Source organism: Gopherus evgoodei, chromosome 11, assembly GCF_007399415.2.
Source record: "Gopherus evgoodei ecotype Sinaloan lineage chromosome 11, rGopEvg1_v1.p, whole genome shotgun sequence".
In the NCBI taxonomy this organism is placed as follows: domain Eukaryota; kingdom Metazoa; phylum Chordata; order Testudines; family Testudinidae; genus Gopherus; species Gopherus evgoodei.
The window spans coordinates 10,293,203-10,364,040 of record NC_044332.1 but is presented as its reverse complement, the minus strand read 5'-3'; the positions used below and the strand labels follow the sequence as shown (position 1 = coordinate 10,364,040).

At 50.4% G+C, this 70,838-nt stretch overlaps 1 protein-coding gene, 1 long non-coding RNA gene and 1 pseudogene across 8 annotated transcripts; 1 reads left to right on the top strand and 2 right to left on the bottom strand.

Moving 5' to 3' along the window:
• Positions 1–37,667: 37,667 nt before the first annotated feature.
• LOC115659468 lies at positions 37,668–44,222 on the bottom strand. The gene is made up of 3 exons (XR_004002556.1): positions 44,211–44,222; positions 38,741–38,745; positions 37,668–37,920 (listed from the first exon to the last, which is right to left on the bottom strand). It is a non-coding gene; the product is annotated as an uncharacterized LOC115659468 (long non-coding RNA).
• On the bottom strand, positions 37,668–53,071 carry LOC115659446. Of its 7 annotated transcripts, XM_030579585.1 has the most exons (6): positions 52,951–53,071; positions 49,020–49,125; positions 45,593–45,724; positions 40,538–42,503; positions 38,999–39,894; positions 37,668–37,898 (listed from the first exon to the last, which is right to left on the bottom strand). In XM_030579585.1, exons 4-5 carry the CDS (start codon positions 42,465–42,467, stop codon positions 39,023–39,025), a joined length of 2,802 nt encoding a protein of 933 aa, XP_030435445.1. In that variant the 5' UTR covers positions 42,468–42,503; positions 45,593–45,724; positions 49,020–49,125; positions 52,951–53,071; the 3' UTR covers positions 37,668–37,898; positions 38,999–39,022. The 7 variants fall into 7 exon arrangements, with proteins under 7 accessions (XP_030435445.1, XP_030435443.1, XP_030435440.1 ...); XM_030579583.1 differs by having other exon boundaries at positions 37,668–39,894; positions 49,020–49,128; XM_030579580.1 differs by having other exon boundaries at positions 37,668–39,894; positions 40,538–42,525.
• Positions 53,072–66,448: 13,377 nt separating this feature from the next.
• Positions 66,449–68,914, top strand: LOC115659448 (annotated as a pseudogene).
• Positions 68,915–70,838: the final 1,924 nt, after the last annotated feature.

Here is a 70,838-nt window from a genome sequence, read left to right as displayed (position 1 = left end):
AGCTGGCTGAGCTGAGTGGGGCTGAGTTAAGGGTAGCAGCAGCCAGAGCCAGCAAGCAGCACAAGGAGCTGTGCTGGAGGAAGGGTGGAGCTGAGGCTGGGCACCCTCTCAGGCACTGCAAGACCCATCAGGCCCCTTTGAAATCTCCATGTCGAGTTCATTTTTCGGAGTGCTCCCTTCCTGGCAGGTGCAGCATAACCTGGACACCATGGGCCAGGCTCACTTCTGAAAATACTCGATGAGTGGAATTACAGATTGTGCCTGTTCTCCTGAGCTTCAAGCAACATGGCTAGTCAGAGCTACAGCACTTTGGGGAAGCCGAGGTTCTAAGGGCAAAGTGCCCTGGTAAAACAAATACAGAAACTGAGCGGCACAGGAGACTGTGCAGGGCTGGTTTTTGGAAAGGCAGGGCGAGGGGGGGTTTCCAGCAGGGCCAGGCAGCTGAGGCAATCTCCCTGTGAGTCTGCTGCAGCCTTGCTGCTTTAGGAACTCAAAAGAGACCGAGAAGCTAGGGCAGGGATTGCGCTCCCTGCCCTGCTTTGTCTCTGCAGTACTTTCCGCTTCCCACCCTGCCCTGAGCCCCCAGCCAGCAGCCACCGCTCTCCAGCCACCCAGCTCTGAAGCCAGAGCGCAGTGCGGCAGCTGCTGGCTGAGCACCTAGCTCTGAAGGTAGCGCCGCAGACAGCGGCACTGCAGTAGTAAGGGTGACAATACCATACAATGCTGTGCTTACTTCTCCACTACCTTCAGAGCTGGGTGCCTGGCCAGCAGCTGCCGCTCTGAATGGGCACAGGAAAGTTTGTTTCCTAAAGTTTTGCTGCCACCCCCCAGAATATATTCCATGCCCCTGCAGGGGATCTCACCTCTCGGTTGGAGAACCTCTGCCACAGAGTTAAACCAGAACTCTCTCTAGTAGCTACGTAACTAGATGGCTCCAAAATGCTGAGCATGCACCTTGGAGTGTGTCTGGCTCCTGGGAGACAGCTCCGCGGGCACTATACATGGCTCATTTTAGACAGACAGGCCCACAGCACAGTACATCTCCCCTCCTGCAGTCTCTAATCCCCCCCTACGTTCCCAATCAACAACATCTCAAACACACTATGGCCTCCACACCAGGCCTGAGGCCTCAGTGGGCTATTACAGCCCTGCTGCTGCCATGGGTCACTCTTTTCCCCAGTGGATCTGGCCACGGGACTGGCCCAAATGTGAGCTCGGGGTGATGCAGGTGCCATGTCCAGCTGGGACAAGCCACTACCTATTGATGGCTGGTCTGCGCCAATCTACTGCTGGGCCAATGAGAGGCTGCAACGGCTGGTTTCACATCTGCCATTGGAGAGAGGCTGTGAAGGGTCCCTTGAAGAGAGGCTTTGCTGGGTCCCCTCAGAGGGAGGCTGTGGTCTCCTCAGGCACTGCAAGACTCAGCTGCGCTCCTTCGAAATCTCCATGTTGGGTTCATTTCTCTGGGCAATTGATTCATGGCAGATGCAGTGGGTCAGGTTTTCTTTGGGAAATACTCTGTACGTGCAACTCCAGCTTGTGCCAGTTCTCCTGGCTGTAAACCGCCTCACTTCGGGGAAGTCCGGCCCCTACAAAGCAAAGTGCACTGTGGATTGTTCAAATAAATACAAAAATCGAACCACACAAGGGCTGATTTTCTGGCCAGCAATGTCTGTGTTCTCTGGGGCAGTGGACTATTTCTGCAGCTGCAATAAAACCAGTTCTTCTTTTGGGTGGGCAGCTATTCTACCCCAGATCCCTGGCTGCCATAAATCAGCTTTGCTCCACTGAAGAAATGGAGCTAAAGCCAAGTTGCTCCACTGGTGGGTTTGGCCTCTGGGTGAAACTGACTAGTCGTTGCACAAGGGAATCCGTTTGCAGAGCTGCTCAGTGATCATACCAAGCCCTTGGGGAAGCTAAGCCAGTGGCACCATCTCTCCCTCACGGGTGTGTCTACACTTCATAGTAAGCCTGGGCTCTGGCTCCAGTTTGATCCCAAGCCCCTCTTCTATCCACACACAAATAGCTATGACTCAGGTCAGCAAACATTTGGGAATCTGGGTGCTAGGACTCTGTCGAGAGGTATGTCAGAGCCTGTGATCCGCTGTGACTTGGGTCCAAGCCCTGCCATTTTGCAGTATGGACATCACTCAAGACAGACCTGAGCTGGAAGCTCCAGCTGGTGTAGTTAGTATGGACGTGTTCGCATGGCTTTGACCTGGATCCAGCAATTCTAAAACCCAGGCTTGCAGTGTGGACACTGATGCAAAGGCTTGGAAAAACCAACTCCATAAGCCTGGGTCCCAGAAATCCAGCTTCATCATGCAATGCAAACATACCCAGAGGGGGCCCCTCTGCAGCTGTTCGCACTGGCTCTGCTGATCAGGCAGTGGCTGGAGGGCTGATGGCCCCACTGACACCAGTGGGTTTGTGAGTGCCTGGCCACCTGGGTGTCAGTGCAGCACTGAGCCTGCAGCCCCTGGATGACACGGGGGTGGTCTGCACCTTGGCTGGAGTGGGGGAGAGGGCAAAGGCAGCTCCCTGGGTAGAGAGAGGTGGGGGAGAGGGTTTCTACGAGAGAGCCCCACAGTTGTGAAAGCTGTCTAACCCCCCTTAATAAATTACAAGCTGCCAGTAGGTGGTGGGGGGAGTAAGTACTGCTCATGGACACAGTAGCTTGCATTTTTTCACTATCTCTTTTCCTCTGCCTCAAGGCAAGAAGATCCTGCTCCTAACCAGTTAGTTCTACTTAGATAAGGGGAACATGAGATTTTACACTTACCAATCAAATATTAACACGCAAAGATCTTTGTCTAAATGTGTATAAAAGGTTTGTGAAATGTGTGTGAGACAGAGTCTTTTGTACCAAGCCACAGGCTCTCCTTTTTTTGCAGAATAAAGCATTTTTCCTTATCCCTGTCAGGCTGTTAATTGGCTCTCAGCTAGGCAGACCCGATATTTCGGTAACAGTTTCTGGCGATTCCAGACGCGACTCTCCTAGCTCGGACATTGGACTCCAGACGGCTGCAGTGAACTAGGAGCGGCGCCACTGGGGTGCTTAACTCCTCTTCTTCACTTCTCCGCAGCCCCTGGGGTTCATGATCCTATAAGATGAGCCCTAATAGGATAAGGAAATACTATCTGGTTCTGGTTAGAGGCGGGCCTCTTATCTGGTTATCTGGTTCTGGTGCACTATCTGGTTCTGTTCTGTTTAACCGGTTACTGTTGTTTTTCTGCTCTGTATACATTTGGACGTTAGGAGTGTGGGCGGAACTGAACCTCTTGTTCGTAATTCCTCAGAGTGGAAGCCATGCATGCGAGGAAGCTCTGAGGTTGTATTGAGATCCTTCTGTCCTGTCTCCTGTAGCGGTCAGTGTAATAAAAGTAGAAAAACCTGAATTAGACTGTAATTCCCTCTGTTCTCTGTGTAATTCTCTTTTCTGTTTGAGTGTCAGCAGACAGATTGATGGGTCTCTGGGTAAACCCTCTAAAACGGTTTGGATTATATGTTAAGTAAATGGCCTTTACCTGGTGTTCAGAAAGGAATGTCAAGAGGAAATTAAATAGTTAAACGCCAATGAACTATGCGTTTTTGCCCAGGTGGCAAGCCTCACGAGTGAGGACTCGGGTAGTCTTGTGAGTAAGAATGTTTAAGGAAAGAGACCAGGAAGGTTGGGGGCTAGTTGAGAAGCCCACCCTCCTAGCTAAACTGGTAGTGGAACAAGTTGGTGCCCATGGAAGGGGCGGTTCAGCGAGAAAAGCAGGATCGGGCCCAGGCGGGCAGGCAACAGACAGAGAAATTGAAAAACAGGTTGGAAATTCTGAGGGCATAGTGAAAGGAAAAAGTAAGTAAGTGTAAGCATGAAGATTTTAAATACCCAGGACAATATCTTGAAATGGTGATTTGAGTTAATAAAAGTGGCTGTTGGAAGACAAGCAAGTGATTTAAGGAAAAGTAAAAAGTTAACTCTGTAGTTGCTGGAGGGAACAGCAGTTGAACTTAAAATGCTAAAGAGGAAAGTTCTTGGTGTCTTTAAAATGTTTGTAAATACATTCAGGTAAAGAAATTATTAAATTGCAATCATGAACAATTTAGCTAAATTAGCTAAAAAGATATATATACAGTGCTATGTAATTAAAATTGTATTAGGCTCTAAGGGGCACTATAAGTGGTGATGTTTTCTTTCAATGTTTAAAAGCAGGAGTTAAAAGTAAAAAGCAATCACAATTCTGGTAAAATTAATTATGTCCCTTTTAAGGTAAGAATCTTTAAGCTGTGGATAGCTTTGAATCCAAAAGCAAGCCAGAAAGCATCTGTATTAATGCGAATTATCTAACTGATAAGGTAGAAGCCATTAAAACCTGGGCTGCCTATAAAACTAATACAAGAAAATATGGGGTAATTCCTCTGTTTTGCCTGAAATCAACAAGAGTATTTGTATATTTAGCTAATGATTGACTGCCCAGAAGGGGCAGACCTCTGTTTTTTTGTCTTTCAGATAATCAGAGAAATTTCTATGATGCCAGCTAAACAGCATTCAACATATCATGCATTTACTGGCACAATAGAAATTATGTTTTGTGTTCTATGTTCTGTCTTGTGGTGTTTGTCTCCTGGCTGGAATTGTTGTGTTTAGTGTTTTCATGGGATGGTCTGGTTTGAAATCAGGCAGAGGGATTGGATTGGAATGCAGATACTTGTTTTATTCAACTTGAAATACAAAGTGTTTGAATAAATCAGGAAAATGTGATATACTAAAGTCTAACGCATTTGCTTAAGTAAAAATAAACAGAAACTTCATTGGCCAAATCTTTTAATTAAAAATTGTTATTAAAATTTGCATATCAACAGTCTTTGGAAGCAAGGACATGAAAGGTTAACCCACTCCCCATATTGTACATGGGATCCTTTTGGCTACCTCAGATTTCTAGCCAGAGGGCTGGGGATGGTGGGAAGCTATTGGACTAAAGGTTGTGCTGAATGAACTCCTAAAAGTGGGTGTGCTTGTCCTGGCTTGTTGCTCCAAAGCTCTGTAATAAAGTTATTTTAGTGGAAGGGTATGTGTGGCATACATTAAATAATAAGACTAATGTACTGTATAATGGCAATGTTTGTGTGTTCGTTGTTGGGAAAAGGTGTATGAGTGAAGAGTGAAAGTTTCCTTTGTAGGTTAAAAGAAGCCAAAAAGGGAGAAGAAAAAAGAACAAAATGAGTTAACTGGAAAAAAAAATAGCTAGCAGACTGTAGATAAGACACTGGCTCCATTCAAGGACACTGCTCACAGCTAAGACTTGGCTAATAACCAAGAAAAGGGCGGGGGGGCTTAAATGTGCCCAAGCAGTTATGAGATATGCAAAACACTGCCAGGCACTAATGAAATGTGTTAGGTTTCTTTTCTCACAGGTAAAGAAGCGTTACCCAAAGCCACTAGCAGCCCTGCCACTCCTTGGAATCAGGAGACTGGATCAATGTAAAGGTCCACCAACAAAAGACTGCTCTGGCTCCACGCTGGAAAGTCCTGTTAACTACCAACACCTGTGAAGTGCCAAAGACTGACTGCTTGGACCCATGATTATCACTGCAAACAGACCCCTCCACATCGGGAGAATTCTCCTGCTGATGATTAGCCTATTTCTCCTTCTAGCTCCACTGTGCCTTCTGGACAGCAGGGAAAAAGCACAAGGTAAAGTGCTTGTAACCTCTCCCTTGTCCATTGACAGATCTACTGTGCCTTTAAATTTTTCTAGAAAAATCAAAACCATTGCAGGGTGATGTGCTGGTGACCTCTTCCCTGTAGGACGCTGAACCACGACTGTTTCGGGGAACAAGAAGAAACACTCACTCCACTAAAATTGCCAAAGTCCAAAAATTCCTGACTAAAAAGGACATTAAAAACTAACCCTGGTGAAAAAACAAAGAATTATACCCTGGCAGGAAAAAATTTGTGGGACCCATGCTTGGGATTGTGATATTGATTGGATTTTGGGGTTTGTTCTACAGGCTGCGCCCTGTGTTCTGGATAAATCCTTCAGTATGTATTGCTCTCCCTAATTGGATTTAAAATGACAGGTACCACAGGCACCTTGTTGCCCCTGCCATCTCCCCTGTTACTCTGTAATACACCCCCTCCTAGGCTATTAATGTCAATGCCTCTTGAAAGTACCTGAGATTAGTTAAAGGTATACAACCGACAGATGTGATATAGTACTACACCAAAGAGATATGTATTAGGATATCAATGGACTGTGATTAATACAACACTAGGGGCTGCCATTAAATTAGCACAACAGAGGGCCTGGGTTATTTCCTCTGGAAGAAGAGGGACCTGACCGGATCCCTATGGAATGGGGCCAATAGCGCAGCAGCCATTTGAAATATTATTAAAAGCCAAGAACATAATAAGAAATTGGGCCAACTAGAAAAGGCCACTAGCCTTATTTCTGAAGCTCAGCTAACCCAAGTACAGGCTAGAGTTGGTGAGTTACATGTTATTTCCACCCTTAGCTCTATGACCCAGAAGATACTAACAGAGATGGTATTGAATATCACTGAAGCTGGGAAGGCATTGCAGTGGGATCTAGCATGTTTAAAATTCAGGATTTCCTAAATAACCAGCTGATGGCCATTCGGAGTGATCTTAAGTACCAGACTTGGCCCACTGCCCTTACAGACACATCAGGAGTACCATCTGATCTGTGGTCATGAACACATATTTAAACACTTTCTGAGTGGAAGTGTGAACATTCACAGTGCTCCTTCCAAGCATTTGGACCAGTTGCGGGGGGGGTGCGCTTCCACATACCGAATCCTGACGGGTCCATGGAAAGGATGCATGTGGGACTGAATTATTCACCAAAGCATCTGGGAAATTAAACCACCTGGTATAGCTAACTAATTTATAGTCAGTGCCCCAATCCCTTAGTTGTCAGACAAACAAAATTCCATTCTTTTGTCCATGCAATCATTCCTGAGTTGGAGGTAGCTGAACTAGAGAGAGCAGTTGTAAATAGTTCTGCAGGGCTTAAAAAAAGCAGCTAATGCATTAATAGACGCTTTCCAAAAGTTACAAAAAAAGATTAATAAAGTAGCAAAAATGGCTTTGCAAAGTAGACGTGTGCTAGATGCTATAAATGCTGAAATAGAGGGGGCTTGTGCTCACATTGGGAAAAAATGCTGCTTTTATGTTAATCACTCTGGCTTAATTGAACAGGATTTACAGGCTATTAAGAATGCGGCTGTTGTTTTTCATGCTGTATCTCTTCATCGTACCTTTAATTTTAATGACCTTCTCCCAGTCCCTGGGTCATGGTTTACTGGCCATTTCCTTACAATTGTTAAATGAATTATTTTCTGCCTGTTCTTCCCATGTATTGTTTAAATAGTAATACAATGTGCAAAATGTCTGTGTAATGCTGTAGCCAAAGGTTCTGCTGCCCGTAAAACAAATTAGTACCTGTCTCTTCAGCTTGATTGTAAATTATGTAACGGGCCTGGCAATCTGGGCTTGCCAGGCCCGAAGGGGGGATTGTGAAAGCTGGCTGACCCCCCTTAATAAATTACAAGCGGCCAGTGGGGGGGGGGGGGGAGGTAAGTACTGCTCATGGACACAGTAGCTTGCATTTTTTAACTATCTCTTTTCCTCTGCCTCAAGGCAAGAAGATCCTGCTCCTAACCAGTTAATTCTACTTAGATAAGGGGAACATGAGATTTTACACTTACCAATCAAGTATTAACACGCAAGGGTCTTTGTGTAAATGTGTATAAAAGGTTTGTGAAATGTGTGTAAGGGAGAGTCTTTTGTACCAAGGTACAGGCTCTCCTTTTTCTGCAGAATAAAGCATTTTTCCTTATCCCTGTCAGGCTGTTAATTGGCTCTCAGCTAGGCAGACCTGATATTTCGGTAACACAGTGACTACACACAACTCACATCAGACAATCAGTGACACCTGAAACACACAATGTCCTCCACACCAGGCCTGAGGAGACTATTACAGCCCTGCTCCTACTTGCTGTTAAACCTTCATCCGTGCAGGTCGGGGGTGTTCACAGTTCACCAGCTGGAGCTGATCTTTCCCACTAGCTCTCTGCCTGTAGTTCACGTAGACAGCTGCCATGATGGTCTCCTGCTGGCCTGTGCGCCTGACAGCTATGCCATGTGAATTTACCCTCGGATGGATCTGATGCCACCTGGGGGGCAGGGATATGGAGCAGGGCTGCACTCAGGCACCCTGGTCCCCACCCAGGGCAGGTGGAGGGCCATGGTCAGCCCGCAGCTGCCTGGGCTCCCTGGGTGGCTCTTACCATAGCCTAGGACAGTGGTCCCCAAACTGTGGGGCATGTTCCCCTAGCGGGACAGGGAGGAACATGGGGAGGATTGGTGCCCTGGGGGGGTTGGAGAGGGAGTGGCACCCAGTTCTGCTCTGAGTCCAAGCCTGCCTCCAGCCCTAGACATGGCTCTGTTCCTGCCCATGCCCCAGCTGCACCTCTGGCCCTTCTCCTGGCCATGGCCCCACTCCCGACTCCTGAGCACAGCCTCCGTCCCCACCATGAACCCCGGCTCCCACTCCTGGTTCCAGAGAGCAGCACAGAGCAGATATGGGAGGGCTGCAACCAAAAACGTTCAGGGGACCCTGGCCTAGGGTGACCATATCTCCTGTTTTGGCCCCAGACATCCCAATTTCTTTTGCAAAACTGGGCATTAGCCGCACTTGCTCTTGTCGACTGATCACCAGGAGAAGGGAGAGGGGCTCAGGCCAGGTTCCGCACCGGGGTGAGGGAGTAAGGAAGAGGGGGGTTGGGCCAGGCTCCACACAAGGGGTGAGGGGGGAAGGGAGAGAAGCTCAGGCCAGGTTCCGCACAGGGGGTGAGGGAGTAAGGAAGAGGGGGGTTGGGCCAGGCTCCGCACAGGGGGTGAGGGGGGAAGGGAGAGGGGCTCAGGCCAGGCTCCGCACCGGGGTGAGGGAGTAAGGAAGAGGGGGGTTGGGTCAGGCTCTGCACAGAGGGTGAGGGGGGAAGGGAGAGGGGCTCAGACCAGGCTCCGCACAGGGGGTGAGGGGGGAATGGAGAGGGGCTCAGGCCAGGCTCCGCACAGGGAGTGAGGGGGGAATGGAGAGGGGCTCAGGACAGGCTCCGCACAGGGGGTGAGGGGGGAAGGGAGAGGGGCTCAGACCAGGCTCCGTACAGGGGGTGAGGGGGAAAGGGAGAGAAGCTCAGACCAGGCTCCGCACAGGGGGTGAGGGGGGAAGGGAGAGGGGCTCAGACCAGGCTCCACACAGGGGGTGAGGGGGAAAGGGAGAGAAGCTCAGACCAGGCTCCGCACAGGGGGTGAGGGGGGAAGGGAGAGGGGCTCAGACCAGGCTCCACACAGGGGGTGAGGGGGGAAAGGAGAGGGGCTCAGGCCAGGCTCTGCACAGGGGATGAGGGGGGAAGGGAGAGGAGCTCAGGCCAGGCTCCGCACAGGGGGTGAGGGGGGAAGTGAGAGGGGCTCAGACCAGGCTCCACACAGGGGGTGAGGGGGGAAGGGAGAGGGGCTCAGGCCAGGCTCTGCACAGGGGATGAGAGGGGAAGGAAGAGGGGCTCAGGCCAGGCTCCACACAGCGGGTAAGGGGGGAAGGGAGAGGGGCTCAGGCCAGGCTCTGCACAGGGGGTGAGGGGGGAAGGAAGAGGGGCTCAGACCAGGCTCCGCACAGGGGGTGAGGGGGGAATGGAGAGGGGCTCAGGTCAGGCTCCGCACAGGGGGTGAGGGGGAAAGGGAGAGAAGCTCAGACCAGGCTCCGCACAGGGGGTGAGGGGGGAAGGGAGAGGGGCTCAGACCAGGCTCCACACAGGAGATGAGGGGGGAAGGGAGATGGGCTCAAGCCAGGCTCCGCACAGGGGGTGAGGGGGGGTAGGAAGAGGGGCTCAGGCCAGGCTCCGCACAGGGGTGAGGGGGGAAGGGAGTGGGGCTCAGGCCAGGCTCCGCACAGGGGGTGAGGGGGAAAGGGAGAGAAGCTCAGACCAGGCTCCGCACAGGGGGTGAGGGGGGAAGGAAGAGGGGCTCAGACCAGGCTCCACACAGGGGGTTAGGGGGAAAGGGAGAGAAGCTCAGGCCAGGCTCCACACAGCGGGTAAGGGGGGAAGGGAGAGGGGCTCAGACCAGGCTCCGCACAGGGAGTGAGGGGGGAATGGAGAGGGGCTCAGGCCAGGCTCCGCACAGGGGGTGAGGGGGAAAGGGAGAGAAGCTCAGACCAGGCTCCGCACAGGGGGTGAGGGGGGAAGGGAGAGGGGCTCAGACCAGGCTCCACACAGGGGGTGAGGGGGGAAAGGAGAGGGGCTCAGGCCAGGCTCTGCACAGGGGATAAGGGGGGAAGGGAGAGGAGCTCAGGCCAGGCTCCGCACAGGGGGTGAGGGGGGAAGTGAGAGGGGCTCAGACCAGGCTCCACACAGGGGGTGAGGGGGGAAGGGAGAGGTGCTCAGGCCAGGCTCTGCACAGGGGATGAGAGGGGAAGGAAGAGGGGCTCAGGCCAGGCTCCACACAGCGGGTAAGGGGGGAAGGGAGAGGGGCTCAGGCCAGGCTCCGCACAGGGGGTGACGGGGGAAGGAAGAGGGGCTCATGCCAGGCTCTGCACAGGGGGTGAGGGGGGAAGGAAGAGGGGCTCAGGCCAGGCTCTGCACAGGGGGTGAGGGGGGAAGGGAGGGGGCTCACCCCCAGGCTCTGCACAGGGGGTGAGGGGGGAAGGAAGAGGGCCTCAGGCCAGGTTCCACACAGGGGATGAGGGGGAAGGGAGTAGGGCTCAGGCCAGGCTCCGCACAGGGGGTGACGGGGTGAAGGAAGAGGGGTTCAGGCCAGGCTCTGCACAGAGGCTGAGGAGGGAAAGAAAAGGGGCTCAGGCCAGGCTCCGTACACGGGATGAGGGGGGAAGGAACAGGGGCTCAGACCAGGCTCCGCACAGGGGTGAGGGGGAAGGGAGAGGGGCTCAGGCCAGGCTCCGCACAGAGGGTGAGGGGGAAGGGAGAGGGGCTCAGGCTAGGCTCCGCACAGGGGTGAGGGGGAAGGGAGAGGGGCTCAGGCCAGGCTCCGCACAGAGGGTGAGGGGGAAGGGAGAGGGGCTCACGCCAGGCTCCGCACAGGGGTGAGGGGGAAGGCAGTAGGGATCAGGCCAGGTTCCGCACAGAGGGTGACGGGGGGAAGGAAGAGGGCTCTCAGACCAGGCTCCGTACAGGAGGGAGGGGGGAAGGGAGTGGGGCTCAGACCAGGCTCCGTACAGCGGCTGACAGGGGAAGGGTGAGGGCTCAGGCCAGGCTCCACATGGGGGGTGAGGGTGAAGGGAGAGGGGATCAGGACAGGTTCCGCACAGAGGGTGACGGGGGGAAGGAAGAGGGGGGTTGGGCCAGGCTCCGCACAGGGGAAGAGGGGGGAAGGTAGTGGGGCTCAGGCCAGAGTCCGCACAGGGAGTGAGCGGGGAAGGAAGAGGGGCTCAGGCCAGGGTCCGCATAGGGGATGAGGGGAGAAGGGAGAGAGGCTCAGGCCAGGCTCCGCACAGAGGGTGAGGGGGATGGGAGAGGGGCTCAGGCCAGGCTCCTCAGAGGAGGTGAGGGGGGAAGGGAGAGGGGCTCACGCCAGGCTCCGCACAGGGGTGAGGGGGAAGGCAGTAGGGATCAGGCCAGGTTCCGCACAGAGGGTGACGGGGGGAAGGAAGAGGGCTCTCAGACCAGGCTCCGTACAGGAGGGAGGGGGGAAGGGAGTGGGGCTCAGGTCAGGCTCCGTACAGCGGCTGACAGGGGAAGGGAGAGGGCTCAGGCCAGGCTCCACATGGGGGGTGAGGGGGAAGGGAGAGGGGCTCAGGCCAGGCTCCGAACAGGTGGTGAGGGGGGAAGGGAGAGGGTCTCAGATGAGGCTCCGCACAGAGGGTGAGGGGGAAGGGAGAGGGGCTCGGGCCAGGCTCCGCACAGCGGGTGAGGGGGGAAGGGAGTGAGGCTCAGGCCAGGCTCCTCGCAGAGGATGAAGGGGGAAGGGATAGGGGCTCAGGCCAGGCTCCGCACAGGAGATGAGGGGGGAAGGGAGATGGGCTCAAGCCAGGCTCCGCACAGGGAGTGAGGGGGGGTAGGAAGAGGGGCTCAGGCCAGGCTCCGCACAGGGGTGAGGGGGGAAGGGAGTGGGGCTCAGGCCAGGCTCCGCACAGGGGGTGAGGGGGTAGGGAGAGGGGCTCAGACCAGGCTCCGTACAGGAGTGAGGGGGGGAAGGGAGAGGGGCTCAGGACAGGCTCCGCACAGGGGGTGAGGGGGGAAGGGAAAGGGGCTCAGGCCAGGCTCCGCACAGGGGATGAGGGGGGAAGGGAGTGGGGCTCAGGCCAGGCTCCACACAGGAGGTATGGGGCGAAGCGAGAGGGGCTCAGGCCAGGCTCCGTACTGGGGGTGAGGGCGGAAGGGAGTGGGGCTCAGGCCAGGCTCCGTAGTGGGGCTGAGGGGGGGAAGGGAGAGGGGCTCAGGCCAGGCTCCACACAGGGGATGAGGGGGAAGGGAGTGGGGCTCAGGCCAGGCTCCGCACAGGGGGTGAGGGGGGAAGGGAGTGGGGCTCAGGCCAGGCTCCTCAGAGGGGGTTAGGGGGAAGGGAGAGGGGCTCAGGCCAGGCTCCACACAGGGGTGAGGGGGGGAAGGAAGAGGGGGGCTGAGCCAGGCTCTGCACAGGGAGTGAGCGGGGAAGGAAGAGGGACTCAGGCCAGGCTCCACACAGGGGATGAGGGGGAAGGCAGTGGGGCTCAGGCCAGGCTCCGTACAGGAGGTGAGGGGGGAAGGGAGAGGGGCTCAGACCAGGCTCCGTACACGAGTGGGGGGGGAAGGGAGGGGGGCTCAGGTCAGGCTCCGCACAGGGGTGAGCGGGGAAGGGAGAGGGGTTCAAACAGGCTCCACACAGGGGGTGAGGGGGGAAAGGGAGAGGGGCTCAGGCCAGGCTCCTCAGAGGGGATGAGGGGGGAAGGTAGTGGGGCTCAGGCCAGGCTCCGCACAGGGGATGAGAGGGGAAGGAAGAGGGGCTCAGGCCAGGCTCCACACAGGGGGTGAGGAGGGAAGGGAGAGGGGCTCGGGCCAAGCTCTGCACAGGGGATGAGAGGGGAAGGAAGAGGAACTCCGGCCAGGCTCCGCACAGGGTATAAGAGGGGAAGGAAGAGGGGCTCAGGCCAGGCTCCATAGAGAGGGTGAGGTGGAATGGAGAGGGGCTCAGGCCAGGCTCCGCACAGGGGATGAGGGGGGAAGGAAGACGGGGGTTGGGCCAGGCTTCGTACAGGAGTGAGGGGGGAAGGGAGAGGGGCTCAGGCCAGGCTCCGCCCAGGGGGTGAGGGCGGAAGGGAGAGGGGGGTTGGCCCAGGATCCACGTGGAGGTTGCGGGGGAGGAGAGAGGGGGGTTGGCTCAGGATCCATGCGTGGGTTTGGGGAGAGGGAGAGGGGGCTTGGGTGAGGCCACATGGAATGATTGTGCGGGGGTAGGGGGGAATATATTCATTCATTGTTCAGCTTGCCTGGGGGCAGGGCCTCAGGGGGAAGAGGAGGAGCAGGGCTTAGGGTCCGGGGAGCGAGGGGAAGGAGGAGCAGGGGGTGGGGTCAGAGTCCTGGCACTCCTGTGGTGCCCTTAAATTGGCCAGGGGCACTGGGCACAGGCCCCGTCAGCCCATGCAGTAACCCGCCACTGGATACAGATAAATGAAAACAATGCAAGTCACAGCCCACTCGTTCTCATGAGCTTGAAACACCAGCTACACCCATATATTTTTAACAATCATTTTGCTCTCGAATTCAGAAATGGCTTGGCCTGCGGCTCTGGCATGAGCTGGCTCCTGGTCTGCCAGCGTAACAGGGTGGCTGTAAGAATCTTGGAAGTGCCTAGAAGGCCAGACACCATTGGGATGGGAAATTGTTCTTGGCGTCGTTGGGTGGCGCTTGTGGCTTTGAACTGCCCGTGTCACTGGTAAAATGACCTCGCTCAGTTGGTCTTGAAAGGGGAAGAGGTGTGACAAAGATAGGAATATTGGTGATATTCTCCAGGTTCCTGTGCGTATCTGTGGGCTTTGCACGGCTATACACTGAGTGTGAAGGGAAGGGAGAAGGGGTGTGACATACTCAGTCACCTGGTTGGAGAGCAGAGCAGTTAAGACGCAAACAGCATGCACACAAGTGACTGGGGGATCTGAAGAGACAATTCCCATTGGCCGGGACATTCACACCTAGCAGCCAAGGACCAGGAGGAAGGAGATCCCCCCACCTCTGTGCAGGGAAGCCCAGCAAAGACCCCTAGCAGGAGGACGAAGGGCAAAGGTGCCAGGTGGAGGGGCTAAGCGCTGAGCTCATAAACACATGGAGCTTGCACCTGGGACAGACAGACAAAGGCACCAGGACAGATGGTGAGAGCTGAGATAGCTCCTACAGCAGCCTTACCCCAGGGAGCCCTGGCTTAACCTTAGCCATGGCTGCTATCTGCTAATCTCAGGGCTTCCCGGCGCTGGGTCCCGGCTGACCAATAAACCTGGCTCTGTTTGGAATAGAGTGACCAGATGTCCCAACTTTATAGGGACAGTCCCAATTTGAGGGGCTTTTTCTTATATAGGCGCCTATTACTCCTCACTCACATCTTAATTTTTTACACTTGCTGTCTGGCCACTTGAGTTTGGAAAAGGTTGCCGGGTGTCCCTGCAAATGCTGGCTGAGGTGCACTGGTGCCCAGCAGTCCGGGCAGAGCTCACAGTGTGAAGCTGCAGGGCTGGAGCCCAAAGGTTCGGGCTCAATCCAGGAGGCGGTGAGGCTGCATCACCTCTCCTGAAGGAAGCATGGGACTCCTTGGGGGTCTGACCATCGGAAGGGAACCCTCCAAGGGACGGTTTAGAAGCTGGGAGTAGCCCCGATCTTGTGAATCCATGACACCTCGCCTCCAAGGAACCCCTCTTCCACCATGGCACCGCACTGCTCCTCTCTCAAACGTCTCCCATTGCTTCAAACTCTTCGTGACCTGCCTCCCACAATGAGCAAGGCTGGTCCCACAATCCATTTCCATCCTTCTTGAAAAACATCTCTCCAGCTGTACCCTGGGCAGGCGGACAGAACCCAGGATCCCTGGGTGCATGTTAACATTGGCTCCAAAAACTGGCATGATCAGATTTCACCTGATCAGATTTCTGAGAACAGACGATGAAGGCCTGAGAGGGGGCTAGCTGTGTTTACTTGGACAGCCCCTGGCAAGAAGCCTGCAAAGAACAAAATCAGGCACAGCTCCCAGGATCCTATAAATAGGAGGGGACCTAGCTGTGGTCTGACAGACTGCAAGTGCCCAGCACTCAGCACTGATGTCTCACCGAACCATGGACTGGCTGATGCCCCTGGGCTGTGTCTCGCTGTGGGTGGGGCTGGTGCTGTCTGAAGTGGGGTCGTTCAGTCGCTGCTACGACTATTTCTATAAAGATGTTGAGCCACATGGCTTTGCCACACCCGACACAGCCGAGATCTGCTAGAGGTACAGCAATCTGTATCACTTTGCGACCCTCTATGACAGGCCCCAGCGGATCCCGCGCTGGTCGGCGTACACCCTGGGCGATCCTAACTGTCCAGGGCAGGCCAAGAAGATGAGCCAGTGGTTCGTGGAGCCCCAGGTCAGTCCCAGCGCTCTGCGCGATGCACTCAGGGGTCGGAATCGCTCAGGAGCATGTGAATAAGGGGGTGTAAAGGGAAGGGGGTGGAGAATGAAAAGGGGGAGGGGTCACTCCTCAAATGAGCTTGGGCCGTGGCACGCCCTGCCGTGCGGGGAACAGGGACATGGGATGCTCTGTCACTCAGGGAACAGGGCCACACAGGGAACAGGGCCATTGGACGCCCTGCTGCGTGGGGAACGGGGCCGTCGAACGCCCTGCCGCATGGGGAACGGGGCCGTCGAACGCCCTGCCGCATGGGGAATGGGGATGTGGGATGCTCTGTTGCTCAGGGAACAGTGCCATTAGACGCCCTGCCACGTGGGGAATGGGGCCGTGGGATGCCCTGCCACTCGGAGAATGGGGCCATGGGACGCCCTGTTGCTGCTGCCTTCCTCGTTCCTGTACTCTCTTGGACATGGGCGGCTCTAGGCCCCAACATGCCAAGTGTGTGCCTGGGGCGGCAAGCCACGGGGGGCGCTCTGCCAGTTGCTGTGAGGGCGGCAGGTAGGCTGCCTTCAGCGGCTTGCCTGAGGAGGGTCCGCTGGCCCCGCAGCTTCGGTGCACCTCCTGCAGCCGTGCCTGTGGAGGGTCCGCTGGTCCCGCCGCAGCCACAGGACCAGTGGACCCTCCGCAGGCAAGCCGCTGAAGGCAGCCTGCCTGCCGTGCTTGGGGCGGCAAAATACCTAGAGCCGCCCTTGCTCTTGGATCTGTCTGGGTTTGGACCCCAGATCTTGGCTTGATCATCCTGCTCCAGCCATGCAATCCACTGCAGCTCGTTTAAATTCCCAGCACTTAACCCCCTCGCCCCGCCCAGCCCGGTGATGCTCCTCTCAGGAAGGTGGATGCATGTCACGTCTTGCTGCCTTCTGGGACTAAACTTCCTTTTCCTGCTGCAAGTTAATTGTTGCAAAATGCTCTTGGTGCATTCAGTCCCCCGCCCTCTGCACCCACTGTCATGGATCCCCAGGATCTGTGCTACGTCCCAGCTTTTAAATACTCTCGAATTTATCCTTTTAATGGGCCACCCTCCCACCCGCCCTCAGGGTCCCACTGTTCCTTTAGGGTGATCCCCGGAGCCTCAATGCCACCGAGACTGAGACTAGGTGGAGTCCAGCCTCCGGCTTCACATCCTGAGCTCTGCCCAGTGAATCCAGCTGAGGTAGATTCCTGCTCAGGGACTTGTCCCTTCCTCAGGGATCAATGCACCTCAGCCAATATTTGCTGTGACACCTGGCATCCTTTTCCAAACAGAGCAGAGGGGTTATTAGTCAACAGGAACTAAGCACCAGGAAGTCTTCAGGTTGGTAGAGAGAAGCAAAAGAGAAGACATGGTCCCTCCTGGCCCAGCCAGCTCTGCACCCAGCCACGCTCTAGTATAGGAAGGAACCACTTTGGCCCTGTCTCTCTGTATCTTCATCCATCAGTCCAAGGTGTGAGCCCTGTGTCTCTGAGCTCAGCTCATAACCCTTCCAGGTGACACCTTCCCCCTTTGTTCTCCATCCCGGGCCTTCGCTGGGCTTCCCTGCAGAAAGGTGGGGGGATCTCCTGCCTCCTGGCTGTTGGTCAGGAGGTGTGAAGGTCCCGGCCACAAGGGTTTCTGCCAGACCCTCCGTGACTCAGTCATTCCACCCCAGACAGCTATGTGACATGCACACACCTCATGTCCTGGCATATTAACCCTTCTATGCTGACTGGGTAGCAATCTCTAATCGAGGGCTGCCCAGAGGATTCAGGGGGCCTGGGGCAAAGCTGGGGAGCTGCGGCGCTTAGACTTACCTGGCGGCGGTCCAGGCCCTCAACAGCATTTCGGCAGCGGGGGGCCCTTCAGTCGCTCCACGTCTTCAGCAGCACGGAAGGGCCCCCTACTGCCAAAATCCTGCCAAAACCCCAGAGCGACTGAAGGACGCTTCGCCGCTGAAATGCCGCCGAAGACCTGGACTGTCACCGGGCCAGGGCTCACAGGGCCCCTGCAGGGCCCGGGGCTTGGGGCAAATTGCCCCACTTGCCCCCCCGTCCCTGGGCAGCCCCACTCTAGTCCAGTAAGTCACTGCCCTGCACAGCATTTAGAAAAACCATTACAGAAAATCCTCACTTTTGTCACACCAGGGTGGGGCTGGTGGGCTGGGGCTGGGATCTCAGAGAATGGGGGAAGTGGGGTGAGAAGGGCATGAAGTGATGCTCCTGGAGGAGGGATGAGAGGGGGCAGATGTATGGTAAGGGGGGATCCTGGGGCATGGAGGGAAGGAAGGAAGACCCCAGGGAGGGAGGGATAGGGGTGAGATCCTAGAGAAGAGGGTCCAGGGTGTGTGTGAGAATTCACAAGAGGCAGGGGAAGTCCAAACAAAGCCAAGATGTTCTGACCTTGTGTGTCCCCAGCTGGCTCATCCAGATGAGTCCCCAGACATGACGAAAGAGGCTGATTCAACACTGAGCCCGGACGAGCGCAGATCCAGCCAGGCCATCAATGAGGACTATGAAGACACGTCATATGACCGGGGGCACCTGAACCCAAACGCCTTCCAGTGTAATGTCGGACGCACGGCCACCTTCACCCTCACCAATGCCGCCCCCATGGACCCCTGCTTCAACCGGATCCGGTGGGCCAAGCTGGAGGAAGCCCTCAAGAGACAGCTAACTGGGAGCTGCAGAAATGTGGGAGGCAAACCTTACCTGGTGACAGGGGCTGTTCCCAGCGACAGTGAGAAAATCCCCATAGAAGGGGAGGACAAAGAATGGGACCGGAACCGGCCATACAACAGGGTCTCGGTGCCCAGCCACATCTGGACAGCTGTTTGCTGTGACCATAGGGACAACAACTGCAAATTTTCCTTTGCCTTCATAGGAGAGAACAAGGAGGTATCCAGTCTTCAAATCATCCCTGTGGAGCAGCTAAACACAGAGCTATCACATCTGTACAAGACTCTTGAGCCAGTCAATGTCTTTAAAGATGACTGTGGCTTCAAGAGCCAGAAGGGACAAAAGGTGTTATCAGCAATAAAGGAAGCCTTGTACAATACCTTCCAGAACTTTATAATAGACTCTTACTCCCAGCTCCTTCCACCAGCGAAGAGGAGTAAACTGGACAGGGAGACCAGCCAGGTGATGACAAGCCAGACCCTGGATCAGAAGAAGATGCAGCTGACGGGCATTGGGTTCCTGGTGAGTATTTCTAGCATGGCAGACTGGCACAGCCAGTTTGAGACGACGTACAAACAGGACAACCTGGCCTGTGTGCTGGCGCCTGCCGCAGCTGCAGTGGCAGAGGCTTCTGGGATTTCGGACACAGTCTGCACCCTCCAGGAGCAGAAACACCTGCCAAACTCTCGTGTAACAGCCCAAGGGTGGAGCTGTGTTGGGCAGGCCTGTGGGTATCAAGGATATGCCTACAGCTGGTGTTACACGTCTGACAGCAAAAACTGGGATTACTGCTGTGTAGAGAAGTGCACAGTGAATCCAGCGTCTAAACTATACGAGTGCCCACTGGGAGATGGCTCCACCACAAAATGCTCACCCCAGTACTCCACAGTGACCGTCTCTGGGAAGGCCTGTCGGGCTGACCATCCATGTGGCCTTTATGGAGAAAGATACTTCTGGTGCTATACAGATTATAGAGACAACTGGGACTATTGCTGCTCCCCACAGGACTACTGTGGGTACCACAACTATGACTACCAGTGGTGTTACAGCCGGGACCCAGCAGGATCCTGGCAGTACTGCACCTCATGACATGCCCACCGGGGAGGGAAGGGCCAAGTGGATGCTTGCCTGGCTCCTTCACATCAAAGCAGAGAAGAAATGAATCAGCTGCCTTCATCTATTAGTGCTATAGGCCCCACCCCTCGGATGCAGCGACTCCGCACATTTCCTCCATCTGTCTCTTTAGATTTTAAAATGCCATTAAAAATAATCTCCCTCCCACCCAGAATTTTAGACAGCACCTTCAAGCCATTTCCACAGGAGATTCTCTTTCACCACCTGCCCTGGGTTCAAAGGTCTCCATGTAACAGGACTGGGCTCCATTTTTAAAACCAGCTACAGACTTTGGATGCCTGACTTCAGACACTATAAAGAAGGCTGGTTTGCACAAAATGCTGAGCACTTGGCCTCTCTGACACAATCCACCATAGGGGGACATTTTTAAAGGTGCGTCAGGAGTTTAGAAGCACAAGTCTCTTCAGAAGTCACTGAAAGCGGTGCTCCGAAATCTCCGAGATGGTTTGAAATGTATCCTCTTACAGCTTCTCATGTCATGCACCCAAAACACAGGCATCTAAGCTTTGTCATTAGAATGGGAGGAGGGGCAGTGAAGTCAATGATGGCATCATTCAGATGGTTTTTTAAAGTCTTTTTGTGCAGGAATTTTCCACAGATTTTTTTAAAATCAAAATTGGATCAAATTTTAAGCTGTGAGGGGATTAGCCATTGGAGCAATGCAGTGGGAATGTGTTGGATTTTCTGTCACTTCAGGTCTTTAAATCAGGCTAGGATATCGTTGTAAAAGATCTGTTCTCATTCAACAACCCGGTACTGGCCTCAGTGCAGGAATCACTAGGTGAGGTTCTCTGGCTTGTGTGGCACAACAGCTCATGTCTCAGATAAATCTCTGCATTAAGCAGCTTCGCATAACTTTCATATGACTTTGTATTGGGTCTATCCATGTGTGACCTCTGTTTTCACGCGACTTTGTGTCAAGTCCTAGATATGGGAACTTTGAATCAAATCCTCATTTAGAAACTCTGTATTAAGCCTTGGCATAATATCATAGCCCCTAAGGATAGATAAAGTAGAAGAAAAATGTCTTTTTGCTCAGAGTAGAACAAGATCTCCCCCCTGTTGAATGAAGGAGGTGTGAATGAGGAAGGCATGGAAGGCAGCACCTCCAGATAGCTGCAATGGTTGGAGAGGGGATGGAAGCTAGACCCAAGAACAATAAAACTTGTCAATTGGGCTCATTAAAGAAGACGACCTTAGAGGTTAGGAGCAGCACCTTCTTTTGAAAACACCCTCTTTGAAAATAAATGTAGCAGCACTAAGACAACACCTAGAAGGTGGCGCCAGAAAGGACCAACAGACACCGACACAGATTTTGGATCTGATACAGATTTGCATGAGAGGGAAGCTGCTATAAAGGTGAGGTGTCTTGCAGACGACCCTGGGTCTCGTCTTGTCATTATGGGAGCATCGACCTGGATCCGCAGAAGCATGGCTCCACCCGTCTCCCATCTAACTCACCTGGCCAGTGCAGTTAAGGGGAGCAACTAATTGGTAAAAACAATAAGACGGAGTGTGCTTGTGTGCATGTATGTGAGTGCATGAGTGTAATATATAATCATATGCATGTGATATAGTGTTGATTGATACATGTATTACCAATAAATGTGGCGCTTTGCCCTATCCCCCCTGAAAAGATCCTGTGCAGCACTCTAAGTACAACACTCAGACAGGATGGTTAGAAAGGTCCCTTCTGATGTGCCAAGACTACTTCTGCCCCTGCTTTCCCTGCCAGCCTGGGGCCCCAGCACCCTGTCTTGCTGAGCCAGCCATGCCTGCCTCCTCCAACACAGACCCAGAGTCTGAACCACATGCCCCAAAGCTGCAGGCTTAACTGAAAGCAGCTAACAGAAGTGTTCGTCTTTAACACTCAGATGCCCAACTCCCAGTGGAGTTTATATAGGGTAAACTCATAAATTGTTCGCCCTCTAGAACACTGCTAGAGAGATATGCACAGCTGTTTGCTCCTCCCAGGTATTAATACATACTCTGGGTTAATTAATAAGTAAAAAGTGATTTTACTAAATACAGAAAGTAGGATTTAAGTGGTTCCAAGTAGTAACAGACAGAACAAAGTGAATTACCAAGCAAAATAAAATAGAACACACAAGTCTATGTCCAAGAAAACTGAATACAGCCAATATTCTAACTTCAAGTACAAAAATGACACATGCCTACAAATAGAAGGAATGTATTCAGTAGATCATAACCCCCACAGGGATATGTTACATGGCATATGTAACATAAAACATATTCTAGTTAATTCCTTTGGGGATAAGAACCGTGGGCTGGACTGAGTTAAATGCTCAGCACGTTTGTGACCGGAATAGATATTCGGTGCACTGAACCCTTGGGGGACACTGGCTTTTCCTTTCTTCTGGGAGCTCGGCGGATGGATTTTATGGAACCAAAGCTGACCTGTTATCTGTGTTGCCACCTGGCCAGCTGGGGGCTTCAGTGAAGCAGCACAGAGACAGAGGAAGTTAAACAGAGGGCACATGCCTAGCCTCAAAGGACACACACAGAGCCATGGGGGGGGGGGGCATCTGGATCCTGACTGACAAATAGGGGACCCAACTGCATGCCCCAGAGAGCCCCCAAAATGGCTGGCACCACCCCAACGTGTGAGCTTACTGTGACCAACCCCAAATGTTCAAAATCATGACTCAGATCCCCCCAGAAATCATGAGGCTGCCCCAAAGTCATGTCTTGAGGGAGTGTATAGGGTGAGGGGGTTTTTTGGTCTGTCTTCTCAGTTTGAGCTTCCCCTGCCATGTGTGTGTGCGCGTGTGTGCACATGCCCTACACACTTTCCCTGACATATTATGAGTAAAGGGAATTTGGCCTCCACACCTAAATTGCATCCCATTGTACAAAGGGCTACCAGAAGGTTGTTATCACTCAGCACAGCAGCATGAATACTCAGCTAGTACACCCAGCTAGATGGCATGAATGCTACCAGAGCCGCTCACGAATCACACAGCATAAGGCACCAGCCAATTCTTCCCAGCCTTGCACCCCAGAATGGTCCTGTCTCGCCCCGCTGAGAAGCCTGACCAGTGTAAGTTCATTACCTAGTCTGCCCTGCCCTCGATGTGCAGAGGGCACACACTAGCCTTTGTAACCCGAGCTGTGATTTCCCAAGCACTTCGTGCAAAACACACTGTATTAGGTAAAATATATATGTAACCCTTCTGACAGGCCGAATTAATAGTGGCAAGGGCCGGGTTCAATATATAGGGGTCCCCTCCCTTCAACATAATGCAAACCAGCTCGAGCCCCCACCCAGTGACCAGGGAAAATCTTACACACACCCCTGGGCACCTCGAAGAGGCAATACTTCCCCTCTCACAAGCACAGAGTCTCGGTGTAGCAGAAAATGTTTAATAACATGAGATAAATAGCATAGCATTAAACTGGGGAAACACCTGAACTAGGCCATGTCCTTTTCCCCGGGCTTTTGAGTCCAGCAACCCCAAAATCACCCTCAATACCTCAAATGTCCCAAGAGTCCAGCAACCCAAAAATCACCCACAGTCCCAGAAGTCCCGCAACCCAAAAGTCTCCGTCCTGGGTCAGTGCAGCCCCAGAGTTCAAGAGTCTATCTGCAGGGGTTTTCCCTCCACCAGCCTGGGTAGAAAGGGGTACCTTATGTGGTCTGGGGCCGACTGCTCAGCCTCTCCATGGGATTCTGCTTCCGCCTTCCCTATGAACTGCTCAGCTCCGCTCCACTCTGTCAGCTGCTTTGCTCCACCAGCGGTCCTGTGATCCACTCCAGCCGTCCCTGCAAACTGATCAGCTCCGCTCGCTTCGTGGGCCGCTCCAGCCATCTCACAAACTGCTCTGCTCTGCCAGCTGCTCTGCTCCACCAGCTGTCCTGTGATCCGCTCCAGCCATCCCTGCAAACTGATCGGCTCTGCTCGCTTCGTGGGCCACTCCAACTGTCCCACAAACTGCTCCGCTCTGCCAGCTGCTCTGCTCCACCAGCCGTCCTGTGATCCGCTCCAGCCATCCCTGCAAACTGATCGGCTCCGCTCGCTTCGTAGGCACTCCAGCCATCTCACAAACTGCTCCGCTCTGCCAGCTGCTCTGCTCCACCAGCCATCCCTGCAAACTGATCGGCTCCTCTTGCTTCGTGGGCACTCCAGCCATCTCACAAACTGCTCCGCTCTGCCAGCTGCTCTGCTCCACCAGCTGTCCTGTGATCCACTCCAGCCATCCCTGCAAACTGATCGGCTCTGCTCGCTTTGTGGGCTGCTCCAACTGTCCCACAAACTACTCTGCTCTGCCAGCTGCTCTGCTACACAATATAGCTTCAGGCTCCCCCACTAGTTAGCAAAGCTCTTTAGTGATTTCAGCTTATAGGAGGGGAACCCCAGTGCTGGTGCACCATTAGCCCACAGTGAGTTCAGCTCAGTAACCAGTGACTTGGATTCTTAAGGAAATCAAAAAATCAGCTCTGATATTCAACACTAAAGAGAAAAGGAGGTGCAATTGGTGCTCCTAGCTTACACAAGGAGCCCATTCCCTTGTTTAGCAAGTGTCACTCAATTGATGGTGAGACTCCCTGTCAAAAAGCAGTTTCACAGTTCCTCATCCACACAATCAGGGTGACAACATTCCACTCCTCCCACCCCAAAAACAAAGAAACTAGGGATCCCACAGCTGCCAAAGCAACCATCTCAGACTGCCATGGGCTATGCCAGGCAGGGTGGGTGTGCCTATGCAAATACGATCAGCCCCTGAAATCCTTTTCCACACTTGCCATAATTCACCACCAGATGTCAGGGTAGAGCTCGTCCTGACTCTGCTTACATATATAACAGGTTATTAACTGCAGAAGGATAGATTTTAAGTGATTATAAGTGGTAGGTACTAAAAATCAGAGATAGTTACCAAAGAAAAAAAAAGCTAAACACCCGATCTAAATATTAAATCTTCTTACACTAGACACTATTTACAACAATCTTAAACCTTCTTACACTAGACACTATTTACAACAAGCAATTTTCTCACTCCTATGGATGTTATAGTTTATAATACACAGGCCTCTACCTCAAGCCTGGGGCCTGTCTCCTGAGTTGAAGTCTTCTGAGCATTCTTCTTGAGTCTAGCATTGGTGGGGAGGACATATTTCACTAACAACCATACAGCAAAATCTCAGAACTTCATACACACTAACGATATACAGATTTGGACACAACAACGGGTTTCAGTATATCATGACTTTTCATAAGATATCATACACGGTGTGCTTTGTGTGAAATATCACAACGGCACGTGAATGATGAAGATGGGGGTTCCAGGTGCTATTTGAGGTATAGAGTATCACACTGGATTTTGCTGAACGTCTGCGAGACCCAGGGAGAGATCCTTACCGATGGTTGAGAGGCACAGCAGAAGAGAAGTTCGGTGTTATGAACAACAAGATTGGGGACCATAAGGTGCCCCAAGTAGTCAGACACACAGGATGAGGGAGGTGACATGTACCTAAACTGATGCCAGAGTGCAATGGTGTAAAATGAATGTTCTGTAACCAAGGAAATTGAGGCAGTGTGTTGGGGTGAAGATTTGGTCAATAATTACTCTTATGGGAGGGAGCTGTCCCTAAGTGATTTTTTAAAGCTGACTTGTACATGATAAAACCTCCGTTGAGTTAACATAACACAGTGGAAACTTTAGCCCAGTGGAGCTGCGGAGGAAGATGCCCGAAGTGCTGAGTGCACACGTGGCTGCGCTGATGGGCTCACAACAGCATGTAGGTGGAAACTGTTCTCTTTGGCTTGGTGGGCGGAATGGTGCGGGCAGGGGAGCGAAAGGGGGCTCCCTGAGCGCTGTAGGAGATGGCTTGTTTGAAGTGCTGGCTGCGAACATAGCTCCACAGTGTGCTCCCACAGAGCTGTTTGCTTTTACACGATGTCCACGATCCTTTCCTGCACCTCCTTTCCTTTGCCCACAAGCCCCCTTGAGAGCAGGGGGAGGGTGTAGCCGATAGGTCAGGCATGAGTATAAGTTATAGCAGTAATGCATGGAGCCTAAAATGCCACAAGGCCTGTAAGACAACGGTTTAGCTAAACTAAATGAAGCATTGGGCCCTGTGATCAATGAGGAGGAGTAGCTCTTCTTCATGGACACCCAGCCAGTCAGTAGCTATAGAATCCTCCTTAGCAGCTGTGCCCAATTGCCTTACCTGTAAGGGTTAAGAGGTAAGCTTAAAATGAGCTGGCACCTGACCAGGGGACCCAATAGGGAAGCTGCACCTTTTCAAACTAGGAAAAACTGCTGGGTGAGGGGGGCTTTTGTTCTCTTGGCTGAGAGCTAGAACAGTAAGGTGTGCTGTAAAGCTCGGGCCAGGTATGGAAAATCATCAGCATTATACCTAGAAACGATTCATTTGGAATCTCAGACATGCAAATAGATTAGGAATGTCTAGATAGATGTGATTAGATTTAATTCTTTATTCTGGCTTATGGATTCCTCTGTGCTAACCCCAGGTGCTTTTGTTTTGTTTTCTTCTAACCTTTAAGCTGGATTCCAATAAAGTTATTTTTGGTGTTTAATCCCTAACAGTCTGAGTTTTCAGATGTGTCGTCTTTTATTTTTTTTAAATAAAAGTTACATGTTTTAAGAACCAGAGGGGTAGCCGTGTTAGTCTGGATCTGCAAAAGCAGCAAAGAATCCTGTGGCACCTTATAGACTAACAGACGTTTTGGAGCATGAGCTTTCGTGGGTGAATACCCACTTCCTCAGATGCATGTAGTAGAAATTTCCACGGGCAGGTATATATATGCTAGAGGAGAAACTGGTTCTGTAGTTGGCAAGCCATTCACAGTCTTTGTTCAATCCTGAGGATCCTGCCTCTGGAAATTTCCACTACATGCATCTGAGGAAGTGGGTATTCACCCACGAAAGCTCATGCTCCAAAACGTCTGTTAGTCTATAAGGTGCCACAGGATTCTTTGCTGCTTTTGCAGATCCAGACTAACATGGCTACCCCTCTGATACTGGACACCATGCAAGGCACTGCATTTAGCCGTATGGAGCGGAAATCCATCAACCTCATGAAGAAACTTGCACAAATACAGACAGATATCATCTTCCTTTCCAAATGCAAACGGATGGACATCATACCAAATGGACTAAAGGTAAAAAATCCACTGCTATCTACATACTACACAGACCACAGTGAGAGATTATGCCATACTCTATCAAAAAAACTGAGGAACCACCTGATCAGCATCCTATACAGCAAACAGGAAAACATCAAAAAAGAGCTCTCCAACCTGGAGACTCTCATTAATAACCAAACTTCTATACAAACGGACTTCACTAGAATAAGACAGGAGATCTACATTACTCACTTCACCTCTCTACAAAGGAAAAAGGACTGTAAGCTGTCTAAACTCCTACCTGCCACATGGGGCCACAACAGTGGTACCCCAACCCACCCAGCAATATTGTCAATCTATCCAACTACACACTCAGCCCAGACGAAAAGTCTGTCCTATCTCAGGGATTCTCTTTCTGCTCTGCCACCCCCACCAACATGATACAGTTCTGCGGCGATCTGGAAGCCTACTTTCGCCGTCTCCGACTCAAAGAATACTTCCAGGACAACACTGAACAGCGCACTGATACACAGGTGCCCTCCCACCAACAGCACAAGAAGAAGAACTCCACATGGACTTCTCCTGAGGGTCGAAATGACAGTCTGGACCTATACATTGAATGCTTCCGCCGGCATGCACAGGCAGAAATCGTGGAACAACAACATCGCTTGCCTCACAACCTAAGTCGTGCAGAACACAATGCCATCCACAGCCTCAGAAACCACCCTGACATTATCATCAAAGAGGCTGATAAAGGAGGTGCCGTTGTCATGAACAGGTCTGACACCAAAAGGAGGCCGCCAAACAACTCTCCAATACCAAATTCTACAGGCCACTTCCCTCAGATCCCACTGAGGAATACACTAAGAAACTACAGCATCTACTCAGGACACTCCCTACACTAACACCAGAAGAAATCAACATACCCCTAGAGCCCCGACCAGGGTTATTCTATCTACTACCCAAGATCCACAAACCCGGAAATCCTGGACGCCCCATCATCTCAGGCATTGGCACTCTCACTGAAGGACTGTCTGGATATATGGACTCTCTACTCAGACCCTATGCCACCAGCAATCCCAGCTATCTCCGTGACACCACTGATTTCCTGAGGAAACTACAATGCATTGGTCATCTCCCAGAAAACACTATCTGAGCCACCATGGATGTAGAGGCTCTCTACACAAACATCCCACACACAGATGGAGTACAAGCTGTCAGGAACACTATCCCTGATGATGCCACAGCACAACTGGCTGATGAGCTCTGTGCCTTTATACTTACACACAACTATTTCAAATTTGATGACAATATATATCTCCAGATCAGTGGCACTGCTATGGGCACCCGCATGGCCCCACAATATGCCAATATCTTTATGGCCGACCTGGAACAACGCTTCCTCAGCTCTCGTCCACTCACGCCCCTTCTCTACCTACACTACATTGATGACATCTTCATCATCTGGACCCATGGGAAGGAGACTCTGGAAAAATTCCACCACGATTTCAACAGCTTCCACCCCACCATCAACCTCAGCCTGGACCAATCTACACGGGAGGTCCACTTTCTTGACACCACAGTGCAAATAAGTGATGGACACATTAACACCACCCTATATCGAAAACCTACCGACCGCTATGCCTACCTTCATGCCTCCAGCTTCCATCCCGGACACATCACATGATCCATTGTCTACAGCCAAGCACTGAGGTACAACTGCATCTGCTCTAACCCCTCAGACAGAGACCAACACCTACAAAATCTCCACCAAGCATTCTCAAAACTACAATACCCGCACAAGGAAATAAGGAAACAGATCAACAGAGCTAGACGTGTACCCAGAAGCCTCCTACTGCAAGACAAACCCAAGAAAGAAACCAACAGGACTCCACTGGCCATCACATACAGCCCCCAGCTAAAACCCCTCCAACGCATCATCAAGGATCTACAACCCATCCTGGACAATGATCCCATACTTTCACAGGCCTTGCGTGGCAGGCCAGTTCTTGCCCACAGACAACCTGCCAACCTGAAACATATTCTCACCAGTAACTGCACACCGCACCATAATAACTCTAGCTCAGGAACCAATCCATGCAACAAACCTCGATGCCAACTCTGCCCACATATCTACACCAGCGACACTATCACAGGACCTAACCAGATCAGCCACACCATCACTGGTTCATTCACCTGCACATCCACCAATGTAATATACGCCATCATATGCCAGCAATGCCCCTCTGCTATGTACATCGGCCAAACTGGACAGTCTCTAAGGAAAAGGATAAATGGACACAAATCAGACATTAGGAATGGCAATATACAAAAACCTGTAGGAGAGCACTTCAACCTCCCTGGCCACACTATAGCAGACCTTAAGGTGGCCATCCTGCAGCAAAAAAACTTCAGGACCAGACTTCAAAGAGAAACTGCTGAGCTTCAGTTCATCTTCAAATTTGACACCATCAGCTCAGGATTGAACAAAGACTGTGAATGGCTTGCCAACTACAGAACCAGTTTCTCCTCTCTTGGTTTTCACACCTCAACTGCTAGAACAGGGCCTCATCCTCCCTGATTGAACTGACCTCGTTATCTCTAGCTTGCTTGCTAGTATATATATACCTGCCCCTGGAAATTTCCACTACATGCATCTGAGGAAGTGGGTATTCACCCACGAAAGCTCATGCTCCAAAACGTCTGTTAGTCTATAAGGTGCCACAGGATTCTTTGCATGTTTTAAGAACCTGATTGGATTTCTGTGTCTGAAGAGGTTTGTGCACATTTTTTAGTTAGCTGGTGGCAACACCTGAATCCTCCCCTCCCCTGCTTTGTCAGCTCTTCTCTGGGGCAGGTGGTGGTGAAAGGGCTTGAGGGTACTCTCAGGTTACCCCTTCCAGGGCTCTCAAAGGGATTATGCACTTGGGTGCTGGCAGCATTACCAGCCTGGAGTGTGTAATATTAATCTTTGGGGTCCTTGCAGGCCCCCACCTTCTGCACTTGAAATACTAGAGCGGGGAATCAGCCTGTGACAGGCCCAAAAAAGCCTGAACTGAAGTAGTTAACCAGGAGTAACCCAAGATGATAAGAGAGCAGAAGCTAGAATGCTGTGCTGACCAAACTGCTGACAGGCGACATATAATGCTAGTTGAGATATTTTAAGTTGGAACATAAGCAGATGTCTGACCACGGGAATGCCATGGTAACTACAGCTGTATATGCTAATGAACTGGAGGTAAGACGATTAGTGACGTATGGGAGAAGGGCACCCCTACATTAGTGCGGTGAGGAAATACAATGAGGAAAAGGGGCTAAAACCCTACTGACTCTGCATTAGGCATCAGCTGTGTCTTGGCCTGGGTGCTTTGAGAGCCATAGCTCTGGGGAGGTGCCAGCGCGACGACCACTGATGATGGTGACAAGGAAGAAGCTGATGAGAAAAACAATGACTCATCAGTGGGGTTGTTCTGAGGGTGCTGGTGTGACTATGTGGCGGCTCAGATGTACATTCTGTGTTAGGGCCGGCTACCCGGCTGGGTTGGCAGGTTTGTAACTTAACTGTAGTAATAAAACGATTGCAAATTGCAAAGGCTTTTTCTGAGTGTGTGTGTTGCAACTCAACAGTAATTCTAATAATCCTGGGCCTGATCCCAGGCTAGAACCTACCGAGCCAGAAATTCTTAAGGCATCAATATAATTGATGCACAATCTCTAGATGGTGCAGCACAGGGCATAACTTCATGTGTGCTCACAGGCTGTCCTTGCATTAGAACCCGTTACCCTGAAGTGAGGCCCCAAGAGACAGAGAAAAGGCTTATTCAGGACAGCCAGGGAAATGATATACCCTGCGGCTCTGCCAGGATGATGTCATCGGCCCCACCCCCACAATCCGCCTAGCCAGTACAAGTGTGGAAGGGAAACCCCAGGGAAGGCTGCATTGCCTTGCAGCCCAAATGCCAAAGCACAGCTCTCCCTCTTCCTTCAATTCTTTTGTATTACACCTAAAGATAGGCACAAAGAGCACTGCAAAAGGAATCGACTTGTGCAGTAGTTGGTCTGAACTAGGGCTGTCAAGTGAATACAAATACGAATTGCATGATGAACAAAATACCAATTATTTAAATATTCTGGGGTGTTTTCTACATTTTCAAGTACATTGATTTCAAAGACAACAAGAAGACAAAGTGCACAGTGCTCACTTATATTTATTTTTTATTACAACACACAGCGGCGGCAGCAGGAAGCAAAGAGCCCAGATCACAAGAGGAAGATTTTGGGGAGAGGGTGGGGATTTAATGACGGGGAGGAGAGAGAGGCCACATAGAGGAAGACTCACTGGCAGAAATGACAGAGGGGGAGGAGATCCAAGAAATGGTATAGGAGGATCCTGGGGTGGGGCAGAAGGGAGGGATCCAGGAGCAGAGAAGGCTGGAGCCAGGGAAGAAAGGGAGGGAGGGATGGGGAGAGGGCTGGGCCCTGCCTGAATTCTCACTCTTGTTCTGGGAATACCACTGAGTGCATAGTGGTTCCCAACACCTTCCGAGCACAGCTGGGCGCTGCAGTGTAGACAAGACGGACCCAGGTCCCATTTGAGCCCCAGGGGGTGTCTGCAGAGCCCTGCACTACTTGGGGGAAGGGGAATATGGATCAGAACCGGGTTCTACTGCAAACCCCACTCAGATGTTCGCCGGGCCAGAGTTGCTCTGACCAGGGATCAGAGTCTGTGGCGGGTGGTCTGATGGTGCAGACGGGTCCACAGAAGGGGAGGGGTGAGGAAGAACAGGCCACTGATGGGGAAACAGGATTGCCAACCGAGATGTTCAACAATCATGAGTCAGGCTCACCAAAACCCAGGAGACTGGCTTTAAAATCATGAGATTATGTATGAAGAAGAGCTTTGGGGTTCATTTTATTGGCCTTCTGCTTTTTGAGCCTTTAGGGGGCACTGGGGTCACATTCTGAAGCTTCCTCCACAGCCACGAGGGCTAGAAACTTCCTTTTCTTTGAGAATGAAGGCTGAAAATAATCACATCTTCACATGCCTCCAGGAGCTGGGGCTTTAAGGAAAACAACCATTATCACGAGTGTTGGCAACACTGGGGAAGAGGGAGTGACCAGCAATGGGGGCAGCCAACTAGCAGAGAATGAAAATGGGACAGAGATAAGGGAGTTACAATGGGACCGTGCAACACAGAAAAGCCAGGGACAAAAAATTCTCCCACCTCACTCCTTTCCCCCAGGTTCGATTTCTCTGCATCAGGAGACATGGGGGCTGCCGGGAGAGACATGGCTTTTGCCGGCAGATGGACCCCTCTGCCCTAGTGAATTCTCCCGCCCGACCATCTCAGGCCCCCTCAGTGCAAGGAGCCCACCCTTCAGTTTTGCCCTGCACCCTACGTTGTCTAAAATGGGTGGAAAATGAGGCACATGTGTCTCGTGTTGCAAATGTTTCGGATCCAATTCTTTCTAAAACGAGTGGGAGAAACGCTGCCCCCCAGCCGGGACTGCACAGAGAGCCGTGAGCAGCGGGACCTACTGTCCAATAGCCCCCTGCCAAGTCACTGCAGCCTGTCAGCACGTGCTTCCCGCCCATGTAGGGTGACCAGCTGTCCTTGTAAGTGGGGCTTTATCTTATATAGGCGCCTATTAGCCCCTACCCAGTCCAGATTTTTCACACTTGCTGTCTGATCACCCTAGGTCCATTGAAGTGAATTCACCCCCGTTACACACAGTGACCAACGGGACAGAGACCTTTATCTGCCCTGATAGGGTCCTACGCAGCATTACCTGGCGGAGGGAGGGGGGGCAGTGAGAGCGGGATTAGGGGATTTCCAGGTCCCATCAGGGCTACGAACTATGTTCTCAGACTCCCAAAGAAAAGGCAAACCCAGGAGCCTAGTGAGCATGATGGAGCCAGTGAGCGACAGGTACATCCCGGCCTTTCCTGCCCTGGGGGAGTCTCTGCCCATGGAGGGGAGTGAAACGGCCCCAGAGAGCAGTGCGGGGGCAGGAGTGAGAGCGTCAGGGTCCTGCTCTGCAATGCAGACTCAGCTGCATGGGCGGAGCTGGTCCCAGCAGGATGGAGGGAGAGGTGGGGAGAGCTGGGGGAGAGGCATTCAGTAGCTGGGCCGGGGGAGGGGAGTGAGAGCCCAGCCCCTGTGATGGGCCCACTTTTCACCCCTGGCCCCTCAGATACGCTCTACCCCGGCCACACAAACACACATCTTCTCATCTCTGCCTGGACCCTGCTCCCCCAGCCTCCACCCTCCTTCCCGCCCCTCCTCAAGCCTTTTCAGGGACCACTCAGTCCTTCCCTCTGGGTCTGCACGGATCAGTGCCCCAAGCGAGCTCCCTGGACAGGGCCGTGTCCGTGGGGCTGTCTGGGAATCACAATAATCCCACCGGCAGCGCAAAGGGTCTGCGAGCTCACAGCGCAGGCTCCTAGTTGCCTGTCCTGTGCTCTCTGTGCTGCTCGTGGTTCCCAAGCAGCGCAAAGGGGGATACAAGGCAGGAAGAAGCAGAACCCAGAGGAGGGGGTGAGAAAAGGGGCCTCAGCATCGCCGAGCACAGACCGTGCAGGGAACAAGAGGGAGGAATTCAGCTCCTTTCCGTGCGTTACTCACCCAGACACGGAGCACAAGGTTCCTACATTTATTCGTTATTCCAAGGGTTTTGCCAAATCAGCCTGGAAACAGTGCGAATGCATGAGCTGCTTCTGACTGGCCCGTGTCACAAGCTGTAATCCCTGCTCCCTGATGGGATGAGTGTAATGCTTAGAAATGAGGTTTGCCTCATGGCAGGGGAGGACGGACCAATGACAGTGGGCTGGGTGCCAGCGTATCCCACACACCTCCTGGCTGTGAGGCTCTGTCCCATCTAGGGCCACTGAGATCGGGGTCACAGGAGTCTGCTCTAGGCCCTTAGCTAACAGCCAGTTGGGTTTTAGCTCGTGCTGCAGAGGCTCCTGCACCTAAGCTCTGGAGGCCCCGGGTTCGATCCCAGCTGCTGATGAGCGGGATCTGTTGGTGTGATACCTGCACCAAGGTTCTGCATCCCTGAGCCCCCTCTCCTAGCCCAGGGAAGCTGGGAAAACACCGAGACCCTTCTGCCCTGGCCTAGGGGAGCAAGCGGTGGCACAGGCTAGGTCCTTGCTGCTCTACTGCTCTCTGGATGCAGCATGGAGCCCTGGAGGAACCAACCTCGTGTGATTCCTATTCTTGTTTCCCCAGGACTCCAGCTTCAGCCCAGATGTTGGTGGAGGGGAGGCGGGACCAGGTCCTGGGACGTAATATCTCAGGAGATACAAGCAGGGGATTTCCAAACAGGAGGGGCCCAACTGTGGTATTTTGGGGTCAGGCACAGGGGACAGCAAGGCAAAGGGGGGAATTCAGAGGAGACATGCTTGCAACAGCCCCAGCAATAGGTGACCAAGGTGGGACTGCGGCGAATCGCTTTATCCCTAGGGGACTGGAAGGAATTGGATGGGAGGGGTCTGAGAGAGCAGGGGAAGGCTGGCAGGATGTGGGGAGCAGGGCAGAGAGGAGCTAGGTGGGAGGTGAGGAATCTGAGTGTGAATCCCAAGGGCTGTATGGCTGGAATGAACTGTCCCAGCTCCTCTCACAGATGGGCTGGGCACTGAAGAAATAGATTCCAGATGTGTCTGTAGGTTTTCTTCACCAGAACAAAGCATAAGGAGAAATGGCTGGATGATGGTTCTGGGAGAAGGAAGACCTGGAGTAGAGGGGACAAAATGTCGGGCCCGTGGATCAAAGAGTAACTCCATTTGCTGAGCCCCCTGTGACCAGTGTGTCACCACGCAGGGTCTCACTGCGCCCTGCCCTGTGTTTGGAGAAAGGCCACGTGCACGTCATTTATAGGCATTTTAAGAAGTTTCATCAGGCTGGTTCCAAGGAACAGAAATTAACTGTTGCTGGGGACTGTTTTCTAGAGTGAGAGACTGAAAAGAAAGGGGACAGTAACTGTGTTTCAGTTAAAGCAACAAATCGTCCTGTGGCACCTTATAGACGAGGGGTCAGCAACCTTTCAGAAGTGCTGTGCCAAGTCTTCGTTTATTCACTCTAATTTAAGGTTTCACATGCCAGTAATACATTTTAGCGTTTTTAGAAGGTCTCTTTCTATAAGTCTATAATATATAACTAAACTAGTATTGTACATAAAGTAAATAAGGTTTTTAAAATATTTAAGAAGCTTCATTTAAAATTAAATTAAAATGTTCATCTTACACCGCCGGCCTGCTCAGCCCACTGCTGGTCTGGGGTTCTGTTCATCTAGGCCGGCAGTGGGCTGAGTGGGGCCTGCAGCTGGGACCCCAGGTGGGAAGGGTGTGGCAGCCAGAACCCCAGACCGGCAGCAGGCTGTGTGGGGCTGGTGGCCGGGACCCCAGACCAGCAGTGGGCTCTGCGGGGCCAGCAGCCAGGATCCCAGACTGGCAGCAGCTGAGCCCGCTGCTGCTTAGGGGTTCCATCCGCCAGCTCCTGCCAGCTGGGATCCCAGCTGACAGACCTGCTCAGTCCGCTGCCGGTCTGGGGTCCCGGCCCTGCCCACATACAGTGGGTACCTACCTTCTCCCTGGTTCTGGCCCATTCTCTTCCTCTCTCTGCACTGAGCTGAGGGTGGGAGTGGACCGAGCACAGGGCTGGGGGTGAAGGGTCTGGCCAGGAGCTAGAATGGGGGAGGGGGCTCAGGGTTAGGGTAGGAGGTTTGGGTGTGGGGGCACTTACCTGGGCAGCTCCCATTTGGTGTGAGGGGTGCAGGTGGGGTGGGGGCACTTACCTGGGCAGCTCCCATTTGGTGTGAAGGGTGCAGATGGGAATGTGAGTAGGGATGCAGGAGCTCCTGTTTGGTGCTCAGGGTGGGGATGGGGATGCGCGGGGTGCATGGGATATGAGGGTCCAAGAGTTAGGGCAGAGGGCTAGGCACATGTGAGGGGGGTGCAGGTGTCAGGGTAGGGGGGCTGGGTATGTGTGGGGGTGTCAGAGTCAGGGCTGGGGTCATGCGAGGGGGTAAAGGAGTCAACAGAGGTCTGGGTGGTACAGGGCTCAGGGCAGGGCCCTGGGGGGTGGGGCAGGGCTCAAGGAAGAGGGCTGGGTGACTGCCCCCCCGCACTCCCAACCACCCCCCCCACTCCTTGTTCCAACTACCCCCTCTTGGGACCCCACCCCCATCTAAGCCTCCCTGCCCCTTGTCCCTTGACTGCCCCCTTGAGACCCTACCCCCTACCTGTCCCCTGACTACTCCAACCCTTATCCACGCCCGCGCACCCAGACAGAACCCCCCAGACTCCCATGCCCCATACAACCGCTCCCCACCCTCTGACAGGACCCCCAGAACCAGAGGTGGCTCTAGACATTTCACTGCCCCAAGTGGGATGGCATGCAATGGGGGACGCTCTGCTGGTCGCCGGGAGAGCAGCAGGCGGCTCCGGTGGACCTCCTGCAGGCGTGCCTGTGGAGGGTCCGCTGGTCCCACGGCTTTCATGGTCCACCAGAGCTGCGGGACCAGCGGACCCTCCACAGACACACCTGCGGGAGGTCCACCGGAGCCGCCTGCCGCCCTCCCGGTGACCGGCAGAGCGCCCCCAGCGGCATGCTGCCCCAAGCACACGCTTGGCGCGCTGGGGCCTGGAGCCGCCCCTGCCCAGAACTCCTGACCCATACAATGCCCTCCTGCTCCCTGCTTGCCCAACCCCTCTCCACACCCCTAACTCCTGATAGTCCCCCCCCGAATTCCCAAATCATCCAACCCCCCCAGCTCCTTGTCCCCTGACCACTCCCTCCAGAGACCCCCCCACCCTAATTGCCTCCCAAAGACCCTCCTTACTCCCTGTCCCCTGACTGCCCTGACCCTATCAACCCCCCACCCCCTAACAGACCCCGGGACTCCTATGCCCCATCCAACCCCCCCCCAGCTCCCTGATTGCCCCCTCCAGAGACTCCCACTCCTAACCACTCCCCTGGGATCCCACCCACCCTGCTCCCTGTCCCCTGGCTGCCCCCACCCTGACCCGGACCCCTTATCCGCTGGGTTCCCGCTGATCTGGAGCCCTGCTGCCACGCGCGCAGCACTCCGAGGGGCGGGGCAGGGCTGCATGTGGCAACGGAGCTCCAGATGACCGGGAAGCGTCTTTTCCTCCCCACGGAGCCAAAGGCTGCCCCGCGGGAGCGCGCACCCCGACTCCCAGAGTGCTGCGCGCGGCGGCAGGGCTCCAGGGGAAGGCAGGGCAGGGGCCGGCGGCTTGCTGCGCTGAGCCCGGCCCTCCAGCCCAGGAGCGCGGACCCTGCAGCTTGCCACGTTGGCAGGATTTTTAACGGCACCCTGGGGTCCCGGCAGGCCCCAGGATGCCATTAAAAATTGGCTCGCGTGCCATAGGTTGCTGACCCCTGTTATAGACTAACAGACGTATTGGAGCATGAGCTTTCGTGAGTGAATACCCACTTCGTCAGACGCATGTCATGGAAATTTCCAGAGGCAGGTATAAATATGCAGGCCAGAATCAGTGTTTTATTTAAATATCCAAATTACCTCCTCATCCATTGATATAATCCAGATCCTTCACACACACACCCACCCACCAACCCACACACACCCACACACGACATCAAGTTGCCAGCCCCAATTGCAGAGAATTACTTTAGAACTGCGCCCTCGTTGCTCTTGACATTTCTTCGCAAGGCAGAACCCCGGCCATTCGTTAATTTCCCTTTGAGTTCACTGCACTCTGTTGGCATCTTAACCAAATGTTAAAACTGCCAAAGAGCGCGCCAGGGCTCTGGCTGAACTCCCTGAGCTGAACCCCCGTCTCTCTCCAAGCTGCTGGCCGCTCCAGGGGCTGCCAGCTCCCTTCAGATTGTGACGGCGAGCCAGCTGCAGCCGGGCAAATGCTGTCTTCGCTTCTCTGGGTGCTGGCTGCAGCTGCTGCTCCTCTTTGTAAGGATGAGCTGTGCTCTGCTAGTGCAACGAGTTCTCCAGTCTCAGCGCGTTCACCATCACTCACTGATTCATAAACTCAGTCCCAGGGTTCCCATCCCTGTGCTCAAACACAGGCTCCTCCCTGCCCATCACCTGTCTCTTCTAGTCCGTAAACACTGGATGGCCCCAGGTCGCTGGCGGTCATGTGAATAAAGGGCAGAAATGGTTCCCCGGCTACCCAGTCCATAGGACACTGGCTGGGGAACCAGGTAAGATGAGGGAGAAGATTCCAGCTGGGACAGGGACTTCCAGCAGCTGGGAGGGTGGACAGGATGATCGGAGCCTTTCCTTTGATAACCCAGGCAGAGCCAGAGGAGGGTGGAGAAGACTGGAGCTGGCTGCTGTCTCCTAACACCAGAGATGGGTCACCAGATTCTGAAAAGTCAAATGGTCAAATCTATTAACTGTCCAAAACATTGATTAATGCAGAGCTAAGGCTGCCCAGTGCTGCCTTGTGCCCTTCCCCAGTGCGGCGAGTGGCTAAACCTACACCTGTAAAACCCAAGAAATGAAGGTAAATGTCATTCCCACAGAGCAACCTTAACTCTGCCCCTTGGAGCTGGCAATAGCCAGTGAGAACGGTTCAGTGATGGTGTTGCCAGAATAAGCAGACATGAAGGACTAAGAAGATGGACCATTGCTCATGTTGTAGTCCATAGATCCGAATCCTACAATTCATCTGCATGCACTCGACTACCTTCGCTGTATGAGGTGCAGCTGTACTGAGTGGGGAAGAGATTCGCTGGAGTGGGCTGGCAGAGCTGACCCTGGGATAGCAGGAGAAGTGCAGGTGTACTTTAAAAGGGTCAGTTATGCTTCATTGCAGTGCTGAGTTCTGCAGGCTCTGCCAGTAGAAATGCACATCTGACTCCAGGGCTTACTGCAGGGTCAGCGAAAGCCACATCTCCCAAGGAATCCTCAGGGCAAGGGGAAGCCGTGGGAACATTTTGCTGTTCTAGGGTGGTTTGTGTGGAGCAGGCTCGGTTTCTGAGTGTAAGTGAGAGCTGCTCACTATGCCTGACCTACCCCAGGGTCCTCCCTTAGCAACAGAAGGTGGCCAGATTTGTCCTACATTGCTCATCAGTGCTCTATCCTGAAGTGTGCTGTAGCATCTACAAAGGTAGAGAGCAAATGTGTATTATTGGCCCGTTGGGACTTCACTCAGAGAGGGCAGAGTTAAGGTTATGTTGTGGGTGTAGCATGTGCACTAATGTTACATTTCCTGCTTTTCATGGGGGTTAAATTGGCACAGGGTTTCAGAGCAATCTGAATGGTAAAAGCAGCTTCTTATTGGGGGGCTGTATTTGAGGAACCCCAAGACCAAACGGCCACAACCCCCCACCCCTAGCTCTGCCCCCAGCCCAGATGAGGCACAGCAATTTTCAGGACAATCCAAGTCCATATGTGGATTTTAAAGCACACAGAAAACTGGCAGTTAAAAAGAAGCTAGTCTCAACTGCTCCGGTCTAACTCACTTCAGCCAGTTCTAGTCGGGGTATTTACTCGTTTTCTCCCCAGTGGGTTCTCAGATGTCTGCTGCGGGTTGATTTCTGACTGAAGCTTTTCCCGCATTTGAGGCACTTATAGGGTCTCTCCCCAGTGTGAACTTTCTGGTGCCTGGTCAGGTTTGAGCGCCGACTGAAGCTTTCGCCACACTTCAGGCAGTTATACGGTTTCTCTCCCGTGTGAGTTGTCTGATGTCTAACAAGACCAGTCCTATCCCGGAAGTTCTCCCCACACTCGGGGCAGCTGTAAGGCTTCGCTCTCTCTCCAGTGTGGATCCTCTCATGTCTAAGAAAGGATGACCAGTTACAGAAGGTTTCCCCACACTGAGAGCATATGAAGGTTTTTGCTTCTCGGTGGACTCTCTGGTGGCCAATAAGGTGTGATCTCTCACTGAAGCTTTTCCCGCAGTCAGGACACTTATAGGATTTTTCTCTCGTGTGGATTTTCTGATGTTTTTTCAGGGTTGGGATGCCAATAAAATTTTTCCCACACTGAAGACATTTATGAGGTCTTTCTCCTGTGTGGGTTCTGCGATGTATAATAAGGTATAAACTCCGACTGAAGCTTTTCCCACATTCGGTGCATGTGTTTTTCCCCTCCCCTTTGGAGGATCTCTGGTGCATCATGTTTTTGCTAAGATTCTTCAAACCACCTTCACATTGAGTGGATTTACCCGTGTTCTTCCCTGGCTGGTTTCCCTGCTGTCTCTCTGGGCTGTGCTGAGACCCACCAGCTTTTCCATGCTCTGGACTCCAGGACACAGTCGCTTCAGATCTATCCAATAAAGTTCTGTGAGTTTCAACTTGCTCAGGATCTTCCTGCTGAGGATTCTCTTCCACATTCTCACTCATCATCTCCTCACCTGCTGGGACAGAGAGAAAGAGAATCCAGACATGAGTCATCCCTGCAGTGGAGAAGGACAGGAGAGAAACAAGCCCAAATAGCACTGGAGAAACTGAAAAATCAGGAGCAGAATCCTCCCCAAACCCTTTCCCAAGGGAGAGAGAGAAGGGGACAAATATGGTCACCACATCCCATTTGAAAAATCAGAGGTAGTGAGGGCAGGAGAGAGGGAGCTACTGCCAAGTGTCTAGAGTTCTAGGAACAACTCTGACCTGGCTAAGATGAAGCAGACCCTGGAGGACTTTAGAAGTAGGGTTGCCAACTTTCTAAATGCAGAAAACCAAACACCCTTGTCCCGCCATCTGCCCGGAGGCCCCACCCCAGCTCACTCCACCCCCTTCCCTCCATCACTCGCTCTCTCCCACCTTCGCTCACTCACTCAATTTCACTGCAAGGCCCGAGCAGGCACCAGGAGAAGGCCAGGAGCTGCAAGGATCTGAATGTGGGAGATGGAATGTGTGACTCAAATACCCTTCGCCTCCTCAGGGAGAGATTTTAAATGCTACTGTCAATTAAACTTTTTAATTTCTTCTGCAGTGTAAAGAAGATACAAACAAAATAAAACAAACCCAGGTTTAAGGAGCGTGGCAATTGAAACAACTTACATTTATACTTCTGTTCTTTTCTTGCTGCCACCACAAGCTCCTTCGCTGCTTTTGTCTTCAAAAATCCAGCAAACTCGGCACATGTCATTTTATAGTTGAAGTGCACAAATAACTCAGCTTTCACCATGTCCACATGGAGCTGATTCCTTTCGTTAGTCCACAAGTTCTTCATAACACTGAAAATGCGTTCCACAAATGCGTTGGTGGGTGGTATAGCAAGCACGTGCTGCACAATTTTAAGTAAGTTCGGGGCCTCCCAGCGCTTAAAGAATTCTACCCATACCTCAGAGACATTGATTCGCTCTTGTTGCTGTGGGGACAATATCGATTCAGTACCATTTGTCAAACTCTTTAGGGTTGGTAGCGCATCATTCAATGAGCACATTTCTGTAAATAGTTCATCTCCGTCTACTTGAATGTCCCAGCTTGTAGTCAAAGCACACAGTTTGTCTAGCTCAAGAGGTCTGTCCAGATTGAGTGGTGCACACAACACATAGAAAGAGTTTTCGCTGAAATCAAACCACTTTTCCAGGTACTGTAGCATGCGTGCGTAAGCCTGTTGGGCATCGCCAACAAATTTATTCTGCCCATCAGGTGGCAGTTTTTTCAAGAACTGTGTCACCTTGTACCCATAGAAGCCTTGCTCTTGTCGATTCTGAATCTCGCTTCTCAGCCTGCTGAATACGCCATACAGTTCAGTTACCTGAATGAAATCACTTTCAAGAACCTTTATGGTGTTGTCAAACTGGCTCAGAATGTTGTGCACAAAGTAGATGTACAGCTCGGGAAGCGTAATAATGTCATCATCGGATGCTGCATCCTCTTGCTCAGAAAGAAAGGCCCATATTGTGCAGCTCACTTTTTCCTCTCCTTTGTTCACAAAGTAAGATTTGAGGGCAGGCCAATGCTTCAGTAACCTGTCTACGGCAGTGAAAAGAGTCAAAAAACGTGTAGGTACATGGCGCAAGATTTCCGAATATTCTGTCTCCAGGAAGTCAAAGAACTCTTTAAGTTCACTAATATTCTTTGCACTGGATGAGAATTCACTGAAAACCTTGATGACCAAATTCTCTACATCATAAGAGAGCATTTTCAAGCCATGTTTCGCTGTATTGTGCACTATCTGAGTGCTGCAATACCCTGGCACAAGGTTTGGTAAATCCAACATTTGTTTTAGGTGCACCAAAACAGACTTGTGTTTTCCAAAATTGACAGATGCATTGTCTGCTCCATATGCCACAATTTTATTATGTATCAGACCAGCATTTTGAAGACAACTTCTTAAGTTGTTTGCGATTGCCTCTGATGTTTCATCTGCATCCTCGAAAAAGTCTACGATACCTGTGCAGGTTCCCTTATCTTTATTAAAGTAGCGGAGGGCAACTGGGAATAATTTTGTGTTCCCTTTATTAGAAGCATCTGTCACTACTGAAAATGATGTAGAGCCAATGTCTTGCACAGCCAGTTTTAATGAATGGGGTGCCAATACATTCTCAATCAAAGCCTCCGCTTTTCTCCTTCCACAGTGAATTTTGGAAGCTATCTTGGAATCAGTGAAAATGGAGGGGTACAGTATATTTCCACAGTCTTGAGAATGGTAGCTGTGATGGTGTTTAACTCCATGGTATGTTAAGAGTAATTCAGCCATGCACACCTGTTGTTCTTCGGAAGTATCAGTCTTTACGAAGAATTTATCGATTGGACTGGACTGGACTTGTCCTCGTACTTTGATTTTGTGACTCGCTGTCTCTGCATGATGCTGGATAGCTTTTACAGAATCAAAGTGAACCTTGAACTGAACACGACAAATAGAACAGAATCCCGACTCTTCACTTGCCTTTGTAAGCCAATCCCGATACTCTGGGAGTTCCAACCACTCATCTTTAAAAGGGCACAGCCTTTGAATCTTTTTCTTTTCGGGTTCCGCCATTTCACATCGCACTAGTGTGACTGCAGCATAGTTTAGCTGATAGATAAAACAGTGTTGACTGTGGATGGCACAACGCTAACTATGTTGCTAACCATTGATGCCAGCTGACTAGATCCTTAACTCTTTAAAGGCTAGTTGGTCCCTACTGCTTCTGACTGTGCACTGAAAAAGTTATTCAAGATTCAATCAAATATATTGTTTTGACAGATATATTATGCTAATATCTGGTTTTATTTTTTACAGCACACTAGAAAACTAAAGAAAATTATGGTAACCGGACTTATGGTGTCCAGTCAATACTGATGGCACAGGTCCCCTTAAAACTGGACTTTTTCTATTCTATTCCATTGTATCATATTAGCTTCTATAATTTGTCATAAGCTATTTTTTCTGTTTTCAATGGAGCTAGAGTTAACACAGGTGTTTTGAACAGCGTGTGTAACATCCAGTTCTGCAAAGACCTCTCTAGATTTGCATCAGCTCAGTTAGCACCACCCTGGGAACAGCATGAAGTGCTGCAGCTGGCACATCAAACTGAAAACGGCATGCTCACAGCGTCACCATTTTTCATGATTAGTACAGTTTTATTAAGTCACGACAAAATGATGTGAAATAGGATAACAATATAATTTACATTGGATAGCAGCTACTCTCAAGATTAACAAAACAAGGCACTAGCATGTTAATATATTAACTCAATTGTGTTAAGATAATATATTCAGAATTTTGTTTGAACCTTTCAGATAATTAAAAGACCCACCCAGAAGAGAGCAGGGCATAATTTAAAAAATATCAATCTGCCATATATTTGTAAGACGAGGATTTTCAATGGTCATCATCTTGTCCTGACGCTTACCTTGTCACCTCATCTCAAAATATCCCCATATTGGTGATGGGTACATGCAATGGGTGCCAAGTGACCTTGAGACTTGTGACCATACCAAAAACGGTGGTTTACCTGCACAATCTGGAGTAAGGGTAACTCTTGTTTTATAGGATTTGGACCTTTTATTAGAATAGTGGTTATTGCTAAATGTTGTACAAAAGAGGTCACAAGCTAACTGGAGAAAATGCATGTAATAATTAAACCACCCCCACCCCCAAAGCCATGTTTTAAAGGTTTTATACACACACAGATAAAGGAAAACAATAGCACATTACATGTAAAATTGGTTATAAATGGCCCTAGGTAGATTTCAGTAACATCAAACTGCATTCTGCTAGCTAATTATCATTACTATTAAACATCCACCTTAGTGCAAAATACTGCATAGGCGCTTTAGGGCTCAGACTAATCAAGAATCAAGATTAGCAACTGATGCAGGTCATCTTTTCCATAATCAGTTGATACAAAGCTGCCACTCACTGCTTTTTACCACCGAGTAATTTATATTGGAAAAAACAAAAGGATCTGAAATACTGGATTAATTACATTCTTATTACTTGGGGACCAGCCACAAGTCTCACCATTCCAGTGGAAAAAATTAGCTGTATACAGGACAGAGAATTAGATTCAATCCAGTGATAAATCTTCTAGGTCAGTGCTTCCCAAACTTGGGAGGACGTTGGGGAAGGGAAAGCCCCTGGCAGGCCAGGCCAGTTTGTTTACCTGCCCCGTCTGGAGGTCTGGCTGATCGCGGCTCCCACCGGCCACGGTTCGCTGCTCCAGGTCAATGGGGGCTGCTGGAAGTGGCCTGGGCTGAGGGACGTACTAGCCGCCGCTTCCAGCAGCTCACATTGGACTGGAACAGCAAACCGCGGCCAGTGGGAGCAGCGATCGGCCGGACCTGTGGATGGGACAGGTAAACAAACTGGCCTGGCCCACCAGGGGCTTTCCCTGCACAAGCGACGTCCCAGGTTTGGGAAACACAGTTCTAGGTTACACCTTTTATAAAAAGTGCTACATGGTTCCACCTTAAATGCTCACACATTGAAGTAACGTTGTAAACATTACTTACTTGTATTACAAAGGCACTTTCACCAGACAATTATGCTAAGCAATGTACACATCTCTAACATACAGACCCTGCCCCAAAGATCTTACACTCTACATATTAGCCGAAAGGTGGATCTAGAAAAAGACGGGGGGAACAATGGCAGCGCAAGCTTCTCTGTGCTGCCCTCACCAACGTGCCTCAGCTGTGCAGTGGAGCCTCTCAGCCATGAGAAATCTTGATGCTCGATTCCCACTTCTGTCTCGTTGCTGGGAGTGCCAGTTGGAACGAGAACGTGGGGCTGCAGCTAGGGCATGATGCTGCAAGTGCTTCTTCACCTGAATATTCTTATGGAACCAAATGGGACCAATTACAGCTGGATTCACACCCTTGATCTGGAGAGGAAAGGGTGTGGCTCCCCTTACCAGTTCTCTGAGCCTCCTCGTTTCCCAGCCCTTCACTGCTGGGAGACTAGTCTCCACACTAATCGATGAGGCTGCGTTTTAGTCATGGGTATTTTCAGTAAAAGTCATGGACAAGTCACGGGCAGTAAACAAACATTCACAGCCCCTGACCTGTCCATGACAGTAACATTATGATATAGCCCCAAGCGAACTGACAACAGGAGCCCTTGGAAGAAATTCCATTCAGGGAAAAAAAATTCTCAAAAAAGGAGAAATGTTCAGCAGATCAACCTCAGGGAGATAAAAACAGCTGGTGAACCCAAATCCCTCCAGCGTATTTCTCACAGCCACTGGAGCGCCCCTACAGAATACAACTGAATTGGTTGGAATTACTTACCAGCTGTAAACAGCTCACAAGAATGAACTTGCATACAAGATAATGAGCCGTACCACAAGGCCACGTTACTCACTCATCCATCGTTAGCCTTTCCTCTGCTCTGCCACCTGGCTATCAAGTACCCCTCTGCCTGCTGCCACCCCCTTCCCGATAAGGGTTCATATTTAGCTCCTGAGTTTGGAGTTAGATGTTATCATATCTGCTGTGGGCAAGGTTTTCCTTATATAAGAGCTCTCCTTTACCAAGAGCCCTCAAAAAGAATTTCAGAAATTAAACCTACATGTCCTAGTTGTTATTAAACATCATGTATATTTTCTTAATCATGTATGATTGTACATGAACGTCTTTTTGGGTACTAGAAACAACTTTTTCAACATTAATTTTACTTACATTTGCTGTTTCAAATTTAGAAGCAGAAACACAAATCCTGAATGATTCAGCTTGAATTGTTCTGTTCTTCGAGCTGGACTTCTCCACTCTGTAGCTACGCTTCTTTGTCTATGTCACCCATCACAGTAGCATCTAAGCACATAAATGTTAAATTAGTGGACTTTTATAATCCCACTGTGATTTTTACTTTGTAATATCACTTCTAAATACATGTGGCAATTTTAGCAATGGTGGGACATTTCATAGACTCATAGACTCTAGGACTGGAAAGGACCTCGAGAGGTCATCGAGTCCAGTCCCCTGCCCCCATGGCAGGACCAAATACTGTCTAGACCATCCCTAATAGACATTTATCTAACCTACTCTTAAATATCTCCAGAGATGGAGATTCCACAATCTCACTAGGCAATTTATTCCAGTGTTTAACCACCCTGACAATTAGGAACTTTTTCCTAATGTCCAACTTAAATCTCCCTTGCTGCAGTTTAAGCCCATTGCTTCTTGTTCTAGCATTAGAGGCTAAGGTGAACAAGTTTTCTCCCTCCTCCTGATGACACCCTTTTAGATACCTGAAAACTGCTATCATGTCCCCTCTCAGTCTTCTCTTTTCCAAACTAAATAAACCCAATTCTTTCAGCCTTCCTTCATAGGTCATGTTCTCAAGACCTTTAATCATTTTTGTTGCTCTTCTCTGGACTCTCTCCAATTTCTCCACATCTTTCTTGAAATGTGGTCCCCAGAACTGGACACAATACTCCAGTTGAGGCCTAACCAGCGCAGAGTAGAGCGGAAGAATGACTTCTCGTGTCTTGTTTATAACACACCTGTTAATGCATCCCAGAATCACATTTGCTTTCTTTGCAACAGTATCACACTGTTGACTCATATTTAGCTTGTGGTCCACTATGACCCCTAGATCTTCTTCTGCCATACTCCTTCCTAGACAGTCTCTTCCCATTCTGTATGTGTGAAACTGATTGTTCTTTACTAAGTGGAGCACTTTGCATTTGTCTTTATTGAACTTCATCTGGTTTACCTCAGACCATTTCTCCAATTTGTCCAGATCATTTTGAATTTTGACCCTGTCCTCCAAAGCAGTTGCAATCCCTCCCAGTTTGGTGTCATCTGCAAACTTAATAAGCGTACTTTCTATACCAACATCTAAGTCGTTGATGAAGATATTGAACAGAGCCGGTCCCAAAAACAGACCCCTGCGGAACTCCATTTGTTATACCTTTCCAGCAGGATTGGGAGCCATTAATAACTACTCTCTGAGTACGGTTATCCAGTCATTTATGCACCCACCTTATAGTAGCTCCATCTAAACTGTATTTGCCTAGTTTATTGATAAGAATATAATGCGAGACCGTATCAAATGCCTTACTAAAGTCTAGGTATACCACATCCACTGCTTCTCCCTTATCCACAAGATCAAAGAAAGCTATTAGATTAGTTTGACACGATTTGTTCTTTACAAATCCATGCTGGCTATTCCCTATCACCTTACTACCTTCCAAGTGTTTGCAGATGATTTCTTTAATTACTTGCTCCATTATCTTCCCTGGCTCAGAAGTTAAACTAACTGGTCTGTAGTTTCCTGGGTTGTTTTTATTTCCTTTTTTATAGATGGGCACTATATTTGCCCTTTTCCAGTCTTCTGAAATCTCTCCCGTCTCCCATGACTTTCCAAAGATAATAGTCAGAGGCTCAGATACCTCCTCTATTAACTCCTTGAGTATTCTAGGATGCATTTCATCAGGCCCTGGTGACTTGCAGGCATCTAACTTTTCTAAGTGATTTTTTACTTGCTCTTTTTTTATTTTATCTTCTAAACCTACTCCCTTCCCGTAAGCATTCACTATACTAGACATTCCTTCAGACTTCTCAGTGAAGACCGAAACAAAGAAGTCATTAAGCATCTCTGCCATTTCCAAGTCTCTCGTTACTGTTTCCTCCTCCTCACTGAGCAGTGGGCCTATCCTGTCCTTGGTCTTCCTCTTGCTTCTAATGTATTGATAAAAAGTCTTCTTGTTTCCCTTTATTCCCATAGCTAGTTTGAGCTCATTTTGTGCCTTTGCCTTTCTAATCTTGCCCCTGCATTCCTGTTGTTTGCCTATATTTATCCTTTGTAATCTGACCTAGTTTCCATTTTTTACATGACGCCTTTTTATTTTGTAGGTCACGCAAAATCTCGTGGTTAAGCCAAGGTGGTCTTTTGCCACATTTTCTATCTTTCCTAACCATCGGAATAGCTTGCTTTTGGGCCCTTAATAGCGTCCCTTTGAAAAACTGCCAATTCTCCTCAGTTGTTTTTCCCCTCAGTCTTGATTCCCATGGGACCTTACCTATCAGCTCTCTGAGCTTACAAAAATCCGCCTTCTTGAAATCCACGGTCTCTATTTTGCTGTACTCCCTTCTACCCTTCCTTAGAATTGCAAACTCTATGATTTCATGATCACTTTCACCCAAGCTGCCTTCCTTGATTGATTTAAAGTTTGGACGTGTTTTTTAATATATGCCCTGAACACTAAAGGGAAATCTCAGTTAGGAATATCAGATACTGTGGTGGCTAGAGCAAACAGGGCCCTTAATTAGTTAAGGACACAACTTGCTTTTCATTCCAGCAGCTATAGGACCTTCATTCATTGCCTGTGCACTGTAGTTTGTTTGGGAAGTTCTGCAGCTTTAACAAACAGGCTTGGCACCTGCTTAATTCTCATCCCAACCTCTAGCTTGCTCCCTGGCCCGCCGAGGTTAGCAAACACAGTGGGGGTGGCAAGGGGCAGCCCATAGCACTGCTATATGCCCTGGCCACAAGCAGGGCCAGGCCACTACACCAGGGCCCGGGATTGGCAGAAGCCAGGGGTCTGAGGCTAGAAGGGCCCCACTGGTGAGCTGAGAGAAAGCCGAGGCACGCAGTGCTGGCAGGATGTGGGGCCCTATGGGAGAGGACACGCAGGAGAACCTGCTGGCCACAGGGCCCCAAGAGGGGCTGTCTTGTCCGCCTCTCCTCCAGCAGCCCCATTCCCAGAATCCCTTGGGGCACTCCAAGATGGGGATACCTCGAGCTCCTGTGTGTGGGCGACAGGGAGAGAGAGTGCAGGGTTGCCACCAGGGCACAGACCGCAGCTCAAGCCTTGGCCAATGGGAGTTGCGCCTGCAGGCCGGGGCAGCACCTGGAGCCCCGCTGGTGACCCCTCTGCCTGGGAGCCGAACATGCTGTCCGTTTCCCAGGAGCGGCGCAGAGCAGGGCAGGGACCCTGCTCGCCCTGCTGCACCTCGCCAACGGGACAGCCACTGGGGTCCCTTTTCGACTGGGTGTTCTCGTCAAAAACAAGAAGTCTGGCAAGCCTATTTAGAAGGCACTGGTGGGAGTTACAGCTTCGCTTGCTGATTCTTTACTGTGTCAAGTTATTTGATTCCTCACCCGTGTGGGCACCTCTCAGCACTCTCTTTCCTCAGAGGCCTGGAACTCTAGAACCTCTGGCTCTTCACCCCACTCCAACCGGGAAACCACCTCAACCCTGAAAATCCTGCTATGGAGAAAGAGAACAAATGAATCTGTGGGACATTTCTCACAAAGCATGTTCCGTGATTTTAAACCTGAGCCCGTTTTAAAGCAGTAAAATCCTAAATACACACTCAGCTGTATGTCTTCATCAGTCACATTTCTTTCCAAATACAGACAAATTCCTGCAGTTCAAAAGGTGTATGTATGGGAGGAGGGGGAGCTGAGAAAACGTTACATAAACATTTAAAAAATAGTGGGAAAGGAAGCAAGGTGTGAGGAGGTTTGCTTTTTTAAATCAACATTTGAGGATGAGATGGAAAACAGCAAAATCTGAGGAGATTTGATATTAAAAGTCGATAACTGGAGAAAAATGTGAGGGGATTTTATGTCCTTATTCAACAACTAGGGAGAAAAGAGGTAACTACAGAGGAATTTAGATCAGCACTCAGAATCAGAGTGGATATTCAATAAGTAATAGGTATGATGGTAAGAAAATCGCAGGCTGTGGCTTTGTTGCAGAAAGCACAATGTTTAGCACACACTGCAAATGTGAGCGGTGTTGCAACCACGTGCACCAGGTCGCAACACCCACCTACGCTCCCTGTAAGCTGCACGGCCGCGCACCAGGATCTCAAGAGCCGCCCAGGCAGGTGGGGGAGAGGCGCCCCTCCCCTGGCCCACCCGAGCTGCTGGGGAGAAGGGCCCCTCCCCTGGCCTGGCCTGGCCTAAGCCCACCGGAGCTGCCGCTCCCTGGAGGTTGGAAGAGTGGGGCACTGTCAGCTGAAACATTCCGGTGACCCAATTTTGGGTCCCGATCCACAGGTTGGAAAGTTTGATCTAGAGTACATGGAGCCCCCTCCCCGAAGGCGTGGGAGCATGTGTAATTCCATGTGCAAGTGAATGACAGAAAGGTAAGAGACGTGTCGTTCCAGGCGTAAAAATCTACAGAATTGTAGTTTCAGTCGTGTCACCCTCTGCGCTGTATGGGGGACTCGATGTCACCCGGATCCCAGGGCCAGGTCCCACAGTTTGTGGACATTTTCACTACAGTGTCATCGGAACTGGGTTGAGTCGGGTATCACTCGAAAGGCCTCTCTCCCATGGACACGCTGGTACCAAGCATGTTTTTAATTTTTTTTAATTATACTTTAACACAGGCATGTCGGCACAGGCAGCCTCACAAAGAAACTCTGGCCCTTGACCGACTGTCTTATGACAAGATGGGGGAGGTAATATCTTTCACTGGGCCAACTGCAGCATAGATGCAGCAAAGAAGAGCTGTCTTACAAAAAAAAGAGGAGTGGGTATTTGGGGAGACATGGGCTTAAACTGCTGCAAGGAAGGTTTGGGTTGGACATTAGGAAAAACTTTCTAACTGTCCGGGTGGTTAAGCGCTGGAACAAATTGCCTAGGGAGGTTGTGGACTATCCGTCACTGAAGGTTTTTAAGAACAGGTTAGACAAACACCTGTCAGGAACAGTTTAGTTATTAACAGAGAGCCATGTTTTCCATAAGACGGATCAGGGCAGTCACCCCGGGCCCTGCGCTTTGGGGGGCCCTGCTCCTCCACCCCGTCCCTGCTTCAGTGGGACCTGGAGGGGCCAGGGCAGTGCGGGGGTGGGAGCCCTCAGCCGTGCTACCAGCCCAGCCCTGCTGTGCCCTGCCAGTACCTGGCAGCGCTCAGGGGCAGGGGCTTGGAGGAAGAGGTGGAATAGGGGTTCGGCTGGGCAATGGCAGAGCAGGGGCTTGGGGGAAGGGGTGGAGTAGGAGTGGGGCCTAGGGTGGAGTGTGGGGGATGTCCTGGGCCCCACACCTCCCTAGGAACAACCCTGGTTATTACATGGTCCTGCCAAGAGTGCAGAGGACTGGACTAGATGACCTCTCGTGATCCCTTCCAATCCTGCACTTCTATGATTCTATGCCATATTTTCTCTTCTTTCTGCCTTTTTTCCCCCTTTCTTGCTGTTTTAAAACTTTCCCGATTATCTCTGAAAGGTGTAACTAGGTCTATGATTATAGTTTCTCTTTCTATCACTCATATTTGGTCACCTTTGTGAAATTGTTTAATCAACTTTATTTAGAATGGCATTAACCACAGACTTCATGCATGTGAGGGAGTGGGCTGTAGCCCACGAAAGCTTATGCCCAAATAAATTTGTTAGTCTCTAAGGTGCCACAGGATTCCTCGTTGTATTAACCACATTAAAGTTATTTTTCTCTAATGCTTCTATATATGTGTTAATACTTCTTTATTCTGCTGTTACTAAGGTCTGGGCTGTAATACAGACTTACATCAATCCATATCCAGAATGGCATCGTTATATCAACCTAACCCCTAGGCCGTGGCTACACTGGCACTTTACAGCGCTGCAACTTTCTCGCTCAGGGGTGTGAAAAAAACACCCCCCTGAGAGCAGCAAGTTACAGCGCTGCAAAGCGCCAGTGTAAACAGTGCCCCAGCGCTGGGAGCGCAGCTCCCAGCACTGTAAGCTAATCCCCACGGGGAAGTGGAGTACCTGCAGCGCTGGGAGAGCTCTCTGCCAGAGCTGGCAATGCGACCACACTCGCACTTCAAAGCAATGCCGCGGCAGCGCTGTACAGCTGCAAGTGTAGCCATACCCCTAGAGTAGCCAGTGCTAGGTCAGTGGGAGGGTCCCCCGTCTCCTCTCCCGGAGGTGGATTCACTATGCCAATGGGAGAGCTCTCTCCTGTCAGTGTAGAACGTCTTTACATTAAAGTGTTGCATCAGTGCAGCTGTGCCGATGCAGGGTTTTACCTGCAGACCTGCCCTACGATTTTGTAAATTATTCAGTGGCTATTTAGAAATGCACAGGCTGCATTTAAATTCGTTTCCTCTAAGAATGCATGTTAGCACTTGATTCTTCTGTCATTAAGACTATGAACACCTGTTTGCAGGACTTGATTTAGAATTGCACTAAACGTACAGAAACCATATATTTTTTCTCTAAAAATTAGGAGATGGCATCAAGGCTATATTTACTCCTTTCATTGTAATGCTTCCAATAAGGATATATTAGGTAGAGAAGGTACATGAAAGAGGGCTCCTTTATATATAGGGTGACCAGATGTCCCAATTTTATAGGGACAGTACTGATTTTTGGGTCTTTTTCTTATATAGGCTCCTATTACCCCCACCCCCGTCCTGATTTTTCACATCTTCTGTCTGCTCACCCTATTTATATCACAGGTGAGTGCTCTGACCACTGGGCTAAACGCTACCTCTTCCTTGCTAAAATGGCATTGGCACCGAAGGCCAAGAAAGGGTTTGCAGTTAAGATTCCCACGCAGAGGGTGGTGCCTCCCTACAGGCTGGATTTAGGGACCTCTTTCTAAGAGCCGAGTGCGGCCCTATCGTATTTTAAAAAATAGGACTTAGGAGCCTTTGAAAAACTGTACCATCCAGCCCGCCAAGGCCACAAAAATATTTCATCGCCCAATGAAATCAGTGGAAAATGTTGCATTCGATGAAGTGGGCTGTAGCCCACGAAAGCTTATGCTCAAATAAGTTTGTTAGTCTCTAAGGTGCCACAAGGACTCCTGTCTTTTTCAGTGGAAAACAGGGTGTCCAGATGTCCCGATATTCAGGGCTTGTTCTAATGCAGGTGCCTGTAACACACACACACACACACACACAAACTTGCTGTCTGGTCACCCTCACAAGAGCCTACAAGTCTTTGTGGCTCTGGGCCGCAGTGATTTCCCTTCCCAGCCCCGCCCCAGGCTGAAGCAGGCTCGGCCCGAACCATGGGGCAGTTTCCCCAGAGCCTGCGGGGGTCCGGCCCCGGGGCCCCACGGAAGCAGGTTTCCCCACGCGAGTCTCGCTCACCTTCGCTCTGCGCTGGGGGCCCCGCCGGGAGACGGGCCCGGGAGCAGCAGCCGCGGGAGGGGGGGTTGTTGGGACGCGGGCGGGGCCGGGCTGAACGCGGCAGTGAATCCGGATCACTTCCTCCGCGGGACCCGTTTCCATGGGACACCGGTCCCCGGGCGGAGCCGCTGCTGCTCCCAGCGCAGGGGGCGGGGAGAGCCCGGCCCGGCCCGCCCCCTCTGTGACTGCCCGGCCGGGGGCCCCAGCCCCGACCCGGAGCCTGCAGGAGACGGAGGGGTGCGGCAGCCGGAGGGTTCCCGGCTGGGAGACGCGCTGCCGGGGGGGGGTCCCCCAAAGAGGGCCCTGCTCCGCCCCTGCCGCTGGAAAGGGACCCTGAGTTGCTTCTCACACTCCCAGATACCAGCTGCATCTCCGGCCTCGGCCAGCCCCGTGTCCAGCCCTGGGGCTGGAGGTGTGCACGGTGGACACACACACACTCCCTCCGCTTTGGAGAGGGGCCGGGGGGAGGGGAGAGCGAGAATAGTTTTCTGGTTAAAAGCTCGTTTTTCTTTCTCAGCAGTGTTGTTGCCTTTTGGCGACACGTTTTCCCAGTGAATCCCTAGGTGGGACAAGCTGGGCTCAGACCTGGACCCCATGTGGCAGGCTCAGCACTTGTGAAAATCGGGCCAGGTACTGAGGGACCTGGGTACGGATTTAAGAGCCGAAATGTAGATGCTTTTTCATAAACCTTAACTCAGGCGTTTCCCCAGGACAGCAGAGTCTGGAACAGCTGTCTGCAGGGGAAGAATCTGAGCTAAATGGAGGATTGAAATGGACATAAGCCCCTTCTGAAACCTCCAATTTCCCTTCTCACCCTGTCAGGCCGCAGAACCATGTCCACGTTTCGCTGGAGATCATCCCATCCTGCCAGGTGCCTGGGAAGGGAAATGGCTGCAGCAGAGCCGGTGACCTTCAAGGAGGTGGCTGTGTATTTCACAGTGGAGGAATGGGCCCTGCTGGACCCAGGTCCCAGAGCTCTGTACTGGGATGTCATGCAGGAGAATTATGAGACCATGACCTCGCTGGGTAAGGATTCCTGTCCCCTGAGGTATGAGAAGCATCTGGGTCAGATTCTGTACAGGGATCTTCACTGGTCCCCCAGAATTCAGGGGGATCAGGCCATGTAATTTGCAGCTCCTGTGTCTAACATACTGTTCCTGGGTCAGGGAATGTTCTGGACATCAGTGGCCATAAGCCGATTATGGTGGGGAGAAATGGAAACTTACATGGAGGTGAGAGATGGGGACAGATTCAGGAAGACAAGTGGTAGGTGGAGGGGAATGGGAGTTAGGGGGAGGGGCAATAGGGAGCACAGAGAATCCCTGTTGGGGGGGAGGGGCACACAGAATCACTGGAGGGGAGAGATGTTATATAGGGAGTAGGGAGCGGGGGGATGAGGAGAGGGGAAAATGGGGGCACGTAGAGCCTTTGCCATGAAGGAGAATGAGATGCCCTGCTATGGGAGAGGGAGGGAATGGGGCACACATCACACTCCCTGGAAGGAGGCAACGAGGGGCTGCAGTGAATCCCAGAAATAAAGGGAGATGGGAGGGTGGCATGTGGGGAGCATGTGGAGGAGGAATGGAGGGATGCCAGGAGCCCCCGGTGTGTGCAGCAAGCTTGGGCTGCACAAGCAGTGCGGTGCGGAAGAAGTGTGGGGGCTGTTCTCTGCACAGACACAAGAGAGGAAGGCTGCTCTCCTGTTTCAGGAACTGGCCGGGGACTCAGGAGATGGGGTAGATCCCTGGTTGTGCCACAGACTCCTTGTCAGTCACTTAGGCTGGTTTCAGAGGGAGGTGACTTGCACACCTCTCCCCTTATGCTGCTTTGAAAGTCCCAGCCATGGTCTCTCTGGGCCTCGGTTTCCCCTCTGTGAAATGGAGATGAGACTCTGCCCTTTGCCTGGCTCGCCTATTGACAGCGAAAGCCCTTTGGGGCAGGGACTGTCTCTCACTGTGTGAATATTGGGGGCTTGCTGTCAGAGGAAGGGTGACCCAATGGTTGGGGCACTGACCTGAGACTCTAGTTCAGTGCCCTGCTGTGCCCCTGACATCTTGCCTGACCTTATGCTAGTAACCTGGGGCTAGATTCAGAGAGGAACATTGAGCATTGCCAGGACTCCCAAATCCGGCATTATGTGCCTGCGCTCCCTGTTGCGAGAAGAGATGGGACGTCTGGATGAGATTCACAACTCCCGGCAGCCTAGGTGGCACCTCCCCAACCTAGCCAGCTAGCGATGCCCATCAGAGGGGTGTTTGCGCAGCCCTGCCCCTCTCTGAAAGAAACGCCTAAATCCAGTCTACAGGGAGGCATCTTGCTCTGCCTTGGAGTCTCAGCTGCAAGCGTGGGCTGCGGGCGATCACCGGCTCTAGCCCCCTCTGTCCCAGAGATCTCTGGTGTCTCCTAGTGCTCAGACCCTGTGCTAATGGTAGGGGACAGACAGGTAAGTGCCACTGACAGCACAAAGGGGCCCTTATTCCGGTTGGGGATTCCAGCTCCTGCTGTAATTAATACTCCCTTTCCCTCCTGCAGCAGCAGCAGTGGCAGAGGGTTACAAGAATTCCTTGTGCTGAACTCCGTGACTCTGCTGGGGTTCCTGATCGTCAGTGCTCCACTGTTCTCCCTCCCTCTTTAGCAGACACCCCAGGACTAGAGGGGGCTGTAGGGAGGGGCCCTGCAGTGCCAGACGGTCGACAGCAGCAGTGGGGAACTGATTGACATGCCTGGCTTATTCTTTTGTTCCTTGTCCCGTGGCCTGTGTGGAGTTTGCATTCAGTCAGTGCTGCCATTGTTTGAGGTTCATGACTTTCCAGCAGTGACGCATGATGGGAACTGAACAGATTTACAGGGCTTTGTGTCTGCGTGTGAGACGCGCTGTGAGCGAGAGGTTACTCCCGGTCTCTGGGGCTCTGGTGCACAGAGCAGCTCGAGTGGATATACAGGGCAGTTCTGGCATTTGACAACCATGCCCAGTCCAGGGTGTAGCCAGCTGCACTGTGGGAGCAGAGAAGGAAATGAGCTCGACAGATTGAGAGGAGGTTTTGTGCTGCTGTGTTTGAGGAATTATCTGTGCGGTTCTTACTGTCCGCAGCGCCATGAGCCTGGTTCATCACCATGTCAGACAGTGTCTCTGTGCGCTGCTATGGGGAGCTTTGGGGAATCAGTGGCCCTGGAAAGGGCCAAAGGGTCGTGGTGGAAGCCATCTGAATATGAGCATCCAGTGTGATGCTGTAGCTAAGAGAGTTAATGTGATCCTGGGGAAGCTAAACAGAGGACTATGAAGTAGCAGTAATGAGGGGCACTTCATTAGTTGGTCATATGGCATTAATTAGACCATTAGTGGGAACTGTGTCCAGTCCTGGTGTTCACACTGCAGAAAGGATGTTGACAAATTAGCACGGGTTTAGAAAAGAGCTGCAAGAATTATTAGAGACCTAGATAACCTGCTTTATAGTTTCATAGTTTATAAGGCCTAATCGGATCATTGTGATCATAGAATCATAGAAGATCAGGGTTGGAAGGGACCTGAGGAGGACATCTAGGCCAAACCCCTGTTCAAAGCAGGACCAATTCCCAACTAAATCATTCCAGCCAGGGCTTTGTCAAGCCAGGTTTTAAAAACCTCCAAGGATGGAGATTCCACCACCTCCCTAGGGAACCCATTCCAGTGTTTCACCACCCTCCTAGTGAAATAGTGCTTCCTAATATCCAACCTAAACCTTCTCCACTGCAACTTGAGACCATTACTCCTTGTTCTGTCATCTGGTACCACTGAGAACAGTCTAGATCCATCCTCTTTGGACCCTCCTTTCAGGTAGTTGAAAGCACCTATTAAATCCCCCCTCATTCTTCTCTTCTGCAGACTAAACAATCCCAGTTCCCTCAGCCTCTCCTCATATGTCCTGTGCTCCAGCCCCCTAATCATTTTTGTTGCTCTCCGCTGGACTCTTTCCAATTTTTCACATCCCTCTTGTAGTGTGGGGCCCAAAACTGGACACACTACTCCAGATAAGACCTCACCAATGTCAAATAGAGGGGAATGATCACATCCCTCAATCTGCTGGCAATGCCCCTCCTTATACAGCCCAAAATGCCGTTAGCCTTCTTGGCAACAAGGGCACACTGTTGACTCATATCCAGTTTCTCGTCCACCGTAACCCCCAGATCCCTCTCTGCAGAACTGCTTCCTAGCCATTCGGTCCCTTTTCTGTAACAGTGAATGGGATTCTTCTTTCCTATATGCAGGACTCTGCACTTGTCCTTGTTGAACCTCATCAGGTTTCTTTTGGCCCAATCCTCCAATTTGTTTAAGTCCCTCTGTATCCTAGCCCTACCCTCCAGCATATCTACCACTCCTCCAAGTTTAGTGTCATCTGCAAACTTGCTGAGGGTGCAGTCCACACCATCCTCCAGAGCATTAATGAAGATATTGAACAAAACCAGTCCCAGAACCGACCCATGGGGCACTCTGCTTGAAACCGGCTGCCAGCTAGACATGGAGCCATTGATCACTGCCCGTTGAGTCCGACAATCTAGCCAGCTTTCTATCCATCTTACAGTCCATTCATCCAGCCCATACTTCTTTAACTTGCCAGCAAGAATACTGTGGGAGACCATATCAAAAGCTTTGCTAAAGTCAAGGAATAACACATCCACTGCTTTCCCCTCATCCACAGACCCAGTTATCTGCTCATAGAAGGCAATTAGGTTAGTCAGGCATGACTTGCCCTTGGTGAATCCATGCTGACTGTTCCTGATCACTTTCCTCTCCTCAAGTGCTTCAGAACTGATTCCTTGAGGACCTGCTCCATGATTTTTCCAGGGACTGAGGTGAGGCTGACTGGCCTGTAGTTCCCCGGATCCTCCTCCTTCCCTCTTTTAAAGATGAACACTACATAGGGGGAGGAATCGCTCAGCGGTTTGAGCATTGGCCTGCTAAACCCAGGGTTGCAGGTTTAATCCTTGAGGGGGCCATTTAGAGATCTGGGGAAAAAATCTGTCTGGGGAATTGGTCCTGCTTTGAGCAGGGGGTTGGACTAGATACCTCCTGAGATCCCTTCCAACCCTGATATTCTATGATTAGCCTTTTTCCCGTGATCCGGGACCTCCCCCGATCGCCATGAGTTTTCAAAGATAATGGCCAATGGCTCTGCAATCACATCCACCAAGTCTTTTAGCACCCTCGGGCGCAGCGCATCCGGCCCCATGGACTTGTGCTCATCCAGCTTTTCTAAATAGTCCTGAACCACTTCGTTCTCCACAGAGGGCTGGTCACCTCCTCCCCATGCTGTGCTGCCCAGTGCAGCAGTCTGGGAGCTGACCTTGTTTGTGAAGACAGAGGCAAAAAAGGCATTGAGTACATTACCCTTTTCCACATCCTTTGTCACTAGGTTGCCTCCCTCATTCAATAAGGGGCCTGCACTTTCCTTGACTTTCTTCTTGTTACTCTTAACATCTCTTGCTAGCTGCAAGTCCAAGTGTGATTTGCCCTTCCTGGTTTCACTCCTGCATGCCTGAGCAATGTTTTTATACTCCTCCCTGGTCATTTGTCCAATCTTCCGCTTCTTGTAAGCTTCTTTTTTGTGTTTATGATCAGCAAGGATTTCACTATTAAGCCAAGCTGGTCGCCAGCCATATTTACTATTCTTTCTGCACATCGGGATGGTTTTTTCCTGCAACCTCAATAAGGATTCTATAAAATACAGCCAGCTCTCCTGGACTCCTTTTCCCCTCATGTTAGTCTCAGGGATCCTGCCCATCAGTTCCCTGAGAGAGTCAAAGTCTGCTTCTCTGAAGTCCAAGGTCCGTCTTCTGCTGCTCTCCTTTCTTCCTTGTGTCAGGATCCTGAACTTGACCATCTCATGGTCACTGCCTCCCAAGTTCCCATCCACTTTTGCTTCCTCTTGTCTGACCTCCTCTGTTACACAGGTTAATAGGAGTTCCCTGAATTCCTGTTTAAACAGGGTGATTCTTTTGGAATAAAACTCCGTTCTTGATATAAAAATTTCCAGTGATGGTGAAACCACCAGAGCCCTGGGTAAGTTTTGTCCAATGATAGGTTAGCCTCATTGTGAAAACTTTACAACTTATTTAAAATTTAAATATCTCTTGCTTCGACTTCCAGCCATTGGCTCTTGCTGTATTTGTGTCTGCTGTATTAAAGAGCCATCTATTGTTTTATTTCTGTTCTCTGTGTAGGGACTTTTAGATTGTTATCAAGTCACCTCTTAATCTTTTCTTTGATAGGCTGGATGGGTTGAGCTCCTTTATAGGACCTGTTTTCCGATCCTTTTATGATTCTTGTGACTCTGAGGCCTGTCTAATTTTTCAGCATCCTTCTTTCATTGTGAGCACAACTGTCAAATACAGAGGTAATATCACCTCTCTAGACCTCCCCCAGATATGCCTCCAAGGATGTCTGTAGCCGCTTTGCTCACAGCAATGCACTGCATCCCAGGATAGAGTTCCCATCCTACCCGTATGGCCTACATTCCTCGTTCTCATGGTAGAACTGCACATTGAACAACACCAAAAGCCTTGCCCCCAGCATAGGAAGTGATCCCAATTGCTCTGTGTCAGGGACCTGCCTTTTTCGTTATTGACCACAACCCCAATCTGTGTGTCACTGGACTGGGGTTCCCACTCACCACGAGGGCGCCGCCTTGTGTCTAGGTCAGGGAATGCAGCTTTCCTGGTATCAGCTGCCGCTTTGCTTGCTTCACTCTCAACTAATCTTGGGCCTCCCTCTCTCAGATGCCAGGTCACCTGTTTGGCCTCTCACAGCCTGATTATCTCTAGGAGGGCTGGGTTGGGGTGCACACCATGGGACAGTCATTTGTAAATATTATCACTAATTACTTTGTTTTCTTCCAGGTCACTGATAAAAATGTTAAGTGGAGTAGGGCGAACAACTGATCCTTATGAGAGACTCACCTGAACTCCCACCACCACCTTTGTTTGCAATTACATTTTTAGACCTTTTCATATGTGCCACATTCATTTTGTATCATTCTAGTTTTGTTAATCAAACTGGCATGAGCTACCAAGTCAAATGTCTGAGGACCAGATTTTAACTATATTGAACTGTCTAACTCCAGTTGGGAGCACAGTAAATGAACACTAATGGTATTACATTAACATACTGTATTTATCAGTCAATCATGTAATCTCATCAAAAAAAAAAAAAGGATACCAGGTTAATTTAATATTTATTGAACCCTTCTCCTTTTTTCTGTATTATCATTCTATCCTTTCCATGTAGTAATGAAACAATACTAGACCATTGTTATCATTCCAGTTCCTCCTAATATACTTTTAAAAGTTCCTTCTTATGCTCCTTTATTCTGCAGACTAGAGAGTTTTCTTTGTGTCACCTTTGGTTCCCATATCAATTTTGTACAATTCCCAATTTCTAATTTATATCTATTGCTATCAGTTTCCCCTTTTATTGTTTGTTATATATTTAAAAACAATATATGGCTTTTATTTGTGTGTGTGTGTATATATGTGTGTGTGTGTGTGTCTCTCTCTCTCTATATATATATGCTTCTGTTTCCCATGTAGCTGGTGGTTTTTGGTTAATTGGCTTTACTATACAATATGTCCTTCCTTTTTCTTTGCGGAATTGTGGCTTTTCTGGAAATCTAGTGAAATGTTATTGCAGTTCTACACAAGCATTTGCATTTGTTTCTTTGTAAGTTCATTCTACCAGCAGTTTTGCCACATAGTTGTTTGTAGCTTTGTGAAACTAGTCTTTCTAAAGTGTGTGTATAGATATAGATATATTCTTGGTTTAGAGTTGGTTCCATTTCCACATACCAAATGCAATCTGAGCAATGCAGAGTGAGCTGCATTGCCATATTGGAGCATTACCTTTGGATTAAATTCTCCTTTGTAACTAAAAGGTGTTGATAAATTGCACTGCAAATAAAATAAATAAAGAATGGAATTCTGCAGTATTACCAAGGGAGGAGTGAACTCTTTCATATGCTTTAACATCTCTCTTTTTCAAAATGTCTGTGTAGTGTGATTTAGGCTATTTGCACATAATAATGCCACAACAGAGGTGTTTAATGAAACTTTGATCTATTACAGCATTTTGTTTCTTTTTCTGTATGTGGTGGGTAAAATCCTTACACGGTAGTAATTTTTACATTGTTGAAGAAATTGGGCAGGTTTAGTCTATAAGAGAGAAGGCTGTAGGGGCACATGATAACCGACCTCAAGTATGTAACAGGCCTTTAAAAAGAGAAGGGTGATGAGTTGTATCACATGTTCACCGAAGGACAGGACAAAAAGGTATGAAGCAGTGGAGATTTCAGTGAGATATGAGGAAAAAACTTTCTAATGCCAACAGATATATTGTAACTGGAGAAGATGATGTAGGGAGGTTGTGGATTCACTGGAGGTTTAAAGAGGAGTTGAGAAAGACCTGTCATTAATGGTGAAGTTTGCTTAATCCTCATTAAGCATGGAGGGAGTGTGGGGGAGCTAGACTAGATGACCTCCCGAGGTCACTGCCAGCCTTACATTTCTGTGATTCTGTTTCCAGTTCCCCTTTCTCTATGGAGATGAAGTCTGCCACAGAGTTCCGCTGTGTCGGATGTAACACCTTTGGAGTTGGACATTTTCATCTTTTTAAAGAAATTCTGAGGGCACTTTATGGTGAGATGCTTAATGAGCTCAATCTGTTTTTCTCAACAAAGAGAAGGTTGAGTTCTGACCAGTCCTACTCAGAAAGGATCTGGAAAAAGGGGTAGACAATGACGTGGCAAAATTTGCAGATGATAGAAAATTACTAAAGATAGTTAAGACCCAGGCAGATGGCGAAGAGCTGCAAAAGGACCTCTCAAAGCTGGGTTACTGGGCAACAAAATAGCAGATGAAATTTAATGCTGATAAATGCAAAGCAATGCACATTGGAAAACATAATCCCAACTATACATACAAAATTATGGGATCTAAATTAGCTGTTACCACTCAAGAAAGAGATCTCGGAGTCACTGTGGATAGTTCTCTGAAAACATTCACTCAATGTGCAGCAGCAGTCAAAAAAGCAAACAGAATGTTGGGAATAATTAAGAAAGGGATAGATAATAGGACAGAAAATATCCTCTTGCCTCTATATAAATCCATGGTACGCCCACATCTTGAATACTGTGTGCAGATGTGGTCGCCCCATCTCAAAAAAGATATATTGGAATTGGAAAAGATTCAGAAAAGGGCAACAAAAATAACTTGGGGTATGGAACGGCTTCCATACAAGGAGAGATTAATAAGACTGGGGCTTTTCAGCTTGGAAAAGATATGGCTAAAGGGAGATATGATTGAGGTCTATAAAATCATGAGTGGTGTAGAGAAAGTAGATAAGGAAGTGTTGTTTACTAGTTATCATAACACAAGAACTAAGGGTCACCAAATGAAATTAATAGGCAGCAGGTTTAAAACAAATAAAAGGCAGTGTTTCTTCACACAACGCACAGTCAACTTATGGAACTCCTTGCCAGATGATGTTCTGAAGGCCAAAACTATAACAGGGTTAAGAAAAGAGCTAGATAAGTTCATGGAGGACAGGTCCATCAATGGCTATTAGCCTGGATGGGCAGGGATGGTGTCCCTAACCTCTGTCTGCCAGAAGCTGGGAATGAGCGACAGGGGAGGGATCAATTGGTGATTCCCTATTCTGCTGATTCCCTTTGGGCACCTGGCATTGGCCACTGTCGGTAGACAGGATACTGGGCTAGATGGACCTTTGGTCCAACCCAGTACGGCCGTTCTTATGACTTGATCCTTGTACACAAAGGTTAACATGGGAAATAGGACGGGTCTTCAGTCTAGCAAATAAAAGAAAAAGAAGCTGCTATAGTGGGAAGCTGAAGCCTGATCAATTCAGGCTAGAGATGAAGTGTAAATACAGAGCAGTGATGAGAATTAACCACTGAAACATCTTACCTAGGGGAAACATCTTACCCAGGGACCAGCTGGATTTTCCATCGCTTGAGAAATTTAGGGGTATGGAACGGCTTCCATACAAGGAGAGATTAATAAGACTGGGGCTTTTCAGCTTGGAAAAGATATGGCTAAAGGGAGATATGGAGATCTCTTTGTAACAATGTGGTCTAGCTGAGTGGACGAACAGGTTTCAGGGGTCCCCTGAACAGGGCCAGTGTTAGACTTGCTGAGGCCCAGGACAGAAAGCTGAATCCCGAGGCCCTGAGCCTGCCACCTGGGGCTGAAATCAAAGCCTGAGCACGCTGAGGGTGTGGGGCCCTGGGCAATCGCCCTGCTTGCTGCCCCCTAACGCTGGCTCTGGCTTTATATGCAAAAAAAAAAAAAAAAGGTTGTTGTGGCACAGCTGGGCCGGGGAGTTTTTATAACATGTTTGGGGGGCTCAGAGAGAGAGAGGCTGAGAGCCCCTGATTCAGCTTAATGAGATGATATGGATTTGCATTTATGGACACAAGTCAGATATTAGGAATGGCAATATACAGAAACCTTGTACGACTGGGATAATCATATTCAGTAAATCATAACCTTTCCAATGATACCCTGCAAGAGCCATCTTGCATAAACTATATTTCAGTTAAAAAGCGACAGATTCCTGTGGCACCTTATAGACTGATAGTTGTATTGAAGCATGAGCTTTCATGGGTGAATACCCACTTCGTCAGACACATTTCAGTTATGTCATATTCCTAGCATAAGTATGTTTTCATAAAGCACATGAAATGCCACATCACACACACCACACAAGGAAGTTCTTTGCTCTCCTCGCTGCACTGCGGTGGGGTCTAGTGATCATTTTTCCCGGCCCAGGGTGGATGTTCCTCTCTTGATTTCCTCACAGCTTGAATTAGGCACCAGCGAGAGGCGGCAGTAAAGGACCAAAGCCCCAGTGAGCCAGTTGCTGCCCAGACACATAGTGAAGGACAGTCTCCACTCCAGAGAGATCCCCTCCCGTCTGGCTGGCGTTGTGGAGGGACAGGAGCGTGCGCTAGGGCGGGGGAGTGGCAGTGATGGGAACGTAGCTGTACCCTCCATAGCTAGAGCAGATACCAACACAGCACAGATCCCCAGGGAAGTACGTTGGAGCCATTCCCTAGGCAGAGTGGAGGAACCCTTGCTCCAGACCAGTGCGTCAAGGGCTTTGTACGATTTATAGCCCAGTCCCCATAGGGTGGGGTTGGCGAGAGGAAGGAAGTGAAATCAGGAAGGCCAAATCACACTTGGAGTTGCAGCTAGCAAGAGAGGTTAAGAGTAACAAGAAGGATTTCTTCAGGTATGTTAGCAACAAGGAGAAAGTCAAGGAAAGTGTGGGCCCCTTACAGAATGAGGGAGGCAACCTAGTGACAGAGGATGTGGAAAAAGCTAACGTACTCAATGCTTTTTTTGCCTCTGTCTTCGCAAACAAGGTCAGCTCCCAGACTGCTGCACTGGGCAGCACAGCATGGGGAGGAGGTGACCGGTCCTCTGTGGAGAAAGAAGTGGTTCGGGACTATTTAGAAAAGCTAGACGAGCACAAGTCCATGGGGCCAGATGCGCTGCATCCCAGGGTGCTAAAGGAGTTGGCAGATGTGACTGCAGAGCCATTGGCCATTATCTTTGAAAACTCATGGCGAATGGCGGAGGTCCCAGATGACTGGAAAAAGGCTAATGTAGTGCCCATCTTTAAAAAAGGGAAGAAGGAGGATCCAGGGAACTACAGGCCAGTCAGCCTCACCTCAGTCCCTGGAAAAATCATGGAGCAGGTCCTCAAGGAATCAGTTCTGAAGTACTTTGAGGAGAGGAAAGTGATCAGGAACAGTCAGCATGGATTCACCAAGGGCAAGTCATGCCTGACCAACCTGATTGTCTTCTATGAGGAGATAACTGGGTCTGTGGAGGAGGGGAAAGCAGAGGACTTTAGCAAAGCTTTTGATATGGTCTCCCCCAGTATTCTTGCCAGCAAGTTAAAGAAGTATGGGCTGGATGAATGAACTATAAAGTGGATAGAAAGCTGGCTAGATCGTCAGGCTCAACGGGTAGTGATCAATGGCTCCATGTCTAGTTGGCAGCCGGTTTCAAGCGGAGTGCCCCCTGGGTCGGTCCTGGGGCCGGTTTTGTTCAGTATCTTCATAGTGATCTGGAGGATGGTGTGGACTGCACTCTCAGCAAGTTTGCAGATGACACTAAACCTGGAGGAGTGGTAGATACGCTGGGGGGTAGGGATAGGATATAGAGGGACCTAGACAAATTAGAGAACTGGGCCAAAAGAAACCTGATGAGGTTCAACAAGGACAAGTGCAGAGTCCTGCACTTAGGACGGAAGAATCCCATTCACTGTTACAGACTAGGGACCAAATGGCTAGGAAGCAGTTCTACAGAAAAGGACCTGGGGGTTACAGTGGATGAGAAGTTGGATATGAGTCAACAGTGTGCCCTTGTTGCCGAGAAGGCTAACGGCATTTTGGGCTGTATTAATTGGGGCATTGCCAGCAGATTGATGGACGTGATCATTCCCCTCTATTTGACATTGGTGAGGCCTCACCTGGAGTAGTGTGTCCAGTTTTGGGCCCCACACTACAAGAATGATGTGGAAAAACTAGAAAGAGTCCAGCAGAGGGCAACAAAAATGATTAGGGGGCTGGAGCACATGACTTATGAGGAGAGGCTGAGGGAACTGGGATTGTTTAGTCTGCAGAAGAGAAGAATGAGAAGGGATTTCATAGCTGCTTTCAACTACCTGAAAGGGGGTTCCAAAGAGGACGGATCTAGACTGTTCTCAGTGATACCTGATGACAGAGCAAGGAGTAATGGTCTCAAGTTGCAGTGGGGGAGATTTAAGTTGGATATTAGGAAAAACTTTTTCACTAAGAGGGGGGTGAAGCACTGGAATGGGTTACCTAGGGAGGTGGTGGAATTTCCTTCATTAGAGGTTTTAAGGTCAGGCTTGACAAAGCCCTGGCTGGGATGATTTAGCTGGGGTTGGTCCTGCTTTGAGCTGGGGATTGGACTAGATGACCTCCTGAGGTCCCTTCCCTCTCCCTGGTCCGGCAACATCTATTGTCTGGCACAAGTGGAGCATGCTGGCGGTTCCTGCCCTGGAGCTCTGATGTGGCCTCAGGTCTGTGCTGCTGGCCCCTCTGCAGCCGCCCGGGGTCCCAGCTGCCAGCCCCAGGTCCCCCTTGGTCCCCTCTGCAGCTGCCAGGTTCCTGGCCGCTGGGCTCAACTCCTGGTCCCGACCCAGGGCTCCGCCACTGCCCCCAGCTGTGGTCCCAGCCTTACGCCTGTCCATGCCCCTCACTGCCCCAGGCTGGGACCACAGCTGGCGGTGGCTGCGGAGCCCTGGGTCAGTGCCAGGAGGAAAGCCTGATGGCCAGGAACCTGGTGGCTGCAGAGGGGCCGGCCGACGTTGACCTCCTCTGGTCCGGCAAGTTCCCTGGTTCATCATGGTCAGGTCCTGAAGATACCGGACCAGGGAAGTGCGACCAGTAGCAGTGACATGGAATGAACCTGATCAACGTTTGTTTCCTTGCACCTTACCAGGATTTCCAGTTTCCAAACCAGACCTCATCTCCTGGCTGGAAGGAGGGGAGGAGCCGTGGGTCCCTGATCTCCAGGGCTGTGAGGAAAGGGAGATCCCAAGTGATGCCCACACAAGTGAAGAATCACCCAACTCAGAAACCAATTGCTGTATCCTTTTAGCAGACGTTACTCATGCATTTTCATTATGCCTGTCTGACCCTTCAGCTCCTGCTGTCATCTGTACTCAAGGGGTGTGGAGGAAGAATGGGTCCCTTTCTCTCTTCTCTGGAGCAGGATATTGGTGGAGTAGGATTCAGCTCTGAATAGTTCAGTATCCCCAGCAGTTATTTGGGTGTCTTCCCCTCTTTCCTGTTCCCTTTTGAGGTTCCCTGTCCCCTGGCACAGGAACTGACTCCTGTCTGGATTCTCTCTCTGTCCTAGCAAGTGATGGGATGGTGAGTGAGAACAAGGAGGAGAATCCTCAGCAGGAAGATCCTGAGCGAGTGGAACCACAGGGGACGGTATTGGGAAGAGGTGAAGGGGACATTTCCCAGAGTCCCAAGCAGGGAGAAACCCATGAGAGTCAAAGCAGTGCAGAGAGGCAGCAGGGAAACCACTTGGAGGAGACACTGGTTAAATCCACTCAGCAGAAGAGGAGTGAAGAAAGTCAAAGAAACTGTTCAACAGAGAATCCACACTGGAGAGAAAAGCTTCCGGTACAGATCAGAGCTTATTAGACATCAGAGAATCCACACATGCAAAAGCCCTTACAAGTGTCCAGACTGAGGGAAAAGCTACAGACACAGGTCAACCCATAGTGGGCATCGTACGCTGCACACAGGAGAGAAGCCCTATAAGTGTCCTGACTGCAGGAAAAGCTTTTGTCAGTGCTCACTCCTTACTCGGCATCAGAGACTCCACAGAGGGGAGAAACCCTACAAATGCTGTGAGTGCGGGAAAAGCTTCAGTCGGAACTCAAACCTCCTGTCACATCACAGAACTCACACAGGAGAGAAACGCTTTAACTGCGGGAAAAGCTTCAGATACTGGTCAACCCTTTTCAAGCATCGGAGAATCCACACAGGAGAGAAGCCCTATAACTGCCCTGACTGCGGGAAAAGCTTTGCTCAGCACTCAGCCCTTAATAAACATCAGCGACTCCACGAAGGGGGGAGACCCTACAAATGCAATGAGTGCAGGAAAAACATCAGCCGGAAACATCTCCAATCACATCAGAGAATCCACACAGGAGAGAAGCCCTATAAGTGTGCTGAGTGTGGGAAAAGCTTCAGGAATAGTTCAATCCTTATTCTCCATCACAGAACCCACACGTGAGAGAGACCCTATGAATGTAGTGAGTGCAGGAAAAGCTTCCGTCAGAAGAACGCCCTTCTATCACATCAGAGAATCCACACAGGAGAGAGACCCTATGAATGTCCTGAGTGCGAAAAAAGCTTTAGGAACAAGGCACACCTTATTAGACATCAGAGAACCCACACAACAGAGCGACCCTATGAATGTAGTGAGTGCAGGAAAAGCTTCCGTCAGAAGAACGCCCTTCTATCACATCAGAGAACCCACACAACAGAGCAACCCTATGAATGCCTGGAGTGTGGGAAAAACTTCCATGAGAATTCACAATTTCTATCACATCAGAGAATCCACACAGGAGAGAGACCCTGTATCTGCCCTGACTGTGGGAAGAGCTTCTGTCAGAACTCACACCTTCTATTACATCAGAGAATCCACGCAGGAGAGAGACTCTTTAACAGCTCTGACTGTGGGGAAAGCTTTGCTCAGTGCTCACCTGTTTTTGAACATCAGGGACTCCACATGGGAGAGAAACCCTACAAATGCAGTGAGTGTGGGAAAAGCTTCACTCAGAAGTATTCCCTTCTCTTACATCAGAGAACCCACACAGGAAAGAGACCCTCTAACTGCCCTGTCTGCGGGAAAAGTTTCTATGAGAGAGCAGCCCTTATTCAACATCAGAGAATCCACATGGGGGAGAGATGCTATGAATGCAGTGAGTGTGGGAAAAGCTTCACGTGGAAGTATACCCTTCTCTTACATCAGAGAACCCACTCGGGAGAGAGACCCTAGAAATGCAATGAATGTGGGAAAAGCTTCCATCAAAAAGCACACGTGATATCAAATTAGAGAATCCACACAGGGGAGAAACCCTATAATTGCCCCATCTGTGGGAAAAGCTTCAGCCAGAGCTCACACCTCCTATTACATCAGAGAGTCCACGCAGGAGAGAGGCCCTTTATCTGCCGTGACTGCGGAAAACCTTCAGTCACAGGTCAGCCTTTGTTTCTGTCTGGAGAATCCACACAGGGAAGAAACCCTTTTAATGTCCAGAACAGGGGTAAGCAACCTATGGCACCAGTGCCAAAGGCGGCACGTGAGCTGATTTTCAGTGGCACTCACACTACCCAGGTCCTGCCCCCTGGTCTGGGGGGCTCTGCATTTTAATTTAATTTTAAATGAAGCTTCTTAAACATTTTTAAAACCTTATTTACTTTACATACAACAATAGTTTAGTTATATATTATAGACTTATAGAAAGAGATCTTCTAAAAACGTTAACATGTATGACTGGCACGCAAAATCTTAAATCAGAGTGAATAAATGAAGGCTTTCACAGCACTTCTGAACGGTTGCTGACCCCTGGTCCAGAATGTGAGGAAAGCTTCAGTGTGAGCTCAGCCCTTCCAGCACATCAGCGAATTCACAGTGGAGAAAGACCCAATGTATGTATTGATTGTGTGAAAAGCTTCAGTCAGATCGCATCACAGAACACACATGAGAGACACACCCTGCAAGTACCCTGGTTTCGGGAAATGCCTTATGTCACAGCTCAAACCTCAGAACACATAAGACAATCCACAAGCAACACAAACCCAAGAAGTATCCTGGCTTGCAATGGGACAGGTAAACAACACTTCTGCCAATTCCCACGAATCTCAGTGGGTCAGACCAGAGGTGCTGGAGTGGCCATGTAATGAGGACACGGCATAATTATTAAAGCAGAAAATGAAATCGCTTTCCCAGAGCAGAGCTGTTTAGAACTGGGGGAGGTTTCAGTTGAATATTAGGAAACACTATTTCACTAGGAGGGTGGTGTGAAAGTAGAATGAATTATATTGCGAAAATAGAAAGGATTAAAGAAATGCTGTCTGTACCTTTAAGACAAACTGTTGGAATGCTGCAATCCAGGTGTCAGGAATACAGACATTAACATAGAACAATTGCACCGTTTGAGGGCAATTGGTGAAGTATTAGCCTTAAATCGATAACAGTTAGTAAGGAAATAGGATATGCATGCTGTGCCCCATGTGAATTTTCCTGTTTTGCTTTCTTTGTCCCTTTGTCTAATTCCCGCTCTTTTATCTGTATAAATAAGACTGTTTGGGCCTTGCATGGCCGCTCACATATTCTGAATGTTATTGGCAGAGCGCTGTGCTAATAAAACAGAGTGGTCTGACAAATTGTGAGTCCTGATTCTAACTTTGACAATTTGGAGGTTCCACCGAGATGGCAACCGTCTTCACTGGGGCTGTGTGATTCCTGACTGTTTTTGTAGGATGACTGTGGCAGCCGGCACCTGGGCATTTGGCCCAAGCGGTCCTCCACTAGAGCGGAAAGGCGCACAGCCACAGTGAGGTCTACGCCATCGAACCTGTTGGTTCCCACTCTGTTCTGGTAGGGATCCCGGGATCTGACATCAGGAATCTGGTCAGGTAATTATTTCTGTGTTTTGTCCGGACTGAGGACTGTCCTGTCTCTGTGTCTATCTGTCCTCTTGTGGAGTGTTTGAGTCTGGGTGCCGTCTCTGTCTGGGGATCGGCCGACCAAGGGGTTCCTGTCCCCGCGGTCTGAGTGAGTGAAATCTGCACAATTGCAGCCGCACCACACCTTGGGTAAAACCCTTAGTGTGAAAGCAAGGGCAATTGAGGCAGTAGCCTGTGGGCTCCTTTGGTGTGTTGCAGCAGGCATCGCTCTGACGAACCTGAATTTCCTTCTTGTGTGATTGGTGTGTGAAAGTCCTCCTGTACTGGTAACCAGACGTCTAAGTCGGGACAGTTCCCTAAATGAACGCCGGCTCATTTTATGTATTTAGGATGGGTCCAGACTCCTGTAAAAAGGGTCAAGACTCCTGTAAATTTCTGGGAAAATGGTCTAGGCTAACTCAGGAGGATCCCAAAACTCAGTGGCCACTGTTAAAATCTTGGAACAAAGACTGAGTGGACGTCTTAAAGGACAAACTCGGCCAACCTAAAACTAAATTGGCTAAAGGAGAGGTTAATTGTTTCATGCAGTGGTGGGAAGAGGCAAATCAT

What these genes read in the sequence shown, in the direction of transcription:
- LOC115659446 (XM_030579583.1), bottom strand. Translation starts at nt 42,467, where the DNA reads ATGGCGGAACCCGAAAAGAAAAAGATTCAAAGGCTGTGCCCTTTTAAA. An exon ending in AAAAGAACAGAAGTATAAAT is followed by an intron (nt 39,895 to 40,537) that starts GTAAGTTGTTTC and finishes TCTCTGTCCCAG; the next exon opens with CAGGTGAGGAGATGATGAGT.